Source organism: Castor canadensis, chromosome 6 (genome assembly GCF_047511655.1).
Source record: "Castor canadensis chromosome 6, mCasCan1.hap1v2, whole genome shotgun sequence".
NCBI classification, from domain to species: domain Eukaryota; kingdom Metazoa; phylum Chordata; class Mammalia; order Rodentia; family Castoridae; genus Castor; species Castor canadensis.
The window spans coordinates 7,374,467-7,446,555 of NC_133391.1; the positions used below are offsets into that span (position 1 = coordinate 7,374,467).

Here is a 72,089-nt window from a genome sequence, read left to right on the forward strand (position 1 = left end):
CCTCTACAGCAAGTGAGTTTGAAACTAAAAGGAAGCTTCAAGAGTGGGGGCTCCAGACTCCAGAGATCAAGGCCTTGGCCAAGTGTCTCCTTCATGGGGGCCGGGGGAGGAAGGGGAGTGGTGTCCTTGGAAAGAGTGGCTTCTTGGGCCAAGCAGGCTGGGGGTGGGACAGCTAACATAACTTAGTTCTTCTCTCCTCTCTTCTGGCAGAGCTGAGGTGCCAGAGAAGGGAGGAGAAAGGGAGGCTGGGCAGTGCAAAGGTGAAAGTGCTCAGCCTTCACGCCCAGCAGGCCAGGTGTTCCAGCCGAGCACTGCTGTGCATGCCTGGCTGAGTTTCTGCTGCTGCTCTGTCCGGCTCCTGCTCTACCTCAGCCCCTCTGCCTGCACTGTCCACCAGGCCCATGCTGCTGCCCTGGCTCCTCGGTCTCCTCTGGATGCCCAGGGCCTCACCAGGAGCCACAGGTGAGGAGGAGGTTTGGGGAGAGGGCTGGAGGGCCTCCTGATGGCCCAGGGCATAGGTAGGGAGGTTGACTCTGAGGCTTATGGAGTGAGGAGCTGCTCTCTTGAGCTTTGGCTGCAGAGGTGGAATGAGGGGAGGAGAAGAGAAGCTGCCTTAGGTACGGTTCCTCCTAACCCAGGACTGAGCAGCCTCCAGAGTTCCAGCCCTTGCATCTGAATCCCAAGGGTGGGAGAATGTCCTCTTCCTGGAACAATGCTCTTCCTGTTTGGATTTTATTTTCTGCTCCCCGCCCCACCACTGCTGCTGCTGCTCCTCTGTTTCCTCCCAGCCTTCCAGACTAGATTCCCTTGCCTTGTACTGCCACCTGTGCTCTTTCTGACTCCCTCCTGACTACCATTTTTCCCTGAATCTCTTCCCTCCCCCCGTATCTTTTCTCTCCAATTTGCCCCCTCATGCTCTCAGGACCCCTGTTTTGGTCACAGTTCACTTTGCTTTATCCAAAGGATGGTTCAGGGTTAGAGCACCCTGGATTCAATACCCAATCCCCCAAAACTAAAACAAGAAAAAACATGGTAACCTCATGAGACCACTCAGTGTGGGACCCACACCCCCAAGGAGCTCTGCATTCCTGTGAGCACTTAGCGCAAGAATCCTCATAATCCCTTAACCTTACCCCCTGACACCTCACCAGCTAGCTGAGAAGTCAGACCTCAGCTCTCAGAAAGGAGTCTCACTGGGTCCCAGAGGCTAAAGCTGAGTGGGTAGGTGGTGAGGGTACTTCATGCTTGCTCTAGCTTCAGTTTCTTGTTTTCTCCATATCTCACCCACAGTGTTGTGTGATCTCTGGTCCTTAGTATTACCATCTGCAAAATGGGTTGGCCACATCTAAAGAATGAAGAGGTTCATATTTGTAAACTAATCCACTGGTCAAAACAAAGCTTCTATATAAATAAGTAAAATGTTTATTTTTATGATCAATGCTCACTGCTACACCTTAAGGTCTCCAGAACTTATGCCTTCCTACTGAGGTATCTCTTTCTGGACATTTCCTTCTCTGCCCTGTTCCTCTGCATCTATGAGTAATTCTTTCTTCACATTCCTTAATCTCAGCAGAGTCTGAACTGCAGTCTCTCCCCACTTTGGGGTTGTCTCTGCAGAAATAGGGGAACTCTTTGACCCTTATTTCCTGGTTTCCTTGTTGTGGCACATCTCAGCCAGAGATGGTCTTCCCTTTCTCGAAGGGAATTGGCCCAGGTGCGGGGGGGGGGTCTCCTAGTTTGGGGAGAATAGCAGGGGCTGGTCAAAAAATGGAGGCAGAGAGCCAGAGGGGTAGGAGGATTCCAGGCAGCAGGTGGAGGAGCGGAAGGAGCAGGGGAATTTACCAGTGGATTCCTCTGTTCTTTTGCAATACAGGGACTCCATCCATCACTGCATCCACCTCTCATGTGCTCTTCCCCAGGGCAGAAGCAACCCACGCCAATGCTGCTCTCAGTAATGCCCTACGCTCCAAAGATGCCACTCTGTGGCCACTCAGTCCTCACCCACCCCCTTCTGGCAACAGGGAAAACACACTCATGACTCCCATCACATCCACTCATTTTAAAACCATGTCTGAAACATTGCTCAAATCTTCAATCAATTCCAACACCACCACAATCCCAATGTCCAAGTTTGTCATCAAGATTGAAACCACTCCCCCTACTATCTTTGTCTACATGCCTACCACTAATTGCATATATCCCACCACCAGTCTTATAGTCACCACCACCTATCCCCTCACCACCTGTGTGACAGTGACCCATGTGCCTCTCACCAGCTCTTATACCACCACTCCCAAGACAGACAAGCCAGGGACAACCATCACCAGTTCTTTTCCTTTTACCACTATCAAGAAAGTGACCTCAGCCATGACTGCATCTACCACTATCACCACTATAGGTTCCACTTCTATAAGAATGGTCCCATCTTCTTCCTCTGACTTAAACACAGATGTTACCCTCGATCTTCTGAGCTCTTCTACAACAGGGACCACAGAAAGGGCCCCATCAGGTGTCCCTACAAAAACATCTCTGGTTTCAGGAATTCCCTCTATCTCTTTAACTATCCCTTCTCTAATTCCTACAGAAACCTTAGTGACAGTAACGGATAACAATGCACCACTCACCACTACAAATAGCTTGACTACACTGACTACTATTACAACACCAGCTCCTACAATCAGCAGCACACTTCAAACAGAAACTGACACCTCCTATTTCCTCAGCTCCACTAATGGATCACTGACACCTGTTGCTTCTGTTTCTATGGAAGCAACCACTAATCCAGTGACAATGACCATGACCTCTGGGAAAACAAAGCAAACTGTGATGCATGATGCTTCCAGAGGAACTCTCAGCATGGAAATAATAACTTCTTTCCCAAACACCAGTACAGTAACTGCTTCAACATCCAACCTTGCCGCTTCAATGACCATCAACACCATAACGCCATCAACTGTGCTTCTCTCTTCCACACCTTATGATGTCTACTCCACATTCAGTGCACCCACAACTGGAATGAACACAGGTCCCACCACCTCAGGTAACATGGAGACATCTAAAACCTCAATCACATCTTCACAAAGTACAGGCTTCCCCACACTCACAGTCCCAGCTCACACCATATCATATGTGGGAAACACTGCCACGAGGACAAATACCACCTCAACATACACAGCTTCAATGAAGTCACCAACCCACACCAATATTACCCCCTTGTCCCCCAATAACCAGAACACAGAAATGACACCATTTCTCAACACAACTGACACCACTATCTTGAATATGACTGCCACTCTCCAAAACCCTGGAAACATGCCCACAAGTCTTCTTGCTACAGGCATGCCAGTCACATCTACGTACTCCTCGACCATGTCTGCCTTCAGTACCACACAGACAGAAAGTGTGCCCTCAGCTCCAACCATTCCGCATACACTCCACACAACTGCTCAATATACCCCAACACCCACCACCATCAACCTACTCACAACAGCCGGCACTATACAATCGCCTTCTACTACTGTAGCCATGACTAGAACAGATGAGACAACATCTACCACCCCTTCTGCCACATTCACTGAAGAAACTGCACTAATTCCTACCTCAGTCCTTCCCACAGAATCTCCCATGACAGAAATTACAGACACTTCCCCAACTGTATCTTCAGTCCTCCCCACAGAGGCACTGACCTCTGAGACATCCAGCACCTTGCCTGCCACAACCACCAATGTGCTCACATCACCCACAAGTAGGATTCTGTCTTCTAAGGCTATAACAAGTATACAACCGGTCACCACTACCGCTGCACACATAAACATATTATCTACCTTGGTGACCCCATTACAAAATACTGATTTCAGGTCTACAGCCACATCTCAGGTTCCCTCTCTCAGTTCTCTCATGTCTGATATCACCTCTTCCACTTACACCACAGACACCCAGACAATTGGCATCGCTCTCACATCCACCCAGTCCTCTCAGCCCACCTCAGAAACAGCCAAAAATGCAACCACAAACTTTGTCACCGCAGCCAACTTATCAACCTCACAGAGTGCTACCAACTACACAACATCAAAAAGAAATTCCATGGAAACCACATTCTCAAATGCCAAGTCCTCACCACCCAGGGCAACTAATATCTTTGAAACATTGTCATCCAAAGCTCCATCTTCACGTATTACAGGGATTCCCTCCAACACAGTCATAGAACTCACCACATCGTTGGGCAGCATTTCTCCATTTGCCACATTGACAGACATCACCTCAACCCACACAGATTCCAGTATGGCACCAACCCATCCCAATACCATTTCTTCTTCCTCCACCGAGAACACCGAAACAACACCACTTCTCAGCACAGCTCACAACACTGCCCCCAGTATGACAGGTTTTCTTCCAAATACTGGAAATATCCCGACAAGTTCCCTTGCTGCAAGCATTCCGGTCACATCTGCATCCTCGTCATCCACATCTGCCTTCAGTACCGGGACCACACAGTCAGAAACTGTGCCCTCAGCTCCAACCATTTCACATACACTGCACACAACTGCTCAATACAGCCCAACACCCACTACCACCAACATACTCACAAGAACCACCTCTACAGAACCTCCTTCTACTGCTGTAACCACGACTGAAACAGAGGAGACCCCTTCCCCTACCCCTTCTGCCACGTCCACTGGAGCAACCACACTGACTCCTACCTCAGTCCTTCCCACAGAATCTCACCTGACAGATGTTACAGCCACCTCCCCCATCCCTTCTTCATTCACCCTTTTAGGCACACTGTCTTCTGGGGCATCCAGCTCCTCTCCTCCCATGTCTACCAGTGTGTGGTCATCAGCCACAAGTAGAATTCCAACATCTACAACTGGCCCTAGCACAGAACCAGTCACCGTAGCCACCACAGATACATACCCATCATCTGCATTGGTTACCATGCTCCCTACTGATGTCACGTCTTCAGTGACACCTCTGGTCTCCTCCCCAGGTTCTACTACTCTCACTGCCACTCACACCACATCAGATACCACCTCTGCCACTCCCACCAGAGACACACTGAGTACTACCAGCTCTCTGATACCCACCTCAGACACAGCCAAGACAGCTGTCACAGACTGGGTCACCACAGCCACCCTGCTCTCCTCCCACAGCCCTTCAAGCTTCACAACTTCACGCAGTTACCCTACTGGTGCTACATCAACAACTGCCACCTCCTCATCTCCCACAACCTCTGGTAGACAGGAGACAACCACATCCATAACCCCACCTTCACATAGTGCAGGCATCCCCACCATCACAGCCACACGTCTCCCCATCTCATCTGAAGGCAGCACAGTTCCATCAGCCACAGTGACAGACATGGCCTCAACCCACACAGCTTCTAGTATGTCAGCAACCCATGCCAACGTCATACCTTCTTCCCCCAATGTCCAGAGCACAGGAATAGCACCACTTGTCACCATCTCCCATGCCACCATGCCTAGTATGCCAGCTACTCTCACAAGTACTGGAGACACCCCATTAACTCCCCTTGCTACAAGCATTCCAGTCACATCTGCGTTCTCCTCATCTATGTCAGACGGCAGTACTGGGACAGCACAGTCAGAAAGCATGTCCTCAGCTTCAACCATCCACACGACTGTTCAGTACACCCCAACACCCACCACCACCACCTTCCTCACAACCACCACTTCTACAGAACCACCTTCTACTACTGCAGCTGTGACTGGAACAGATGTGATGACCTCTGACATCCCTGCTGCCACATTCACTGGAGCAACCACACTGACTCCTACCTCAGTCTTTCCTACACAATCTCTCGTGACAGAGATTACAGCCACTTCCCCAATCGCATCTTCAGTCCTTGCTACAGAGGCACTGACCTCTGAGATGTCCAGCTCCTCTTCTCCCACCGTGTGGTCATCACCCACAAGTAGGATTCCAACTTCTTCACCTGGCCCTAGCACAGAACCAGTCACCGTAGCCACCACAGATACATACCCATCATCTGCATTGGTTACCATGCTCCCTACTGATGTCACATCTTCAGTGACACCTCAGGTCACCTCCCCAGGTTCTATTACTCTCACTGCCACTCACACCACATCAGATATCACCTCTGCCACTCCCGCCAGAGACACACTGAGCACTGTAATTTCTCTGACATCCACCTGGCCCCCCTCAGAAACAGCCAAGACATCTATCACACACTTGCCCACCACAGCCACTCTGACCCCCTCTCACAGCCTTTCAAGCCTCACAACTTCAAGCAGCTATTCTACTGCTGCTACATCAAAGACTACAAGCTTCTCATCTCCCACAATCACTGGTAGCCAGGAGACACTCACATCCATAACCCCATCTTCCTCTAGTACAGACAATTCCTCCATCACAGTCACAGAACTCACCACATCTTTGGGCAGCATTTCTCCATTTGCCACATTGACAGACATCACCTCAACCCACACAGATTCCAGTATGGCACCAACCCATCCCAATACCATTTCTTCTTCCTCCACTGAGAACACCGAAACAACACCACTTCTCAGCACAGCTCACAACACTGCCCCCAGTATGACAGGTTTTCTTCCAAATACTGGAAATATCCCGACAAGTTCCCTTGCTGCAAGCATTCCGGTCACATCTGCATCCTCGTCATCCACATCTGCCTTCAGTACCGGGACCACACAGTCAGAAACTGTGCCCTCAGCTCCAACCATTTCACATACACTGCACACAACTGCTCAATACAGCCCAACACCCACTACCACCAACATACTCACAAGAACCACCTCTACAGAACCTCCTTCTACTGCTGTAACCACGACTGAAACAGAGGAGACCCCTTCCCCTACCCCTTCTGCCACGTCCACTGGAGCAACCACACTGACTCCTACCTCAGTCCTTCCCACAGAATCTCACCTGACAGATGTTACAGCCACCTCCCCCATCCCTTCTTCATTCACCCTTTTAGGCACACTGTCTTCTGGGGCATCCAGCTCCTCTCCTCCCATGTCTACCAGTGTGTGGTCATCAGCCACAAGTAGAATTCCAACATCTACAACTGGCCCTAGCACAGAACCAGTCACCGTAGCCACCACAGATACATACCCATCATCTGCATTGGTTACCATGCTCCCTACTGATGTCACGTCTTCAGTGACACCTCTGGTCTCCTCCCCAGGTTCTACTACTCTCACTGCCACTCACACCACATCAGATACCACCTCTGCCACTCCCACCAGAGACACACTGAGTACTACCAGCTCTCTGATACCCACCTCAGACACAGCCAAGACAGCTGTCACAGACTGGGTCACCACAGCCACCCTGCTCTCCTCCCACAGCCCTTCAAGCTTCAAAACTTCACGCAGTTACCCTACTGGTGCTACATCAACAACTGCCACCTCCTCATCTCTCACAACCTCTGGTAGACAGGAGACAACCACATCCATAACCCCACCTTCACATAGTGCAGGCATCCCCACCATCACAGCCACACGTCTCCCCATCTCATCTGAAGGCAGCACAGTTCCATCAGCCACAGTGACAGACATGGCCTCAACCCACACAGCTTCTAGTATGTCAGCAACCCATGCCAACGTCATACCTTCTTCCCCCAATGTCCAGAGCACAGGAACAGCACCACTTGTCACCATCTCCCATGCCACCATGCCTAGTATGCCAGCTACTCTCACAAGTACTGGAGACACCCCATTAACTCCCCTTGCTACAAGCATTCCAGTCACATCTGCATTCTCCTCATCTATGTCAGACGGCAGTACTGGGACAGCACAGTCAGAAAGCATGTCCTCAGCTTCAACCATCCACACGACTGTTCAGTACACCCCAACACCCACCACCACCACCTTCCTCACAACCACCACTTCTACAGAACCACCTTCTACTACTGCAGCTGTGACTGGAACAGATGTGATGACCTCTGACATCCCTGCTGCCACATTCACTGGAGCAACCACACTGACTCCTACCTCAGTCTTTCCTACACAATCTCTCGTGACAGAGATTACAGCCACTTCCCCAATCGCATCTTCAGTCCTTGCTACAGAGGCACTGACCTCTGAGATGTCCAGCTCCTCTTCTCCCACCGTGTGGTCATCACCCACAAGTAGGATTCCAACTTCTTCACCTGGCCCTAGCACAGAACCAGTCACCGTAGCCACCACAGATACATACCCATCATCTGCATTGGTTACCATGCTCCCTACTGATGTCACATCTTCAGTGACACCTCAGGTCACCTCCCCAGGTTCTACTACTCTCACTGCCACTCACACCACATCAGATATCACCTCTGCCACTCCCGCCAGAGACACACTGAGCACTGTAATTTCTCTGACATCCACCTGGCCCCCCTCAGAAACAGCCAAGACATCTATCACACACTTGCCCACCACAGCCACTCTGACCCCCTCTCACAGCCTTTCAAGCCTCACAACTTCAAGCAGCTTTTATACTGCTGCTACATCAAAGGCTACAAGCTTCTCATCTCCCACAATCACTGGTAGCCAGGAGACACTCACATCCATAACCCCATCTTCCTCTAGTACAGACAATTCCTCCATCACAGTCACAGAACTCACCACATCTTTGGGCAGCATTTCTCCATTTGCCACATTGACAGACATCACCTCAACCCACACAGATTCCAGTATGGCACCAACCCATCCCAATACCATTTCTTCTTCCTCCACCGAGAACACCGAAACAACACCACTTCTCAGCACAGCTCACAACACTGCCCCCAGTATGACAGGTTTTCTTCCAAATACTGGAAATATCCCGACAAGTTCCCTTGCTGCAAGCATTCCGGTCACATCTGCATCCTCGTCATCCACATCTGCCTTCAGTACCGGGACCACACAGTCAGAAACTGTGCCCTCAGCTCCAACCATTTCACATACACTGCACACAACTGCTCAATACAGCCCAACACCCACTACCACCAACATACTCACAAGAACCACCTCTACAGAACCTCCTTCTACTGCTGTAACCACGACTGAAACAGAGGAGACCCCTTCCCCTACCCCTTCTGCCACGTCCACTGGAGCAACCACACTGACTCCTACCTCAGTCCTTCCCACAGAATCTCACCTGACAGATGTTACAGCCACCTCCCCCATCCCTTCTTCATTCACCCTTTTAGGCACACTGTCTTCTGGGGCATCCAGCTCCTCTCCTCCCATGTCTACCAGTGTGTGGTCATCAGCCACAAGTAGAATTCCAACATCTACAACTGGCCCTAGCACAGAACCAGTCACCGTAGCCACCACAGATACATACCCATCATCTGCATTGGTTACCATGCTCCCTACTGATGTCACGTCTTCAGTGACACCTCTGGTCTCCTCCCCAGGTTCTACTACTCTCACTGCCACTCACACCACATCAGATACCACCTCTGCCACTCCCACCAGAGACACACTGAGTACTACCAGCTCTCTGATACCCACCTCAGACACAGCCAAGACAGCTGTCACAGACTGGGTCACCACAGCCACCCTGCTCTCCTCCCACAGCCCTTCAAGCTTCACAACTTCACGCAGTTACCCTACTGGTGCTACATCAACAACTGCCACCTCCTCATCTCTCACAACCTCTGGTAGACAGGAGACAACCACATCCATAACCCCACCTTCACATAGTGCAGGCATCCCCACCATCACAGCCACACGTCTCCCCATCTCATCTGAAGGCAGCACAGTTCCATCAGCCACAGTGACAGACATGGCCTCAACCCACACAGCTTCTAGTATGTCAGCAACCCATGCCAACGTCATACCTTCTTCCCCCAATGTCCAGAGCACAGGAATAGCACCACTTGTCACCATCTCCCATGCCACCATGCCTAGTATGCCAGCTACTCTCACAAGTACTGGAGACACCCCATTAACTCCCCTTGCTACAAGCATTTCAGTCACATCTGCGTTCTCCTCATCTATGTCAGACGGCAGTACTGGGACAGCACAGTCAGAAAGCATGTCCTCAGCTTCAACCATCCACACGACTGTTCAGTACACCCCAACACCCACCACCACCACCTTCCTCACAACCACCACTTCTACAGAACCACCTTCTACTACTGCAGCTGTGACTGGAACAGATGTGATGACCTCTGACATCCCTGCTGCCACATTCACTGGAGCAACCACACTGACTCCTACCTCAGTCTTTCCTACACAATCTCTCGTGACAGAGATTACAGCCACTTCCCCAATCGCATCTTCAGTCCTTGCTACAGAGGCACTGACCTCTGAGATGTCCAGCTCCTCTTCTCCCACCGTGTGGTCATCACCCACAAGTAGGATTCCAACTTCTTCACCTGGCCCTAGCACAGAACCAGTCACCGTAGCCACCACAGATACATACCCATCATCTGCATTGGTTACCATGCTCCCTACTGATGTCACATCTTCAGTGACACCTCAGGTCACCTCCCCAGGTTCTATTACTCTCACTGCCACTCACACCACATCAGATATCACCTCTGCCACTCCCGCCAGAGACACACTGAGCACTGTAATTTCTCTGACATCCACCTGGCCCCCCTCAGAAACAGCCAAGACATCTATCACACACTTGCCCACCACAGCCACTCTGACCCCCTCTCACAGCCTTTCAAGCCTCACAACTTCAAGCAGCTTTTATACTGCTGCTACATCAAAGGCTACAAGCTTCTCATCTCCCACAATCACTGGTAGCCAGGAGACACTCACATCCATAACCCCATCTTCCTCTAGTACAGACAATTCCTCCATCACAGTCACAGAACTCACCACATCTTTGGGCAGCATTTCTCCATTTGCCACATTGACAGACATCACCTCAACCCACACAGATTCCAGTATGGCACCAACCCATCCCAATACCATTTCTTCTTCCTCCACTGAGAACACCGAAACAACACCACTTCTCAGCACAGCTCTCAACACTGCCCCCAGTATGACAGGTTTTCTTCCAAATACTGGAAATATCCCGACAAGTTCCCTTGCTGCAAGCATTCCGGTCACATCTGCATCCTCGTCATCCACATCTGCCTTCAGTACCGGGACCACACAGTCAGAAACTGTGCCCTCAGCTCCAACCATTTCACATACACTGCACACAACTGCTCAATACAGCCCAACACCCACTACCACCAACATACTCACAAGAACCACCTCTACAGAACCTCCTTCTACTGCTGTAACCACGACTGAAACAGAGGAGACCCCTTCCCCTACCCCTTCTGCCACGTCCACTGGAGCAACCACACTGACTCCTACCTCAGTCCTTCCCACAGAATCTCACCTGACAGATGTTACAGCCACCTCCCCCATCCCTTCTTCATTCACCCTTTTAGGCACACTGTCTTCTGGGGCATCCAGCTCCTCTCCTCCCATGTCTACCAGTGTGTGGTCATCAGCCACAAGTAGAATTCCAACATCTACAACTGGCCCTAGCACAGAACCAGTCACCGTAGCCACCACAGATACATACCCATCATCTGCATTGGTTACCATGCTCCCTACTGATGTCACGTCTTCAGTGACACCTCTGGTCTCCTCCCCAGGTTCTACTACTCTCACTGCCACTCACACCACATCAGATACCACCTCTGCCACTCCCACCAGAGACACACTGAGTACTACCAGCTCTCTGATACCCACCTCAGACACAGCCAAGACAGCTGTCACAGACTGGGTCACCACAGCCACCCTGCTCTCCTCCCACAGCCCTTCAAGCTTCACAACTTCACGCAGTTACCCTACTGGTGCTACATCAACAACTGCCACCTCCTCATCTCTCACAACCTCTGGTAGACAGGAGACAACCACATCCATAACCCCACCTTCACATAGTGCAGGCATCCCCACCATCACAGCCACACGTCTCCCCATCTCATCTGAAGGCAGCACAGTTCCATCAGCCACAGTGACAGACATGGCCTCAACCCACACAGCTTCTAGTATGTCAGCAACCCATGCCAACGTCATACCTTCTTCCCCCAATGTCCAGAGCACAGGAATAGCACCACTTGTCACCATCTCCCATGCCACCATGCCTAGTATGCCAGCTACTCTCACAAGTACTGGAGACACCCCATTAACTCCCCTTGCTACAAGCATTCCAGTCACATCTGCGTTCTCCTCATCTATGTCAGACGGCAGTACTGGGACAGCACAGTCAGAAAGCATGTCCTCAGCTTCAACCATCCACACGACTGTTCAGTACACCCCAACACCCACCACCACCTTCCTCACAACCACTACTTCTACAGAACCACCTTCTACTACTGCATCTGTGACTGGAACAGATGTGATGACCTCTGACATCCCTGCTGCCACATTCACTGGAGCAACCACACTGACTCCTACCTCAGTCTTTCCTACACAAAATCTCGAGACAGAGATTACAGCCACTTCCCCAATCGCATCTTCAGTCCTTGCTACAGAGGCACTGACCTCTGAGACGTCCAGCTCCTCTCGTGACACCACCTCCAGTCTGTTGATATCACCCACAAATAGCATTTTGTCTTCTAATCTTGTCCCCAGCACTCAAGCAGTCACCAGTGGCACGACACAGATGATTGCATTAACTTCTCTGGTGACAACATTACCAAGTACTTATGCCCACTCTACAGCTACATCTCATCTCCCTTCCCATGGTTTTTCTGCTAATACAGTTGCCCTTTCCTCATCCAGTACCACTGCTGCTATCGACACCACAGACACGCTGCCCATTGTCTCTTCTGTCATTTCCACATGGCCCTATCTACCCACCTCAGAAACAGCCAGCCCTGGTACCACACACTTGACTACAGCCACCCTGACCCCCTCTCTTATCCCTAACAGCTTCACAACATCAAACAGCTACTCTACTGAGACCATGTACCCCACTGCCACCTCCTCACCTTTCATTACCTCTGGTGTCTTGGATACATCCATTTCCATGACACCATCCGCATCTAATACAGACATCCCCACCGTCATAGTCACAGCTCTCCATCTCTCATCTGCAGGGAACACTGTTCCACTGGCCACAACAACAGATATCACCTCAACTCATATGGCTTCTAGTGTGTCAGCACCCCATACCAACATAATCTCCTCTTCCCACAATGTCCAGAACACAGGAACAAACTCTCTTGTCACTATATCCCATCCCACTACTCCCAGTCTGATAACTACTTTTGCAGGTACTGGAAGCACCCCCGTAAGTTCCCCTGTTAGTAGTATTGCACTTACACCTGCCACCTCATTCTCAATGTCTACTCCAGTATTGACTTCTGACCCTGGCACTCAAAATTTGTTCACTACTGGAATCACTGATTCTTCACCCTCATCTCTTCAAACTGTCACTTTACCACCACAATTCAGTTCTATCATGTTGACATCCCATGCCCTTAGTGCTAGTTCCATTCTGTCCACTCCTAAAACCTCTGTTTCTACCCCCACTTTGCTAACCTCACTTACTCCTTCAAGTGGGTCCAGCCCAGAACCATTCACTAGAGTTAGTACATCTACAAATGCAATGATTACTTCTTTTGGTACCTTTATCTCTTCTTCAACATCAACAGTAATAATGTCTTGTTTATCTTCCACCAGTACCAATCCAGTTCTCACCAGTATCACCAACTCTTCTCCTACCTCCTCCAATATATTGAGTACAGAAAATATTGGCTCTTCTTCTGTCACAGCCTTTCCTCCTTTCTCTTCATCTACAACTACCAGAACTTCTCAAACTGTCTCCTTGCCAACCACAACTCTTACTGAAATTACCCCCTTTTCTTATATTTCTCTTCCTTCCACTACACTCTGTCCAGAAACTATAACCATTACAATAGTCCCTACTTCTCCCACTATTCCATGTGTTGAAATCGATCCCAGTACTGAAGTTACATCTACTCCCACCATCCCTTTCTCAGTCTTTCCCTTTACTACCGAAATGGTCAGTGCTTCTAGTTCCGGAATAGGAACTATCCTCCCTACGTATATGGACACTTCTACTTTAATGACTACAGAAACTGAGCCCACCAACTTCATAACTGATGGTCGTAGTTCTACTGGCATGAGGACCACAATCATGAATACAATTTTGACAAGCACCCAAATGCCCACCGTTGAGACCTGGCTGAGTACCATCTCTGTAAACACCCCAAGTATGCCTTCCTCCCCTGGTTTCCCACTTACTTTCAAACCAAGTATCAGCCTTCCAACTGCCATGACTTCAAGCAAGTTGACACATGCAATCACACCCATCACCAGGACTCCAAAGACACCAGCGGCCACCACCCTTACTTCGTCAAGGACAACTTCAACCACTTCTCAGATGACTACACAGTCAAGATTGACTACCACCCCAGGTTAGACCTACTGTCTTTCTTTTTATCTTCTCTTCCTTCCCTGCTAAATTCCTATGTTACCAAGGTCAGGTCCTAGTTGATCTTCTCTTTTTTTCTGGGCTTCCCAGGAACTTGTGAAAATGGTGGTACCTGGACACAGGGGCAGTGTATTTGCCTCTCGGGTTTCTCTGGGGACCGATGTCAGCAGCAGAATATCAATTGCCAGAATGAGGGTACATGGGATGGCTTCAAGTGCATATGCCCCAACACCTTCTATGGTTCCTTCTGTGAGTTTCCTGTGGAAGAGCTAGAACTAGGTGAGTTACTAGAGCCATATGCTTTGCACTTCTTCCTACAGGTGTCTGTGAGTGTCCTGGAGGCACCATGTACCATCCTTATAGTCCTTCCATCCCTGACTTTGCTCCCATGCCCTGTGTGGTCTCTAGGCCTCCTCTTCATCTTTACCTCCAAGTGGCAGCTGGCTTCAGATTCCCTCATGGGTCTCCTCTTTGTCTGGGATGCTTGTGTCCAATGGCTGCTATGCATAAGCCTCGCAGCTGAAACAACACAAATTGCGATTTTACAATTCTGTGGATTAGAAGTGTGTGTATATGAGTCTCATTGGGCTGAAATCCGGGTGTCACTAGAGTTGTATTCTTTCCTAAAGGCTCTGGGAAAGAATCTGTTTCTTTGTCACTTTGTCTTCTGGAGTCTTCCACACCCGTGTCAAGGTCCCTCCCACAAGGCCAAGTGCATCTCTCTTCTCTCTTGCCTTTCTCCCTTAGTAATCTTCCTCTGATTGACTCTGATGTCTTCTGTTTCCCTCTTCCACTGTTAAGGACCTTTGTTGTTATATTGGGCCTACTTGGATAGTCCATGTTAATTTTCCAATATTAAGGTCAGCTGATAAGCAAGATAATTTAATTTTAAAAATGCTATAATAACTTTTATTTGCATATATTAAATTGTACATAGTAAGGCATTTGATTATGACATTTCCGTATATGCATATAATGTACTTTGATCATATTTACTCTGTGTTACTCTTTCTTATCCCCTCCCTCCTCACCTTTTCTCTTTTCCTTTCCACCTCCATCATATTCCCCTTTTACTTTAATGATCTTGAATGTTTTGTTTCTCTCTAACCTCCACAAATGAGAGAAACATAGATACTTGTTTTGGGGGACTGGCTTATTTAACTTAACATGATGATCTCCAGTTCCACCCATTTTCCAGCAAACAACATAATTTCATTCTTCTTAATGGCTGAGTAAAACTCCATTGTGTATATATACCACATTTTCTTTATACATTCAATTGGTGATGGGAACTTAAGCTGATTCCATAATTTGGCTATTGTGAATAGTGCTGTGATAAACATAGGTACATAGGATTCTCTATAGTAAGCTGACTTTGATTCTATCAGGTATACACTCAGAAGTGGTATGGTTGGACCATATGGGAGTTCTATTTTTAATTTTTTGAGTAACCTTTATATTGATTCCTTCCTATCAGCAGTGAGTAAGAATTCGTTTTCCCCTGAATCCTTGTCAGCATTTTGTTTATTGTGGTACTGGGGTTTGAACTCAGGATCTCATGCTTGCTAGGCAGATTCTCTACCACTTGAGTGACGCCAACAGCCCTGTTTTGTGTTAAGTATTTTCAAGATAGGGTCTCTTGAACTATTTGCCAGGGGCTGGTTTTGAACCATGATCCTCCTGATCTCTGCCTCCTGAGCAGCTACGATTTACAGGTGTGAGACACTGGTACCTGGCTTGCTTTTGTTTTCTTGGTGATAGCCATTCTGACTGGGGTGAAGTAGAATTTCAATGTAATTTTGATTTGCATTTCCCTGATGGTTAAAGATGTCAAACATTTTTTCATGTATTTATTGGAGTAATATAATTTTATCTGTACCCTAACACAGATTATTTGCAATCAATTTTATACTTCCATGTAATATAACATTCACAGGTTGTGTTTTGGGATTAAGGCAGAAATATCTTTGTGGGCTATCATTTTGCTTGCCACAGGAACAGATAAAGGAGGGACCACAAGCTATCTGCTAGGCATCCTGACTTCTTTCTTTCACCTCTGGAGAACTCATCCCAGAATTACTTCCTTTCTCTGGCTGCTTTCGTCCTCAGGGGAGGTGGAGAGGAGCAGAGGGAAGAGCCTATGAGTGAGACGGTGGTAGAGGAAGTGATGGCAGATTGGGCCAGATGGGGAAGTGACCAGAATGGTATGCTTTGTGCAGACACAGTGGATGCTGAAGTGAGCATGGAGGTGTCTGTTGACCAGGAATTCTCTCCAGACCTCAATGACAACACTTCCAAGGCCTACAGGGATTTCAACAACAACTTCCAGAATCAGGTGAGGGGAGAAGGCAAGGGAACATGTCCTCTGCTGGACCTGGGCTTGGGTCCCGGAGTGGCCTTGGGCCCAGCAGGTTCAGACATGAGCCCAGGGATCCTTGGTGTTTCAGATACGGAAGATTTACCAGAATGTCCAAGGGTTCCAGGGTGTGAAGATTCTGTCCCTGAGGTAGGAGACCCTTTTGGGGATATAGAAGCTGTGTAGGATGGAGGAAAATGGTGCAAAGAAAGGCTAGAGAATCCAACCCTTGCCTTTGGAGCCATCAGAGAGGGGTGGAGGGAGTGTGCAAGGGAATTGCCCAAGGGGATTTTCATGATCATTTTCTGGGGTCATTTCTTTAAATACTTTACTATTATTATTTTGTGGTACTGGAGATTGAACCCAAGTCCACACACACACACACACACACACACACACACACACACACACACACATGCTAGGCAAGTGCTATACCACTTGAGCCACGCCCCCCGGCCCTCTGAGGTTATTTCTGTGCAGGAGGGTGTCACCCCTCCTCTTTAGCAGGCTAGAAGGAGAGATATCTCATAGGACATGCAGGGAGGTGTTATCAGGGCTTGATCTCTCTTTGGTTGGCAGAGAGAGAAGGAGAGGAGAGAGAGTGAAAAAGGGAGGAAAAAGGGAGGGGAAGACCAAGGGAGGTAGGAAAAGGGGGAAGGGAGAGGGAGAGAGAGAGAGAGAGAGAGAGCGAGAGAGAGATAGAGAAGAGCTAGGAGAGCTTGGTTTGTGATGGCTTGATAAAGAGAATGTCATCCATTCCTTTTACCACCTTCCCAGGCTGAGCAAGTTAGGGAAGCTGGCAGCCCCTTCAGAAAAGTATGCATGTGGCCTTCCAACCTAAGACCTCTGCCCACTTTCCCTTCCCATGCACTTGTTCTTGGTCCTGGAGGTGCGCCTCCAAGGACCTGTGTGCTCCAGACCTGGGCACCCTCTAAAGCTTCCAGCCCCCTTAGGAATGGCAGCATTGTGGTAGACTATCTGGTCCTGCTGAAGCTGCCCTTCAGCCTCCAACTGGAAAGCGAATATGAGAAGGTGAAGATGTCTCTGAAGGAGGAGCTCCAGAATGCCAGCCAGGGCGGGAACAGCTGCCAAAGTGGCCAAAGTGACCAAAGTGAGTGGAGTCTGGAGGGAGGGGACAGGGTCAGAGCCACCTCCCTAACTTACTCCAGCTCATTCTGCGTGGCGCTTTGGGGCTGAAGGTCCTGCCATGTGATACCTCCTGCAGTCTGGGAGAAGGAACACAGTCCATGTCCAACTGGGTCAGGGTGGGGGTAGGGAGGGTTTTACCAGGAGCTGGGTGCTGGGGAAGAGGCTCACTGCCAGCTATTTTCAGTCTTTCCATGATGGCTGGAGACACCTAATTTTTCAGGGGGAGGAGGGAGGTCACAATGCTCTTCCCTGTGGCTCATTCACGCTCCTGGAATAATGAGAGAGTTTTCCTTACCTCTCCCCATACCTGCACGGCCCCCATTCCACCTGTTCCTGTGTCTGCCGCCACCCCTACCACCCCGCCCCCACAGCCCTGTGTTTTAAGCCTAACTCCATCAAGGTGAACAACAACACCAGAACGGAGCTGACACCGATAGGTGAGTATGGGGCAAAGGGTTTAGTGGCCTCAGGTGCCACCAGGGACATCTGCCCATTGAAGTTCCCTGGGGAAAAGGGGAGCCTTTGAGAAAGCAAGTGATGTAGCCCAGCGCTGTCCTGCCCCCACGACACCACCCTTGGAAATGTCCTCTGGATGCGTTTTCGGTCTCTATAAACAGGCCCCTGAGTAGAATGAATGGGGTTCTTGTTTCTGTTACTCCCTCCTCTACCGCCCAGCCATCTGTCGCCAAGCTGTTGCCAAGGGCTATGAGGAATTCTATTTCCCCTTGGTGGAGAAGAACCGGCTGCGCTGCGTCACCAATTGCACATCGGGTTTGGACAGTGCCATCGACTGTCACCAGGGTCAGTGCTTCCTGGACAAGAGCGGTCCTGAATGCCGGTGAGGTTCCCGCCCACGTGCGAGAAGCCCCGCCCACTGCCCCCACTAATAGGCCACGCCCACTCACCGGCCCACCCACTAATCCAGGGGATCCCCAACTGAGGCCCACCTACCACATCCCACCGCCCATGTGCCGCACCCTTGAGGTCTGTCCACTTGTGTTTTATTTTCTTCATTTTTAAAAATTTCATGTTTACTTTTTATTGTATTATTATTGTACTGGGAATACATTACGATATTTACAAAAGTTCTTACAATGTATCATAGTTGAATCCTCTCGTCTTAAGGGGGAACACCATCCACCTGCCCACTGTTTCCTCCAGAGGCCCCGCCCCCGCACCACTCCAGCTCCTGAGGCCCTGTCCACTCGCCCCAGGGTGGACTCCTCTACCTGAGGTCCTGCCCTTTTGCCTGTGACCTGTCTGAAACCCTGTGACCTCTCCCCAGTTGCTTCTCTACGGACACGCACTGGTTCTCTGGCCCACGCTGCGAGGTCTCAATCCAGTGGAGAGCGCTGGTTGGTGGCCTGGTGGGGGCAACCGCGCTGCTGCTGCTGCTGCTGGGGGCGCTGAGCATCTGGGTGGTGTGCTGTCGTAGGAAGGACAAGGACCGCCAGCCTCAAAGCTGGTGAGTGCACTGGGGATTGGGAGGGCAATGAGAACTGTATAGGACATCCAACCCGGGCAGTCCTGCCTGACTGAGTGAGGTCACCACCTAGGTCCTGGACCAAGGACAAAAAATGGTTTGAAATCTGGGATGAGGACACCGTAGGGACTTTTACCAAACTGGGCTTCGAGGATGACAGAACAGGTAAGTCTCCTGGGGAAGAAGGTAGTGGTTTCCCAGGGTACTACTGTGGCCTGGGTAGGACCTCCCTAGCTCAAGATAGACGTGCGTCTCCTGCCAGCACGGCCTATTCCTGCACAGGTCACTGCCTAGTAGAACAATCACTAGGTGCCCCGCCTCCCTTTTCCTCTCCACCCCATTTCCCTCTTTTCCTCTCACCCCTGGCTGGTCCACCCCTCCCCTCCTCTTTTCTCTTTCTCTAGTAAAGGATGAAAACTTTTATGTGAACTTGGAGAGCGTGGACACCAACGTGAGGGTAAGCACGCAAAGGAGGGATGCCCAGGAACTCTCCCAGTTCCAGTGCCAAATTCTTCCCTGTCACCAGGGCAAGGGGCTGGGTAGGACTAGGAGGCAGTGACCTCATTTGGCCAGCCCCAGCAGGCAGCTCCCCGTTCTCACTCCTTTCACTGTACGCTCTGTGACAGATGCACACGAAGAGACCTGAGATGGCTTCATCCCAGCACTGAGTCCTTCAGGGCCTCCTCTCCACCCCTCCACCCTGCCCAGGACAGCAGAGGAAGTCTCTGTGCAATGCGTCCATGTCAAGAGATGGCTCCAGATGGACACAGACTTGTGGTGTCCTTGGGCAAAATGAAATTGTTTCTTTGCCCTCCATCCTGGTCTCAAGTTGGACCTACCTGGAGCTCCAGTTCACTCCCAGTGTCTTTCACTATGGGATCCAGGGCAAGTAAGCCCTTTCTCTCACCTGCGAAATGGGTGTTATATACTCATCTTGATACCTCTCACAGTTACCACATGTGTTTGGTCAATTTCCTGTCCCAATCCACTATCCTGTCCCAGCTCTCATGTTTACAGTGCCTTTCTCAAATTCTGTGATCCTCATCTCCTCCACCTGGTCTCAGGCTTTGGTTCCCATTTTCCTGTTTGCATCCTCTTACTATCCTAATGCTGTCTGTCCCTCACCTTGAACTTGTAGCCTGTCCTATCTTCTACCCTTTCCTATAACTCCTTGCTGTGTCCCCTGCTCTCATTCCATAAATTACCTCCCCTTCTGAGTCAACTCCTTAAATCGATCCCTTCCCCAGCCCTATATCTCCCCCAGTTTCTGAATTCCACCTTCTCTTCCCCATCCTGGTACCCTCAGTTTTGAATCCTTACCTCCCCCATTCCAGTGCTCAACTTTAAATCCTACCTCCTCTCCAAACCTCTGTCCCTAGATAGGTACAGATACCCTCCTTGTCTTAGGGTTCCCCACCTCATGCTCCCCAGGCCTGATTCCCTGGGTCCCCATTGGCAGGGATGGGGCATGAGCTTCTTCAGTTTCCCACAGATGAAGGGAAGTGAAGCTCCCTTCTCATTCCTATAATCCTCTCTCCCCTGTCTTCCCACGTCTTCCTTGCTACCTCTTTCTCATCCTCTCCTGCTTCTCCCTCCACCCCTTCTTGGCATCACCCCATCCCAATCTTCAGTAAACCTCTGGGCTCAAACCTCCTTTGCTAGGAAGATCAGGCTTGGGGATGGGAAGTTGCCAAGTCTCCAGCTACCGTGTGGACACAATATAGCATTTATTATAAAAGAAACTGCTCTATGTCTTTCTCCTATCCTCATACAATGGCCTCCAGCTGGATGGAGACCCAGGACTTTCATAGAGATGTAGGTAAGAGGACTGGGGGAGCATTCCTGTCTCCCAGAGAGGAAAGAGGGCATCTCTCAGACTGCATCTAGAGCTGGGAGGACCTATTTAGTTAGCTAGTGGGTGGGGATAGGCAAGTCTCTCCATCAATAGTGGCAAGGTGTCCCTTGGTTTTTATCTGTACCCTTCCTCCTTTGACCTTGAGGATTTGGAAGGAATTGACATTTGGTGATGGGTGTGGGCACCCTGAGTTTTCTGCCTTTTGCACAGATGTATAAAATTGGACCCCAAAGACCTTGACCTTGACCTTGAACCTCCCCAATGCCTTCTTGCAAACACACCGTCATTCCAGGGCCTGTCCACATAGATTTATGGGCCCTTTTGTTCCCACTGTTGGAGACAGTCCTGCCTGCCGGGGCTAGGATAATTGGAAATAATCTGCTTCATGGCTCTTTGATTGGAGGGTTGAGAGAAGTCCCTTTGGACCTTTGTCTTGGGCAGGACTGGTATGTGGGCTTCCCTCACTTCTGACTCTGGCCAGGGCTGGTTAGCAGGTTGTAAAGTCTCAGGTGTGAGTGGGCACCTCACCCACCACCTGGTGGGAAAGCACTGGAAATTTTGAAGGGGCTAGCTTAATGCGGGCGATGGGGAGGGAAGTGTGGAAGAAAGAGGGGCTTCTTAGGGGTGTCTGGGCCTTCTCTTTCACCCACCCTGACCTATTGCCAGTGGTTCCTCTTAGAGCCCTAATACTCCTGCCTCCACAGTCGCTCTTTCCTGACATTTCTTGGTTCCCACCTTTGGGCTGTCTTCTTACACCTCTGCCTCCTGGCTCCTCCCTCTCATCTTGCTCCACCCACCCAGTGACTCTGACTTCTGATGAAGCTGGCTTAGGACAGTCAACCCACCAGGAGTTAGAAGAGGGTAGACAGGCTACTCTTTGGCCAGCTCTCTGTGGTCACTGCATATCCATCCCCTGTAACGTCATCCTCACCCTGTCTCTTCCCCAAAGCAAAGGTCTCTGTGGTCCTATTTATATCAGCTCCTTCCCTGGGAGGGTCTTACTTTTTGGCCCCTCTTGAGGAGGGAAGATCCTACAGCCAAGGGCCTTCCCTCGGGATCTGGATCCCACTGCTGGCTGTCCAGCTCTGGGCATCCACCACTGCTACAGCCAGGGCAACAACAGAAGGTGAGTAAGATCCAGCCTGGTGCTCTGAAGCCTCATGCAGGGCTGTAGGTGGCTGGCCACCCTCCCTCCTTTTGCATGGGAGGCCGATGCCAAAGGGCTGGAGATCTGTGTTGTGATCTCATCCTGCCTTTGGATGCTAAGGGGGCCACTGTGGAGGCCTTCGGTGCAGAGGAAGTGGCATGGCTTGTGGTTTTGCAGCTGATGGCCCAATTGTAGCCCTGGTTGGCTGAGGAAAGACTGAAATCTATCCCTCATGCTCTCCAGGTTTCTCCTGAAAGACAAGGAGGCTCTTTCTACACTTACAGGTGCTCTTTGCTTGCTGCCATTCTTGGGGCTGCACCTACGTGAAGGCTGGGTCTTTCCAACCCTTCCAGATGTAGAGCACAGTGTGCTGACCCTGGCAGGGAGGCAAGGAATTCAGGGGAGGGGTGTCTGGCATCTTCCATTATTATTATTATTATTATTTTTGGTGATATTGGGGTTTGAATTCAGGGCTGCCTTGCAAAGCAGGCACTCTATTGCTTAAGCCAATTTTGCTCTGGTTATTTTGGAGATAGGGTGTCATGAATTGTTTGCTCAGCCTGGCCTCAAACTGTGATCCTCCCGATCTCAGCCTCCCAAGTAGCTAGGATTATGGACATGAGTCACTGGTATCCAGCTTATTTATTTATTTGGAGAAAGGGTCTTGCTATCTGCTATGTAGCCCAGGCTGGCCCTACCATTTGTGATCTTCCTGCCTCAGCTTCCTGAGTGCTGGGATTATAGAAGTCCACCACACCAACCACATCTCCATTCTTGAGTTGGGAGGAGCTACAAGTTCACCTGCGAAAACCCCTCCAATTAGAAATGGCTGAGGAGCTGAGTAAGGGAGACACAGACTTTGGCTGGAGGGTCCTTACTGAACCTTATCACATCCATGTCTGGAAAGCAACTGGTTATAAGCTGATCTCACTCAGAATAGACTTTCAGATTTTCCTGATGCATGGAGAACCTTGGGAGAGCCAGTGTGTGTGTGTGGGGGGGGGAGCGATGTCTGTAGTGGAAGAGGGAGACCTTGAATTGAAGGCTATGGGGGGAGGATGTCCAGGATGTAGAGAGAGCTGGGGGTGGGGATGTCTGGACCCCCATGGGGGCGGCCATCAGATAAACCACACAATAATCCCATGATCCCAATCAGGAGCTCAGACCCTCAGAGGCCACTTCAGACCAACAAACTCTGACTGATTTCCTCTTCCCAGACAAGTTGTGGGGAGTTGAGAGGGAAGGAACAAGATCAGGATGAGCTTCATGGATATAGGGACACTGTGAGTGTGTTACTATCAGATACATTCACTGTAGGGTAATATAACAAGAGTAGGGAGCTATGGGCAGGTGCCTATCTCAGAAGAGGTCCTCCTGCCCTGCTTTCCAGGCCTGGTCCAGCAGATCCCAGGACCTCTCTGGCCAGGTCATCTGAGAAGAATGGTGGTGGTGGTAGTGATGGTGATGATGATGATGATGATGAAGGGTCTACAGTGAGTAAGTGCACTGCCTGTATGTGTTAAGTCATGCAGGAGAGATCTTGCCTTGTCTCTCAGATGTTTAAAATTGTGTGAAAAAGAGCCAGGTATGATGGCTCATACCTGTAACCCAAGCTACTGAGGAGGTGCAGATTAGGAGGATTGCAGTTTGAGTCTAGCCTTGAGCAAAACAAATAGACCTTATCTAAAAAGTAACTAAAACATAAAGGGCTGGGGGCATGGCTCAACTGGTAGAGTGTCTGCCTGGCAAGTTCAAGGTCCTGAGTTCAATCCCTAATACCCCCAAAACCAACCAAACAAACAGAACTGTGGAAAAGCCAACACAAAAGAACACCTGTCTCAAAGTGCTGAGGGATGTCAGGAGGGGTCAGGCCACTAAGGGGTCTCAGAAGGTCTGATTAGACCCAGAGACCACACTAACAGAGGGCTCTGCCATTTCTGAAGCTACTTCACAGCAGGTAGCTCCTGAGAGTCTCACAAGGAGGATTGTGTATGGAAGTCAGAACAGAGGAGGAAACAGGTTCGGAGAGAATGAGTGATTTCTCAGGGGGCCACACAACAAATAATTAACATGACCCAATCCCCTTGATACTGGATTTGCTCCTCCAGCCTTCTTCACTCTGGAGAATCTTAGTCCTCTGCCTACAATCTCCAAACCCCACCATGTGTTCTGGGTTTTTGAGGAGCCATTCAGAGGTCAGGGACCACTGGTGGCTTCTGTAAATTTTTTCCTATATATTCTGTCCCTTCCTCTGGGTATTCCAGTTCATGATGAAGTCAAGGAAGTTTTGGACAAGTAGACAGTAGGAGAAGAAAGGCCACCCTGAGACAGCATCAAAAACATATACCAGTCTATGTAGGGAATGAGGTGTGGGAACGCCCTGGAAGGTGAGAGGACATGTGCTGGGCAGAGTGAGGGTTTGGTGGGAAACAACAAAGCTAACTTAGGGCAGGGGACACCCCTGCTAGAGTAGGTGGGTGCCAGAGAGGCCTGTGGAGAGACTCTGACTACCATCTTGGAGTGAGGATGTGAGGGCCAAGTTGGGCACCAAGCTACCTTGAAATGGACGTTCCTTTTGTTGGTGGGCTCTGAGGCACCGAAAAGGGTCAGTCCAAGAGGACAGGAGCCTCTTTTTGGTGGACGACAACGTCTCCAGATGGGCCGCCTGTTTGGGGTGACCATGGGGCTTCTGGGTAGAGCTGTCCTGGAGGCCGGTGCTCAGGGCTGGGCCTCCAGGAAGAGGGTCACACTCCAGACTTTTCCATTTTCATGTCTGCTGCAGCGGGAACACGGAGCAGACGACTCTAGAAAAAATGCCAGGAATCAACATGAAGGTTGGGACCTGTGTCTTGTTTTGTGGACATGAGGTTCTAAATTGTTCATAGTAAGAGTGAGTGGGGGAGCTCCTCAAACAACATGGGACAGGGAAACAACACAGTGTCTTTTCTGGAGGAGCTGTCAGAGTCCTGAAGAGACCGGAGTTCTGTAGCCCAGACTGGTAGAAGAGAAGGTGAAAATGTTTAACATCTTTAAAATCAAGAAGAGTGTGTTGTGTGTGGTAGTGAGAACAGATTCTCACAATAGACAAAAGGACAACCTTTGAAATTTTCGATGTAAACTTAGAGCCATGGAAAGGAAGTACCACTTTATACAGAAAGTAATAAATTTATTCACTTAGCAAACACTGAAAAACCTGGCTCTGCTTGGGCAGGTGCTCTGGACAAGACAGGATGAATAAAAAGTTTATAGAAGATTTAATAAGATGGGAATGCTGCAAAAGAGCCACAACCCAAAACTAGTGTTGAAACTGTGAGGGGGTCCCAGGGCTGGGAGTGGTGGTACAATCAGGGCCACAGAGGCCACTCTTGCCAGGACAATGAGGATCCAGGTAGAGGCAGCATGTGGGTTTGGTGGCTGTTGGAAGCAGTATAGGAAGGGAATTCTTTTTTATTTTGAGATGGGTCTTGCAAAGTATTTGCCCCAGCTGGTCTCAAACTGCAGTCCTCCTGATCTCTGCCTTCCGTGCAGCTAGGATTATAGACTGGAGCCACTGGTGCCAGGTAAGGAAGGGAATATGAATAGATTCTCAAATGACTTAGATAAGCATAGAACTGGCCAAGCCATACATAACTGTGGAGAGAACTGGAATTCAGATGAACAGATGCCCTGAGAACAGCAAATTGGGGAAACCACACTGACCTGAAAGCCTGCATGTTAATATGTGATATTACTAATAAAAATTACCAATGTGCTTTGAGAGTCTACGATGTGCTAGAACTCTTCTGAATATCTATGATCTCATTTAACTTTCACGACAATGCTCTGGAGTTATTACTGTTTCTGTTTTCATTCTGTTACTGATTTCCATTTTCATTTATGGGGAGACTGAGTCACGGAAATGATCAGTAATTTGTTTAGACTCACCCATCCATCGAGTGGAAGGATCAGGATTTGAACTTAACCCTTCTGGCTCCAGGGCTCACATTTTTTTTTGGTGGGATTGTTGGGTTAAACTCAGGGCTTCACCCTCACAAAGCAGGCACTCTATTGCTTAAGCCACACCTCCAGTTCATTTTGATCTGATTATTTTGGGGATGGGAGAGTCTTGAATTACTTGCCCATGCGGGCCTTGAACCTTGATCTTTCCGATATCAGCTTCTCAAGTAGCTAGGATTACAGATGTGACCCACAGGCATCCAACCCACATTCCTATTTGCTATAAGTATTATGATTCTGTTGTGGTTGCTACAACAAATTGTCCCAATTTGGTGACCTAAAATAACGGAAGTTTATTCTAAGTTGTGGAGGTCAGAAATTTGAAGTCAAGCCATCAATAGGGTCACCTCTCTCCAAAGGCTCTAGGGGACAATGCTTCCTTACCTCTTTCAGCTTCCAGTGGCTCTTGGAAATCCTTGGCTCATGGCGGTATCACTCTATCCCTGCCTCATCTTCACCCTGTATGAATCAAATCTCTCCAGCTCTGCATGGGCAGGTGGTCTGGATGGGGGCAGTGCAAATAAAAATTTTATAGCAGATTCAATAGAGTTCTCTTACAAGGTCACTTAGTATTTGGATTTCAGGTCCACCCTAAATCTGATCTTGAGATCATTAACTTAATTACACCTGCGGAGAACTTATAGCCTATTAAGCTCATGTTTATAGGTACCCAGCATAAGGACTCAGACACATCTCTTGGGGGGGGGAGGGGACACACTAGTCAATGCACTGTGCTGTGTTTTGGCAAGAAACAGGTGGCTTTTGCATTAAAGAGGCAGTCAACAGGGGCAAGGGTGGCACTCCCTGTTGACATTAGAAAGGAAGCTATGCACTCATCACCTTAGTGGGGAGAGGGAGGGGAAAAGAGTCAGGGTGATCCTGTCTCATTCTGTACCTAGACTGTCAGGCACAAATGACCTTCCAGCAAAGGAAACAGATTCAAGTCACTGAGTTCATGCATGGGAGGACAAAACATACTCCCAGAACTGGGTAACCGAAACTCATCCCAGTGGCCCCGCCCCCCCAATTGTAGAATATGCTAGAATATTCTAGCACATAAAATCAGGGCAGGCATCATTCACCCCAAATTTTCAGGGGAAATGAAAGTTCAGAGGGGTTCCCTATTTTGCACAAGTTCACACAACTGTGTTGCAGGCTGATCTTGGAGCCCCTTGGGGCCTCCCACTGTGTACCCCAAGGGATTGGTCAACACCATCACTGCCTCTGATTGGAGTGGGGCAGGAGGGCTATGCTGTAATCCTAGCTACTTGGAAGGCTGAAATCAGGAGGATCGAGGTTCAAAGCTAGCTGGGGCAAACAGTGTATAAGACCCCATCACCTGATTAAACCAGAGCAAAATGGACTGGAGTTGTGGCTCAAGCAGTAGAGTGCTTGAGTTACAAGTGTGGAGCCCTGAGTTCAGACCCCAGTCCCCCCACCACATTAAAAACTCCAAAGCAACCCCCGCACCCCCAGAACCTGTAACCCAGGCAAGAAAGTATTCATTGTGTTTAATGAGGTATCATACTACAATTTTGTTTTATTTTTCGTGATTAATGAAAGTTTAATATCTTACTTTGCTGCAAAGCTGTTGCTTCACTGTATAAAAATAGCACCAGCAAATGCAGTCTACTATAAAATTAAGATAATATTGCTCCTCATCTGATACTGCACAGAAATACTTTCCTCCACTCCCAGTTATTTCCAATGGGAAGATCAGTAGGGATTTTGACCCAAATCTAGGGATGGATATAAGCTAGTTACGATATCTTAGGGCCTAGTCTAAAAACCCTTAAAGTATTGCAAAAAAAAGTATGCGTATTTTGTTTCTCTGCAATCATTAGGAAATAAAGGGCATTTCTTTAGTAGCAGAGCTGAGATTAGTTTCTTTAATTTACCATCATTTCAGACAACAATGCGGAAGCAAGGTACTTCACATTAGTTTTATTTAGGGTTGCCATTTTCACTTCTTGATAGATTTTAAGTATTTTTTTTCATGTGCTTCTTCACTCATTAGTTCACCTAGCTCTGAGGGGTTACTCAGTATCATCTTTATCAGCCAACCATCTTCCTAACAAGATTTGTTGACAAGCTCTGGATTTTCTGCAAGTGCTTCTTCATTCATTTCAGTTACTTCTCCTGATTGAGGAGAATTAGAGTTCACTGGCAGCTTTCACACTTTCCAAAGCACCAAGCTCATCTTGCTTTTTCATCTCCCAAAGCTTCCTGTGCAAGATTGCTGATTCACACTGTTGCGATACATTTTCTGTTGTTACTCATGTTTGTCTGGGAATTTAGCACTGAGAGCAGAGCGGGTCTGGTATGCAGCGTCCGGATGGCGCCCCCCTCAGTCATCGGGGTACCAGGGCGGGGGACCAGGACGGGGGATCAGGACGGGGTGGGGAACCAGGGCGGGGGACCAGGGCGATGCGCAGGCTGCAGGGTGGAGGGAGGTCGCAGCGCTGCACCTCCGCCATCCGTGTGGCAAAGGAAGAGCGGGGCGGGGCGGAACGCCAGGGCCAGAGCGAGCTGGCGGGACAGAAGCGCTTACGTCATAATTTTGAACAGAACAAGAAAGTACTAAAATTTCTTGCCTAATAGGATTGCAGCTATCACCTTTGATGGCTGTGTGGACAGATAGTTTAATAAGTGTTTTGACTACAAAGATGTAAGGAATCCCAGCTTGGGAGTCATCAAGAGTGAGTGATTTTTCTGAGTTCTCCAAAGGCTTGTATCACATATGCCTAACTTTTTTTTTTTTTAAAAAGTATATACACTTAATTGTGTTTTAAAAATTATAACATGAACCAAGTGCCTGTTTCTCATGCCTGTCATACTACTTGGAGACTGAGATCTGGAGGATCATCATTGGAGGCCAGGCTGGACAAATAGTTCGTGAGCTCCCATCTCCAAAATAACTAGAGCAAAATGGATTGGAGGTGTGGCACAAGCATAGAGTGCCTGCCTTGCAAGTCTGAAGCCCTGAGTTCAAAACCCAGTCTTATAAAAAAAAAAAAAACTGTAACATGAGGCTGGGTCTATAAATCTCAGTAGTCTTTGCCCAGTGAGGTCCTGGGTTCCAGCACTGCAGCAAATAAATAAACAAATACATAAATAAATAAAAATTATGACATAAATACATATTCATTTGGGACATTTAGAAAATACAGAACAATGAAAGAAAAGTTACTGCTCAAATAAACATGGTTAACATTTGGGTTATTTCTGAGTGTGTGATTAGATTTACTCTATGGGAAGTTTATTTTTTATTTTTGTGGAATGGGGGATTGAACCCAGGGTCTTGTGTGTGCTAGGCATGTGTTCTACCTGTGAGCCACACCCCCTATATGTATATATGTGTATATTTACATACATACATGCATATAAATATTAATTTATATTTTGAGACAGGGTCTTTCTATGTAGCCCAGGCTGGCCTTAAACTTGCTGTGTAACTCAGGTTGGCCTAAAACTCACCAACCTCCTGCCTCTGCCTCTTGAGTACTGTGATTACAGATGTGCACCCCACACCCACCTCTTGCATTTTATATTTTAGTGGTTGATTAATATTGCATTCTGTGGACTTCTACAGTCATCTAATCTGAGAACATTCAGCTGTTCTCAGACACTTTTATCCCATGTTTTCACTATATTAAATAATGATGTGGTATACATTCTTGTATGAATTTTTAAATATCTGCATCAGATTAATCTAGGATCAGTAATCAGAAATGGCACTATTCCTATGGTTCCTGGTACATATTTTCAAGCAAAAATAGGGGAACCAGGGGAATGGGGAATAAAAGAGATAATTTGATCAAAATACAATATATGTATGGAACTACTACAGTGAAACTGCTTTGTGTAATTAATATATATAAAAATAAATATGAGACCAAGTTAACATCTGTCAATATCAAAGGAGAGTGCCCCAAACACCACCAGTCATTAACATCTAACGTCACTGTTGGTGGAAATTTGAAAGGTGAAAACTAAAAGCAGCTTGCTTTGGATTGAATGTCTTCACTTCCTGATGAAGTTTATTTATTTTTCCCTTCTCTTTGGTTTGTTGGCCTCTTGAGTTTTTTTGGAGAAGAAATTTTTGCTTTGCCCACCTTCCTAGCAGAGGATCCCTGACCTTGTAGGTTGACCCTGGGGAGGACAACTACCCCTGTTCTGCCTCATCCTTTGGGGACATTGCTGCCACCAGAATTCTATGCTGGGAGGGGTCTGAATCTCTTCATCCAAGGTCCTCTTCCCTCATTCCTCCCATGAGCTAGTGAAAAGCATTAGGATGGAGGGCCCTTGCCTGGCAGGTGACAGAGTCCAAGCCTTTAGCTCGGGGCTCCCCCTTAGACAGTGAGCAAGGAAGAACAGCAATGGCCTAGCCGAAGGAGACAATAGTATCTTGGACACTGACGGTGATGAGAGATTCTAGAAACAGGAAGGGCAGCTTGAAGAAATGGGCAGTGATTTGGTCACTCAGAGTTCAGTGTGACCCAAGCAGCCAATTGTAGTAGAGATGTGGTTGGTTGAGGACAGATTGAATAGTAACAAAATGGAGAAAAAGGAATAAATCCAGGAATGGTGACAAAAGAGAGTAGGTGTCTCTAGAGTGCACACTTTGTCCATTCCACAGAGTGTTTCTGCTTTCACTGGGTCCTCCCCACCCCAGTGACCCACATGTTACTGCCATGGCCTACTTTGTCTCCTTGCCTCTGCCACTTCTCACCACTTCTAGGGCAAAGCTTTAAGTCGCTGTTGAAATCATGGTCTTTTGCTGAACATTCTTCCCTGATGCTCAGTGAAGTCCAAAGCTCATCCCAGGCTGGTTTGTGCTCACCTTACCACTTCCTCTTACCCCCCAACATCCCTTAGCATCCATCCCCACCCCAAGCATGCAGAGGGCACCCTTACTCACTTCTGGGACTCCACATAGGCTGTTCCTCAACACCCTTCTCTTCCTCTTCTCTACTCCCCAAACCCTTCCCTTGTGCTAAAAGAAAGAGCCAGCTTTAGTTGATTTTTTTCAGTAGCACTGGGGTTTGAACTCAGGACCCCATACTTACTAGGCAGATGGTCTACCACTTGATCTACTCTGCCAGCCCAAGAGCCAGCTTTGGAATTTGCTTGAGCTCTGTCTTCCAAACTGAGTGACCTTGGGAAGTATTTCACCCTCAAATTCTCCCTTCCTAGGCAAACTAGAAATGTCCAGGTCTACCTTGCAGGGTTGTTGTGAAAATAGCTTTCAGTAACCAGGAGAAAGTGCCTGGTAGACTTACTAGTACCCACAGACTAGTTTACTTAAAGAATTCACATGGAACATATACTTTTGTTCAGCTGCATAGGGCAGATGTTCTATCCTCTCATGGGGTTTCCAGCCTTGAGGGGCAAGGGCATTCCCTAGGCCATTACAAAATCACAGCAATATATCCTGGGACAGAGTTGGGAGCCTGTTGTATAGTCAACAAAGGCCAGCTGTCCTCACCCTTATTCACTCCTGTGATTCAGTTAGAGAGATGGTCATAAACTGCCTCTATATGCTTTTTTATTTTACTTATAACAACAAATGTATTATACTGTTGTAATGTAAAAAAAAGTCCAGTAACATTCATGACTAATTCTAGAAACTCCTTTTATTACAGTGAAGGAGGAAAAATATGAGTAGCTCAAGTATTACTTCCTCCCAGAAAACTTCCTCAACAAGAAGCAGAGGATCTGTTCCCTTCCTCTGCTGATGCCTGCTCAGACCTCAGATGGGTCTCCAACTTCTCACTGGATTGGAGCTCCAGTGAGGGTTGGGGGCTTCTTTGTCCTTAATCCAAGGGCTTGGCGTGGTACTGTGGTACCAAGCAGTTGAGCTGTGTGGAAGCGTGAAGTGGCACAAGGCTGGTTCATCTGTGGGTACATGGAGGCAGGTGGCTAAGAATCTCTGGGTGAGATACAGAGGGGACTCATGAGGGATGAGTGGGGGAGGTGCCCTCTGAGATAAGAGGAAAAAGAAGCTCTCACTCAAGGGAAGGAGGGGCAGGAAGAGAAGGTATCCTATAGGAAGGGGCATGGCTCTGAGGTCTCTGTTTCTCTGTCTCCCCCCACCCCGCCCCGTCTCTTTCTCTCCCTCTCTTTTTCTTTACCTGTATTTCTCTTTCTCTCTTGTTTCTCTTTCTCTCTTTTCTTTGTCTTTCTGTCTCTCTCTGTGTCTCTCTCCCTGTCTGTTTGTCTCTTTCTCTGTATCTGTCTCTCTCTTGTTTCTCTCTTCTCTCTTCCTCTCTGTCCTTCGGTCTCTCCCTCCCTCCCTCCCTCTCTGTCTATATGTCTCTTCCTCTCTGTTTCTCTGTCTGTCTCTCTCTTGTTTCTCTCCCCTCCTCCCCCCTACTCATTTAGGATGCTTTACAAGCTCACCCCCTTCTCTTCCACCATGCTGAATGAGACAAAACAGTTCAGGGAGAAATGACTGGGCAAAACAAACAAACATATCTACTGACTAGAAACAAAGAAACAGAAACTGGGATGTGTCCAGTGATAGAACACTTGCCTAGAAAGAAAAAAAAAAGCCAGGCATGGTGGTACACACCTGGAATCCCAGAACTTGAGAGTCTGAAGCAGGTGGGTCATGAGTTCATGAGTTCAAGGCCAGCCTGGGCTACATGTGAGATCTTGCCTCAAAAAAAAAAAAAGCAATAACAAAAACAAACATTACACTTGTAATCCCAGCTACTTGGGAGATGGAGATCCAGAGAATTGCTGTTTGAGGATAGCCTGGGCAAAAAGTTAGTGAGATTACTATTTCAATCAATAAGTCAGATGTGGGGCACACACCTGTGGTCTCACTATGCTGTAGATGTTGGTAGGAGCATTGCAGTCTGAGGCCAGTCCCCCTCTACCCCTCGCCAAAAAAAAAGAAAACCCAAGATGAGTATTGGTGGCTCAAACCTGTAATCCTAGCTACTTGGGAGGCTAAAATCAGGAGGATTAAGGTATGAGGCCAGCTTGGGCAAATAGTAAGTTAAGTCCCCATCTCCAAAATAACCAGAGTGAAATGGACTGGAAGTATGGTTCAAGCTGTAGAGAACCTGTTTGGAAGCTCCAAGTCCTGAGTTCAAACCCCAGTCCTACCAAAAAAAAAACCACTAAAAACCAAAACCAACCCCTCCCCATGCTGAGATCCTACCTGAAAAGTAACTTAATGCAAAAAAGGTTGGGGTATGACTCAAGTGGTAGAGCTCAGGACCTTGAGTTCAAACTCCAGTGTCACTACAAGCAAAAACAAAGAAAAAAAAGCAATCTTTTCAATTTTTAGTCTTTTTTTTTTAAATCCCAAGATTCAGAATTATTGATTGGAAAGACACATCTTGACTGCTTGTCCACCTATTATCCTGGCCTCTTAACCTCTCCCTGTGACTATTTGTGTCTTTCAGGACTCTGTGTCTGGGATCACAGAGGTTGCCTTGTTGGATATCATAGTGTCTTTTGTGAGGGGCTAAGAATAGCCGTCCTAGGTGTCAAAGATACAGTTCTGGAGCATCTTTGGGGAGGGATTAAGGACAGATAGGAGGGACAAGGAGTCATATGCCTTGGTATCTGACACCACTGAACTCCTAATAACCCCTGGGCTTATGACTTTATTGGCCTAGAGTCTTTCCATAAATGATCTTACTCTCATCATAGGCAAGAGGAAGAAGAGCCGGGGATTGTATTCCACCTAACATAGGAAAGTACTCCTACAAAAAGGAAGTTAAGAAGGTGAATATGGTTGACGTATTTTCTATACAAGAATAAATATAGAATCTTTAAATCTGTTGAACTCATCATAAGAAGAGGACTAAGGTAGAAAGGAGAACAACGGAGGAGGTGAACTAATTCGGGATATAATACATACGTACATAGAAACATCATAATGAAACTCTACAGAGATATTTTAAACAAACAAAAAATGTCTTTTTAAAAAAAATGGAGGACAGGAAGGTAAAACAGGCCCTGTCTGGAGGTTGGTACCAGTGGGATGAGGGAGAATATAAGGAAATGGTGTAGGAGGGTGAATATGTAGGAAATATTGTATATTCATGTATGAAAATGAGAATTGTTGAAACTACTCTAAGAACGGGAGGAAGAGGGGATAAAGGAGAATGATGCAGGAGTGAATTTAACTAAGATATATTGTAAGCACTTTTGTAAATGTCACAATGCACCCCCAGTACAAAAATAATATTTACTACACACCTGTGGTCCACTTAGTGGGCAAAGGGACCCAGGATAGACAAAGAGCTCACTGAGTCAGGTTGTGAGGAGCACAGGATGGCCAGGAAGAGGGGAAATTGTTCTAGAGAAGGTGGTTAAACCTTGTGTGTGCAAATGTATCTAGGAGAATTGTCCATGGCAATGGATGCCTACCTCAGCTCTTCTGTTTCTTGTAGATCAATGACAAATGTTGGATTAGAGGTTAAAGGGAAGTCTGAGATGTAAAGAATGGTGAAGCGAGATTTGTCAGATCAAGTACAAACCAGAGGATGTGAGTGAGGGTGTGATCTGAGTCACAGAATGTCAGAAGCAAAAGGATTATGCCTGGGGGCACTGGAGTGAGAAAAAACTTATAGACCAGAGTACCCAAGTCAGTGAACATGTCCCATTATGCATGGGCAGTGTAGGCAGAGGTAGAAAATTGTGACTGTACACAATCACACAGCTTTGTAAAAACCCACAGTCAGATTACAAACAATTCAAGTCATAAATCATAATAAGTCTCAGGAAATTATCTATTAACAAGTTCAATTTCATGGGCACTTAACTATCTCACAGAACAACTGTCTCAGGAATAATAATGATAAAACTCAATGAAAAAATCATAACCGTATTATCTTCTCTTTTTTTCTCAAACCACAGAGTCAACAACAATAATCACATCAACTGAAAGTAGAACAGATAACAAATACACAACAAATACAAGTGATTCCACCACCCAATCCAGTGTGTATGGCTCTACAACAGATAGAACAAATTAATCACATATAACAGCAACATTTTACAGCTACCAATTTACAGTCCTGGCTGAAGGGTCAACAACAAACCCAGGTCAATCAAGTTCAGCACAGATATTGGTGCTCACTGAAAGTCCCCAAACCACAACAAGGGATGATGGAGCTACAGCTAATCCAAGCACTCTTGCACAGAGATCCGTGTCCACTGAAAACCTCCAAACCACAGCACTAAATGAAGGCACTACAGATAGCCCAAGCAGCTCAGGTTCAGCACAGACATCAGTGTCCACTGAAAATTCCCAAACTACATCATGGGATCAAGGAGATACACCTAACTCAATCAGCCCATGTACTGCACAGATATCAGTGCCCACTGAAAGCCCCCAAACCACAGATCTGGATGAAGGAGTTAAAACTAATCCAAGCAGCTCAATTTCAGCACAGACATTTGGGTCCACTGCAAATTCCCAAACCACAGAACTGGACAAAGGAGTTACAGATAACCCAAGCAGCTCAAGTTTATATCAGAAATCAGTGCTCACTGAAAGCTCCCAAACCACCAAAATAGACGATTAGCTATAGCTAATTCAAGCAGCTCAAGTTCTGCACAGACATCAGTGTCCACTGAAAAATCTTCAAACTACAAAACTGGTTGAAGGAGTTACTGCTAACCCAAGCAGTTCAAGTTCATATCAGAAATCAGTGCTCAGTGAGAGCACCCAAACCACAGGACTGGACAAAGAAGCTACAGCCTATCCAAGCAACCAGAGTTCAGTGGAAATTAAAAGCTCCCTAACAACATTCAAGTCTCAAGAATCAACAACCTTCCCAAGCAGCACAGGCTTAGAATACACAACAGTGCCATTTGATAGATCACAAACCACAGTAGTGGATGAAAGGTGTACATTTTCCACCAGCTCAGGTTCAGAGCCCATGACAGTGATATCTGACTGCTCCCAAACCAAGAACCTGCCTGAAGGATCTACAACTGTGCCAAGCAGCTTAGGATCTCCATACAAAACTATTCTTTCTGAAAGCTCCCAAACGACAGCCTTGAAGGAAGGACCTATGACAATCCCACAAAGCCCGAGTTCCATGCACACTTCAGTGCTCACTGAAATCACCGCAACCACCATCCTGCATGCAGGATCAACATCCAACCCAACTAGTCATGGTTCAGCACAAACACCAGTGCACTCTGAGAGCTTCCAATCTATGGTCCTATCTGAGGAATCGACAACCAAACCAAGCATTCTAGCTGCAGCAAGCACAACCATGCCATCTGATAACTTCCAAACAGCTGCCTTGTCTGAAGTATCTACAATCTTTCCAAGTAGCCTAGGATCAGAACACACCATTGGAACCTCCTACAGCTACCAAATCACACTGTTTGATGAAGGATCAATAACAATGTCAAACAGCTCTGGTTCCAAATAGAATTCTTCCATCTGATAGTTCCCAAACTACAATCTAGATTGAAAGATCCACAACTTTTCCAAGGAACACTGAATTAGGACACACAACTGTGCCTTCTGACATTTCACAATCCACAGTGGTGGTTGAACTATCTACAACATTCTCAGACAGCCTGGCTTCAAAACACACAACAGTACTATCTCACAGCTACCCAACCACAGATTTGGCTGAAGAATCAACAACCATGTTAAGCAACTCAGGCTCCATATACACAAACCTTCCATCTGATAGCTATCAAACCACAATCCTTACTGAAGAATCTACAATATTTACAGGCAGCCCATGTTTAACACAGATATTGGTGGTCACTGAAAGCCCCCAAACGACAATCACGGGTGAAGAATCAACAATTAGTCCAATCAGTTCAAATTCAGTCCACACATCAGTGCCTGCTGAAACCTCCCAAACCCCAGTCACAGCTGAGGAAACTATTACCATGCCAATGATCTCAGGGTTTCCATACACAAATATTCCGAGTGACAGCTACCAAGCCACAAGCCTGAATGAGGGTTCTACGGCATTCCCTAAAAGTCCAAGTTCAGCAGAGACATCTATGCCAACTGAAATCACTGAAACCACAATCCTGCATGAAGGAACCACAACCAACTCAAGAAGCTACAATTCATCACACATAACACTGTCCTCTGAAAGCACCCAAACCATAGTTTTGATTGAAGGATGGACAGCCATCACAAGCAGTTCAGCTAGAGCAAGTACAAATTTCCCCTCACTTACCTCCCAAACTACTACCTTGACTGAAAAATCTACAGCCTTTTCAAACACCCCAGGTTTAGAACACACAAAAGTGTGGTCTGACAGCCACAAAAGGGCAGTTTTGGTTGAAGGATCAAAAATTACTGCCAGCAGCATAGCCTCCACATACACAATGTTGGCACCACAAAATGAAACTGGCACCTCAAAAATCCAGGTACTGGGTGATGAATCAACAACATTGCTCAACAAACCAAGTTCAAAACAAAAAACAGTGGCCACAGAAAGTCCCCCAAACACTCTTGTGGATGAAAAATCAACAACAAACCCAGGCAGTCCAAATTCAGCACACTTATCAGTACTAACTGAAAAAAACCAAACCTCAGTCCTGATGGAAGGATCAGCAGCCACCCCAAGCAGCGCTTCTGCAGCAGGCACAACAAAGCCATCTGACAGCTCCCACACCACAGACCTGTCTAAAGGAGCCACAACCTTCCCAAGCAGCACTGGCTCACCATATGCAACGGTGCCATCTGACAGCTCCCAAAGCACAGAGTTGGTGGGAACACCTACCACCTTCTCAAGCAGCGCAGGTTACGATGCCAGCATGGTGATGTCTGACAGTTTCCAAACGATGGGCTTGGCCAAAGAGCCTACAACCATGCCAGTTATCCCGAGTTCTTCACACACAACTCCTCTTAGTGACAGATCTCAAACCACAAGCCTGACCGAGGGATCTACAACAGTCCCAAGAAGTCCAAGTTCAGCACAGACACTTGTGCCAACTGAGAATGCTCAAACCACCATCTGGGTTGAAGGATCAACGAGCACCATCCAAGGCCTGAGTCCAGCACTCACAACTCTGTCCAGCACTCACAACTCTGCCTGAGGAAAGCTCAGACACCACAGTTCTGGTTGAGGGATGGTCAACAAACCTGAGCAGCCCGGCCGCAGTGAGAGCCACCATGTCCCCGGATAGCTCCCAGAACACCGTCTTGCCTGAACTGTCTACATCCCTTCCATCCACCCCAGGCTCAGAACATTCGACAGTGGGATCAGACAGCTTAGAAACTGCAGTTCTGGTGGTGGGATCAACAGCCCTGTCACTCAGCTCCCAGTTCGTGTCCACAGATCTTCCATCTGCTGACTCCCACACCACAGTCCTGTCTGAGGGACCTACATCCTTGTCAAGCTGCCCAAGATCAGGGCAGCCATCAGTGTCCACTGAAAGCTCTCAAGCCACCGCCTTGGCTGAAGGGTCGACAGCCAGCCCAAGCAGCCCACCTGCGTCAAGCACAATCATGTCTGCTGAGAGCTCCTAAGCCAGTGTCTTGACTGAACCGGCTACAGCTTTGCCTTCCACCCCAGGTTCACAACACACAGCAGTGATATCTGACAGCTTGCCAACAACAGCTCCTTGAGTGGGATCAATAGCCACCAAAACCACATCAAGCAGCTCACTTTTTGTATCCACTGGTCTTCTTTCCATGTTCCCAACTGAGTCTGAGGGACCAACAAGCAATGAAAGTAGGCCAAGTGCAGGAAGCACAACCATGTTCTCTGATATCTCCCACATAGTTATCTTGACTGATACATCTACAACCATTTTAAGCAACCCAAGTTCATTCCACATATCAGTGTCACCAGATACCTAGGAAACCACACTGCTGAATGAGGGATCTACAGCCTTCTTAGGAAGCCGACCTGGAGTAAGCACAAACATTGATCCTGATAGCCCTGAAGCCACTCCCTTGAGTGAGGAATCTACAACCTTTCGAAGCATCCCAGTTTCAGCACACACTTCAGTTCCATCAGATATCTCCACCACCACAGTGATGGCTGAAAGATTCACAACTTGGCCGAGTGTGGGGCAGGCTCAGCACCCACAACTGTGTTGTCAGCTACAAAACCTCAGTCTTGAGTGTAGTATGTACTGCTTTCCCGAGAAACGCAGTGTCAGCTCCCATGATAGTGTCACCACTCGCCTATGAAACCAGAGTCCTGGCTGAAGGATCTACAGCCTTCCCTGGCAGCCCACTTTTGGCACACACAACAGTCCCATTTGACAGCTCACAAACCGCAATTCTCACTGAAGGATCTACAACCTTTCCAAGCAGCCCAGGTTCAACATACACTACTCTGCCATTAGATAGCTCCACAACCTGGACAAGTGGTTTAGCACTCACAACAGTGTCATCAGATACATACAAAACCACAGTCCTGACTGAAGGATCTACAGCCTTCCCAAGCAGCCTAACTACAGCATACACAACAGTGCCCTCTGAAAGCTCTTGAATCATTGTTCTGACTGACAGACTTTCAACCTTCCCAAGCAGTCCAGCTGCTACAAGCACAACCATGGCCTCTGATAGCTTCCAAACCACTCTATTGACTGAAGCATTTACAACCTTTCCAAGCATCCCAGGCTCAGCACACACTACACTGCCATCAGATATCTCCACAATCACAGTGATGGCTGAAGGATCCACAACCTGGACAAGTGGACCTGGTTCAGCACCCACAACAGTGTCATTAGACACCTACAAACCACAGTCCTGACTGAAGATGCTACTGCTGTCCCAAGCAGCCCAACTACATCACACATATCTTTGCTCTCTGAAAGCTCCCAAACCACAGTCCCAACTGAAGGATCTATAGCCTTCCCGACCAGTCCAGCCTCAGCACCCACAAGAGTGCCATCACACACCTATAAAACCACAGTTCTGACTGAAGCATCTACAGCCTTCCTAAGCAGCCAAACTACTGCACACACACACGTCCTTTTTGACAGTTCACGAACCACAATTCTGACTGAAGAACCTACAACCTTCCCAGGCAGCCTGGGTTTGACACATACTACAGTGCAATTGAGTATCTCCACAACCACAGAGATAACTGAAGGACTAAATGAGCCTGGTTCAGTACACACAACAATGCCATCAGACACCTATAAAACTACAATCCTGACCGAAGGATCTACAGCCTTCCCAAGTAGCCCAGATTTAGCACACACAGCTATGCCAAGTGACAGCTCACAGACCACAGTTGTGTTTGATGATTCTGCCACATTCCCAACAAGTTCCAATTCAGAATACATAATAATACCATTGGACACTTCCCAAACCACCGTCTTCTCTTCTAGATCTCCAGCCTTTCCCAGCAGTCCAAGTTCAGCACACACAATAGTGCCATCTGACAGCTCAGAAACCACAGTCTTTTATGCTTCTTCTTCAACTTCTTCTGCGCTGGACTTCTCCTTCTTACCAGTCTCTGATTCTTCTTCAGCTATCACAACGTCTCCCAGTTCTTCTCCTATCTCCTCCACCTCACTTAGCTCTACTCCATATCCAGTTTCAGAGTCACACAGCAGTTTCACTGCTCATCCCTGGTTCCTAAGCAAGCCCACCACTTCTATGACGACGCAGTCTATCTCTTTGTCACCAGGTACGTTCCATGTATGTTACTTAGTGTGTCTTTCTCAGTTGTCATTCATCAGCTCTTAAAAATGTCTTTTCTTGGGCTGGAAGATTGGCTCAAGTGGTAGAGCACCTTCCTTGCCAGTGTGAGACCCTGAGTTCAAACCCTAGCACCACCCAAAAAGGTCTTTTCCTATTGTTATCACGTCTCCCTTTTCCAGCCACCCACACAGGTCCTCCACACTGATAGGTGTCGTTCTTCTTTGAATTGTGGGTCTCTTTTCTTCTTTGTCCTCTACTGTGTCTTATTTCCTTACTCCCTGTTTGTCTCCTGCTTTTCCCACTAATTCCTGGGGATGTGTGGGAACCAAGGGCTCTCTGACCTCGTACAATCTCGCTTGTTAAGTGAAATGCCTTAAGGATGAGACCTGGATGGAAGCCATTGTTTCTGTCCCTTGATGACTTTCAGAAATTCTGTCTCATCACAGGTCAATGCCAGAATGGAAACTGGAGTGGAAAACAGTGTGTCTGTGAGCAAGGCTTTACTGGTTCACAGTGCGAGTCCTTCATGTACTCCTTCCCCGTAGGTAATGACCTTCTCTGAGCCCTGCAGTCCTTCCCATGCCCCATGGTCCTTGGTTGTGTTTGAAGCATTAGCCAAACCCACTGCCTCCTTGTGCAGGGAGAAGAGGTGAGGCAACTTTTTCCCAGGCCACCTCTCAGGACATGGGTATTTTGCCTCTAGCTTCAGGGCCCTTTACAGCAGCTTTTCTCAACCTCTCGTCAGGAGGCTTCAATTTCAATCCTTTCTATTAGACTTTGAGCACATGATAAAAGAGAGAGCACACAAGGGAGGGGTGAGGATAGGTAAGACACCTAAAAAATTAGCTAGCATTTGTTGCCCTTAACGCAGAGAAATTAAAGCAGATACCTTAAAAGCAACTGAGGCCAATAGGAAAAGGGGACCAGGAAGTAGAGAAAAGGTTAGATCAAAAAGAATTAACCTAGAAGGTAACACACATGCACAGGAAATTAATGTGAGTCACCTCCCTGTATAGCTATCCTTATCTCAACCAGCAAAAACCCTTATTTCTTCCTATTATTGCTTATACTCTCTCTACAACAAAATTAGAAATAAGGGCAAAATAGTTTCTCCTGGGTATTGAGGGGATGGGGGCGAGAGGGAGGGGGTGGAGTGGGTGGTAAGGGAGGGGGTGGGGGCAGGTGGGAGAAATGACCCAAGCCTTGTATGCATGCATGAATAATAAAATAAAAAAATTCAATCCTTTCTGAAGTCCTCTGCCTAAGTCTGTCTGGGTCTCCATCCTGGTCACTAGCTTTTCATGATATTGAGAGACAAGGGACAAGTCTCGGCAATCTCCATTTGATTCTTGTGTTTCTATCCCCTCTCTTTACTTCCCTCCCATCCATGAGACCAACAGGCAGAGAATTTACTGCTTCTGGGAGAAATTTCTGAGAGGGTGCTATCTCATACATAATGTGACCTGTTCCTACAGAAATCCCAGAACTTATCAATGCTACTGTAACTGTGATAGTGAAAGTGATTTACAGGAATTTCACAGAAGACCTTACTAACACATCCTCCCAGGCATACAAGAATTTTGCTGAACTTTTCATCAATCAGGTAAGAGCAAGGGAACCCAAGATCGAGGGGAGACAGAGAGCTCATCTAAGTTCAACTCATGGCACCACTCAGTCTTCCAGAGTCCTGAGATGGGGTCTTCTGAGAGTTTCCACACTTGAGCCCTACCCCACCCATATTATGGCAGAGGAAGCTATTGGTACCTTCCCTTTTTCTTTCCTATGGGCTCCACAGAAGTGAGCCTGGGACTGTTTTGAGATGGGGAGTTTGGTCTCTGCACACTCCAGCCCTGTGATCTCAGCTATTTCTTTCAGATGAATAGAATTTACAAGGGCAGCAAACTTTCCCAGTATAAAGAGGTGGCCATTATGAAACTTCTGTGAGTATATCTGGGGAGCCTCTCCCTCTCTCTCTCCCTGCTGACCTGCTTCCTCCTGTTCTGATGGCTAGAGTATCAACGTTTGGCTGGGTTGGGGGAACCCCAGACCCCAGGCAACACCTGAAGGCTCTGAGACCATTTATTAATTCATCTGTTCCCTAATTTATTCATGTTTTTTATTCATCATTTGTTCAATCAGTCACCATTCATTATCATTTTCTTGTTCAGTCGTGTTTATTTAGTCATTCATCATTTTTTCATTTATTTGTCATTCATCATATTCATTTGTCACTTTTACCATTTATTCATTCATTCATCATTCATTCACTCAGCCAACTTTTATTAAAAGCCAGCATTGTGCTAGGTATTGGGAACACTTTAGTACAGTCTTCCTGGCACTCAGAGTGGCAGAACACAGATGATACAATGATTGTGTAGTCTGGTGAGTTATGGTAAGGGGCACAGAAGGCACAATGGGAGAAGTCCCAAAAGCAAGCTTCAAGTGGAGGGAATTCTTCCTGGGATATATAATAACTAAGTTGGGCTTGAAGGATGAGGAGGAATGAGGCAAGGTGAGGGAAGGGAGTGTGAGAGAGTTACAGCAGCAGAAGAAGATGAGAGCAAGCCCAGAGGTGAGAGAGAGGGCAGTTTCCAGGAACTTAAAAGGTGCTCAGAACAGCTGGCCATGGCAAGGCAGCACTGGTGGGAGAGGAGAATGAAAGGATGGCTCATGCCAAGTTAGTGAGACTTTAAGCATCAGCAATTTCAGTCCATGAGGGATAGTATCTGATTGCAGTGAAGATGGCTTGGTCTGGCTGCAAGGTAGGCAAGGGTCTGAACTGCAGGTGATGGTGGCAAAGCCCAGACAGATGATAGTGCAAAAGAAAAGGAATCTACTGGGGAAGATTGTGAGAGGCAAGATCTATCACAAGGGTAGCCTACTGGATTCTCTCTCACAATGGCTGTGACAGGTGACTTCTCTGGTTTCAACATCTCTCCCCTCAATGGCAACACTGGCCCTCTAACTAGAGCTTCTAGGTTTCTAACAGAATCTCCTCCTCCCTTTCCTCCTCCTCCTCATCTTCCTTGTTCTTGTCCTCCTGCTCCTCTTCCTTCTTCTCCTTTTCCCTCTCTTCTCCCACTCCCTGTCCTTTTCTTTCTTCTCCTCCTTCTCCCTCTCCTCCTCCCTCTTCTCTTCCTTCTCCTTCTCCTTCTTTTTTCTCTCCTCCTCCTCCTTCTCCTCCTTCTCTTTCTTCCCCCTCATCCTTCTCTTCTTCATCATCTTATTTTTCTTTCTCTGCCTCCTCCTTTTCCTTTCCCTTCCTTCTCCTCCTTCTTCCATGTTATGTAACTCAGGCTGGCCTCAAACCCTTGATCCTCCTTCCTCAACTTCTCAAGTGCTGGGATTTCAGGTGTGTGGCACCTTGCCCAGCAATTTTTAATTTTTTTTGAAGACCCACCACAACAGCTGCAGCATTAATATCACCACCAAAAGCTCACAGTCTGTCCATATCTTTGCCCAAGAACCTCTCTATTTGAAGAGGTGAATTTCACCCATTGACATTTATTGCAACCACTGATATTTCTGGAACTTACATTGTCTACTGCCTTCCTGGAGGTCATTAATTGCCCAAGGGAGGAACTCTATTCTTTCTTATCTCTGGGTCATATTATTGTTTTGTCTCCCATTTCTTTTGCTGCTTGGGTCCACTTGCTGGGTGGGTGGGTGACATGGGGTAAATGGCGAATCAACCCTACTTCCAGCAATGGCAGCATTGTGGTGGAAAATGATGTTGTCTTAGAGGCAAACTACACCTCCGAGTATGAGGAACTGTTTAAGACCCTCACTGAGATCGTGGAAGCCAAGATCATGAATGAAACCAGAAAAACTCAGAATGATATTTCCAAGTGCCAAGGTAGGCCCACCTGAAACTCCTTATAATTGGCGGGAAAGAAGGTCTTGGTCTCTGCCTCCCCTTCTCTTTCACTCCTTTCTTCCCGAACACCCCAGGATTCACCATAGGAATCTGGAAACCAGATCCAGCGCCTCCTTCCAGCCCCTCTCAGTCCTAGACTGAGATTGTTACTACCTCCAATGTTTCCAGCTGAGCTCACAGGCTCACCTGCATATCTGTGGGTGGGCCAAAGCCTTGTAGTGTGGAAGGCATGGGGTAGAAGAATCGGGGCGGGGGGAGGGGGGTGGCTATACCCAGGGAGGCAGAGGGAGACATTCATGTTTGTTTTTTTCTTCCACCCATCCTTGGCAGACTCCACACTGTGTTACAATGGAAATGTCACCACTGTGAATGCCCCAAAGCTGAGCTTCAATGCCCAGGGTGAGCAGCTATGTTGACCTGTGAGCAGGAAGAGGTGGAGTTTGAGCACGAAGCAGGAGTCCAGTGGGGAGCTTTAGTCAGCTTGATGTGTATTGCCCATCCCTCACTTCCCAGAGCAATGCACCCAGAAGGCTGCCAGGGACTACGCCCAATTCTTCTATGTGGATGAGGTAGACGGGAGGCTGACCTGTGTGACCAAGTGCACGGAGGGGACAAAGTCACAACTCAACTGTAACTTGGGCCAGTGCCAGCTGCAACTCCGTGGCCCCCGCTGCCTGTGAGTAACTGCCCTTTAAGTCCAGATCCACCCTGTCCTGATGGGAGGGCCCTCACCTACCCCAGAGTCACCATGGGGACAGGGTAAGGTGTAGCCATAGCTTGGAAGGTGACTCTTCCCTCTACTCCTACCCGGGTCTCCCATTGCCCCTCACTCCCCCAAGAGTGATGGGTGGACACTGATTACAGATACGGGTGTTCAATAGCCCAGTCAAGCCCTTCCTGGGAAAGTTGAAGCATCAATTTCACCTCCCTCTATCTCCTCTATTTCTATCATTAATTCCCCTTATGCCATCTCAGCCATGAGGCCATTATTACTTCTAGTTGTGGCCTAGGAGCTTAAGTTCTCCACCATAAATTAAAGTACAAAATTTAAAACACAATAACAAGTCCATGCCAGCTGCTTTGAGATTAGATGGGCAAGCATTACATAGCTAGAGGAGGCTCCAGTTCTCTGGGATTTCTCTGAGTCCTGGTCATTCTGAATTCTTGCTTTGTTGTCCCTGAGTCTCCTACCAACTTGCCGCCTTAGGGTGCCAGGGACTCAGCCTTTCTGCCACCCAGCACCTCCCCTCAGGAGAAGGATACCTGGCTTCCTTTGCTTTGGATATTAATTTTCCTTCGGGAGACTGACATGAGAGATGGCCTGAGCTTGTACGTATCTCCAGATGCCCGAACACAGACAAACACTGGTACTGGGGAGAGAACTGTGAGTTGAAAACCAGCAAGGACCTCGTGTATGGGGTCGTGGGCGCTGTGGTGGCTGTGCTTCTGGTCCTAGTGGTTGTCCTGACCATCTTTCTTGGCCGATCTCAGAGAAAACTGCTCAGGTGAGCTTCTGGAGTCAGGGCTGTGGTGGGCCCAAAGAGAAAGGATAGATGAGCAGAGACCTTCTGCAGTCACTGTCTGAATATCCCAAGATTCTGTTCCTTCCAGCTCAGCAGGTGAAGAGGCCAGCTGAGGCTAGACAGGTTGCCCATCCCTTCCACACCCTGGGTATAACCAAGGGTAGCTTTATGATATGATAAGATATATCTATTTGGCCAGGAAATGGAAACAAATCTTAAGAAGCGAAATTCGATTATGCAAAGAGATTGCCTGTGGTTTTGTTATCACCTGGGCTGCTTCAGAGCAGCACTGCCACACTAGGAAGCTGGGAATGAGCCATCTGGGGCCTGCTTCCCAGCTATAGGTGAGGTAAGATGTACCTGTGAAGAATGCAGTGACATGCTGGGTATGACACCTGGCAGGAAGTTGGCAGTTGAAAGGAACTACCCTGATTCTATTGTAATGCCCCCACTCAGGGGACTGAGGACACTCATCCTGGAAGCCTGTCCAGTTCCCTAAAGGCTGAGGAGGCCATGGTACCCTTGCTTTTCATCTCCTCCTGCCACTAACCTGGAGAACAGGACTCTCTGGAAGAGTCCAGGATTAGGAACCATTGAATTCCCTCTTGCAATTCCTGCCCCAGCTGCTCACGGTGCTTCCATCTGCAGGTGGAAGTACGATCGGTATCAAGAGTGGCAGAAGCATGGCTGCCCTGGCAGCTTCCAGAACAATGGCATTTGGGAAGGTTCTTGTCAAAGCAAAGGAGGGGTGGGTGAGAGGGGCAGAACTGAAGGGTGCAGAGAGGCAGGAAAGGTGCCCAGGCCTCTGCACTGTGGCTTGACAGGGTGTCCTGCTTGCCTTGCTGTGGCTTAGTGACAACCTGTCCTATATCTACTGCTGCATCCTGGTTTTGTGCATCTCAGTAGCTCCCTGACTCAGTCCCTCCAAAGTCCTTTAGTGACTCTCAGTCCTTTCTCAGGTTCTCTCAGTCTCCTGGGGCTTGCCCCTCTCTCCTCTTTCCCTTTGCACACACTGTGCCATCATCTGGAAAGCTCCTACCTCCCATCTCTGCAGGTCCCAATCCCACTCTGTGTCCAAGTTCTTGTTGAGATGCCACCCCCTCCATGGAGCCTCCTTGTGCATTAGCTTCCTTTGGCTCATGCGGCCATTATGCTGTCTACATGGATCTCTGTCCACATAAAACACTTTTCACAGCAGTGTGGCTCACCTCTGCTCAGTCCCTGCCCTGAGCAAGTCCAGCCTTCCCACATCAATTCTTCTTGACTGCCCTGTGCACTGGGGTGGCTAAGAGCCAGCTCCTGTCCCAAGAGAGCACCCTGGCAAGGGTGTGAGACACCCACTCTGTTGAGTGATGGTAGGGCCATGGCCAAGACATGACCAGAGCACAGGGATAGACTTGGCCCAGCCAGGAGGTGTTGCCTGAGTTGAGTCTGGTTCTCTGAGCACTGAGTCAGAAATGGTTTCCTGCTGCCACAAACAGTCCCTGAGGGGACAGGGAAAGGGCATCCCAGGCAGGATCCATTCAGGAGGATTTGAGGGGGCAGCACTAAAGCTGGGGACCAGGTGACAGGATAGGAAGCTTAGGGGAAGAAGGGGAAAGGCGGCAGCCAGGTGAGGCAGCTGGACCTGAGCTCTGACTGCTAGAGGCTTGAGAAGGGAGTGGTGAGGGAGGATTCTCGGGGCACCTGAGCTGTGCCTGGGGCCTGAGATGGGTGTCCATGAGAGAAGTAGAAGGTAGAATAGAATTGGGGGCCTGGTGTGCCTTGCTGTGGCTTAGTTGTTGAGAGGGAGAGGTCTGTTGCCTGACTGATGGTGGCACTGGGCGTTATCAGCTCAGGGTGGAAGAAGGTGGGAATGGGACATGAGGGGAGTGGGGACTGGGACTCCAGGAGCCTCCTAAAAGGACAGGCAGAACAGGAGACCCTCTGAGGAGACAGCACTGTAATGGTGGAGACAGGCAGATGTCACTATTCCTGGAGGTCAGGAGGGAAGGAGGCAGGGCTTGCAGGATCAGGAAGTGAGTGTTATGCACAAGAACCAGAGAGAGAGGGAGAGAAGATTGTGGGCAGAGCTGAGCTCTGTCTGCTGTAGTTACTGTTGCTATGGAGCTTGGTGGGATGGGGACACCTGTGACTCAAGTGGCTTTCTCCTACTCCACCCAGATTGGGACCTGGAACCCATGACTGCCCCAGGACCTTGGCAGTGGCCTGAGCTCTCCATGGCTGACTTTTGCCCCTTGTCATATGGTGTGCGAGGTGGGTATGGGGGCTGCAGCTATGTGTCCTTCCCATCCCTGGCTCACAATGGGGTAGCTTCCTAGGCTTACTTCACAACCGAGGCCCCTTCAAGGAGCTGAATGGCAGAAGCCCTCTCTTCCTTTCTCTGGACCTCCTCCTCTCCCTCTCCCTCCCTCCACCAGTGTCTCCCAGCCTCCTCAGGGCTCCCTCTCACTCCATATCTCTCCCCACAGGCAGGAATCTGAAGGAGGACAAGTTCAGCCTTGAAAAAGGACACAGCCACTTCCAGCCAGCCCTGGAGAATATTGACCCCAGCACAGAGGTGACTCAGGCAAGAGCTGGCTCTCCCCTGGGTCTCCCCACCTCCCCTGAGGCTTCTCCCCATTCCTGGGCTGCCCCTTGGCCTTCGCCTGTCTCTCTCACCCCCAGCTCCACGTTCAGAGGCCAATAGTGATGACAGGCACTCCATGAGAGGAACAGGGTCTCCAACCCCTCATCTGGATTTGGATAAGAGAATAACAGACAGCCCACCAGAGGTGCCCCTGGGTGGCCAAGAGGAAACATACCAGGCTGAGTGGCTCTGTGGTTCTACTCAGAAGTGACAGACTTGGCTGGTAGTCCCTTGTTGTGGTCTCTGAAGAGGCAGTGGGGTCTGTGTGCCAGCTTTTCTCCTCCTTCACCTTCACCCTCACCCTCCATTAAGAGGTCTAAGGTTCCCTGGCATCCTTGTTTGCTCCTGGGTGATTCCTACTCTGGTATTTCGTTATCAATAAAAGCAATTCTTAAAGTGCAGAGTGACATCAGAGGGTTTCTTTCCTCCCTCTCCAAGGAGTTGGCTTCAGGCCTGGGTTTGCGGGGAGGTAAGAAGATAGGGTGCGTTTTGTGTGTGTGGAGCTGCAAGTGAAGTGTCCTTCCTGGGCCTGGCGAAGGCAATTCTCACTGTGCTTTGACATGAACCCATGGTCTGCTCCAGCCAGGGCAGGGCCAGGCCCACCTCTACCTGAGGTCTCTGGGGCACTGGACAAACCCAGGGTCAGGTCCTGAGGATAGAAGACCTCAGGCCCCAAGAGTGAGGAGTGGGAGACCCCAAAAGGTTAAGGAGAGAGACTTTAGTCTGATGACCTTGGGAGTGGGCAAGGTCAGTCCAGATGGCCAAGGTGTGTTTGTTGGGAAGCATGTTCACCCTGATTGTAAAGACTCTAGAGCTCCCAGTCATCCCAAGGCTGGGCACTGCCCAGATGTGCCAATGACTTGTGCCTCATATCCTGTTGAAGTACCCATAGGGCAGAGGACAGGCTTGAGTAAGGGTCTCCTCGACAGAGGCTAGAGACCAACCCAAGTTGTCTTTGTCTACTGCTTAGGCTGGGCCCTGACTGTCCACCTCGTTCTGGAAGCTCTTCTCTCTTCTCTCTGCCTGCTTCAGGGCCTGTAATGCACTTCCTTTAAGGTAATAAATCAGATTACCTCATACCTAAATGCTGTCTGGCCCAAGCGGTAACTCCTCCCTATGCCCTTTGGCCTGTATCCCTGGTCGTAAGGGAAGTTCCCAGATTGGCTCAGGCTCATACTGGTCCCCAGAATCTCAGTATCTCAGGGGTCAAAGGTCTCCAGGGCCTTTTTATGTCTGAGGTTCCCTGGATGATAATCATTTTGCCAGCTTCCAAGAAGTGTGAAGGGCAGGTGGAACCTTCAGCGCTCTGATGCCAAGGCTGAGGACAGTGGTTTTCTGTCTGCTCACCCTCGTACCCCAGCTCCTGCCCAATCACAATGCTGTCAGCATGGGTAAGTGACCCCCTAGGCCTGCTGCTTTCTGAACCTTCTCATCCCCAGGGCAGGGCTGCCTCCTGGTACTCAGGTGAGGAATGCCTTCTACTTGGATGGCATCCTTATTTCACCCCCCACGCCCCTACTTTTCTCTCTCGTCCTGAGCTTTAGGGCAAGTGCAGGGCTTTTGAACTTCCTCCTCCTTGGCCTTTCTGAGCTGTTACTTCTCCAGGTGGTGAGAGTTAATAACATCTATTTGTTGATCCAATTGCTTTGAGGATTAAACAGAAACCTCTAGACAGGATCCCTGGCAAAGGACAGATGCTCAACCAATGTTAGAGCCCATCTTTACTTGGTAAATGTCCCCATCCAATACCCTCTCACTTCCTGTCCCTAAACCAAATGCCCCATAACACAAGGAGAATAACACCATGAAGTTCTGCCTCCTCTAACTTTCATCCTAGCTGTTTCTGCCTCACCCCACCCTGGTCTATTACCCTGAGGATGTCACAGGACTGAGGCCAAGATGGGACTTAGGGACTTCAGATTCAAATCCTACCAGGAACAAGCTGTGTGGCATGGGGCCATTTTGTTCCTCTCTGTCCTTAGTCAAGGCTTGGGACCTCTAACAATCTTTTCATCTTAGTTGTTTTGGTATTCTTGGCCATGGAGACCAGGCTCAGGGCAGTGGGAAATGACAGTGGGTCCTTGCCAGACCCTCAAGAGCTCCCTCCACCCCCGAGAAGGAGGGAGGGGAACCAAGGTAGAAACGAAACCCCCGGTCTCAGCATTCCTTCCCACCAAAATATCACTTTGGGAGGGCCTGAGTGGAAAGAGAGGACTTGGCCCAGTGTCAGAGGCTCATGCCTGTAATCCTAGCTCCTTGGGAGGCTGAGATCAGAAGGATTGAGGTTAAAGGCCAGCCCCCAGCAAATAGTTCTTTGTGAGACCCCATCTCCAAAATAACCAGAGCAAAATGGGCTGGAGGTGTGGCTCAAGCAGTCCAGCTGCTTTGCAGGCACAAAACTCTAAGCTCAAACCCCAGTGCCACAAAAAGGTGGGGAGTGGAGCTTGGGGACAGAAGAAGAGTTCTCTTGCCCAGCCTTACAGGTGTCATCTCAGCAAGCCCGCCTTGCACTTTGCTCTGCCTTGAGCTCATTTTCCCAGAAAACTAGGGGCTCCCGGACCCCAGGCCACAGCTTCTGCTAGCTGTTCTCTAAGGACACAGGGTAGGAAAGGAGAGAAGTACAGCTGACATAACCCTTGATCAGGGGACCTCTATTTTTTTGTTGTTGTGTTACTGGGGTTTGAACTCAGGGCCCACGACCTGAGCCACTCCACCAGTCCTTTATTTTTGAGGGGGGGGGGATGATGTTTTTTTTTTACTTTTGAGATGGGGTCTAGTAAACTATTTGCCTGGGCATTTCAAACTGTGATCCTCCTGATCTCTGCCTCCTGAGTAACTAGGTTTACAGGTGTGAGCCACCGGCATCTGGCCTACCAGGGGTCTCTAATGGGGCATTAGAGCCACTATAGGGCCTCAGTATGGAAAAGCTTTCCTGACCACTCTATGTTCTTTTTCCTCTGCTTCTCCTTTCTCTTTTTTCTGGATACTCTCTTTCTTGATCTTTTGATCTCCCCACATCTTCCTTGTTTCCTCTTGATGTCTTCCAACTTACTGTGACTCATTAATCTTTAACCTCGGTCTTCCCCTCTGTAAAATGGGAGTTTTCCGACTCTCCTCTCCTGCTAAGCAGGATTCTGGAGTCTTCTACCCTTCCTCTAACCCTGTGTGAGTCTGGCATTAGCTGGCCTCTGGGGCCTTAGCCAGCATTGAGTAGCATCTGATCCTTTCGTGTCCCCTCTCCAGGGACCCAGAGCCCCACCTGTCCTTAAAGCCATTGAACTGGGGATGATAAAAAAGGCTGTAGGCCTGGAGAAAGAATTTAGTAACCTCAGCCTAGCCCTTCTTGGAAGAGTCCTGTCACCTTCCCATATTTCTGGGTATATAGCATATAAATGAAACAGTGTCCTCTGGGCTGGCGATGACCTGTACAACTTTGGCCAGTGCTTTCTGCTCTCCACACCCAACATGAATATGACAAAGGCCTGGGGTGCAGTCACTTGTCCACAACGTGTATCCCACTGCCCTTCCTCATCTTCATGACCCAGGCATTATACCCACCCCTTATTCCCACCACCATCCCACCTTTGGGGCTGTTGAATGGTCTGGAATGACCTGGGCATCTTACAGCAATGGAAATTTATCATGTCACAGTTCTGCCTAGAAGCTTAGGTCCCAGGGCTCAACAGCACCATGACTCCTCTGAAGGTGGTAGGGGAGGGTCTGTCCCAGGCCCCTTTCCCAACCTCTGCTGGCTCCTGGCAATCGCTGGTACTCATTGCCTTGTGGATAAATCACCCCAATCTCTGTCTTCTCCTTCCTGTGACATGACTCTTTGTGTACATGTTTGTGTCTGTGTTCAAATTTCTCCATTTTATAAGGACACCACTCATATTGGATTAAGGCCTATGCTGAATGACCTCAGTCTAACTTGATCACCTGCAAAGACTATATGTCCAGCCAGGGTGGGCTGCTGGTGCTGTAATTCCAACACTCCTCATATTTCTGGGCTGAAGTAAAGCATGCTGGACTCCAAGACTGGGTCAAGTCTTCTTCTACTTGGACCCTTGGACAGGCCTCTTAGTCTCTGTCCATGTCTCTTCTCCTGTGTGAAGTGGGGATGACACTAACTACCCTGTGTACTCCAGGGTGTCTTGACGTTCAAAGTAGACAATGTCTTTGAAAACACATTTGAAGCTGTAATATGCTGATCAAGTATGTGTGGTTGACTAGTTGTCTCTTTCTGGGACCTGCTCTAATGGAGGGCAATGGATAGGAGATGTCTGTGTTTGCCCCAGAGGCTTCACAGGAGAACAATGTCACTATCTGGTCAATATCTGGCAGAATGGGGTCTCCTGGGATGGGATCAGGTGCCAGTGTACCAGGCTCCACTCTGGATCAAGGTGTGAGAATATGGTTGAAAGCACTGAGATAGGCAAGTGAAATCCAGTGGCCTCCCCTCCCCAACACCAGGTCCAGCAATCCACATTAAACACCTACTCCTGCCCCACCAGGGTCAGGCTAAGAGTTTGGCTTCTTCTGGGCCTCTTTCTTCAAGCTAGTTTTATGAAAATTAAAAACACTAAAAAAGAATAAATCAACAAGTTATATTTTGGAAGAAAATACAAATTTGGCACAGAATTTTATCATAAAATATGCTTAAAACAAAGTAGTAAAAAGCAGGCATGGTGGTACACATCTGTAATCCCAGCACCCAGGAGGCTAAAGATCAAGAGTTTGAGACCAGCCTGAATTACATAGTGAGACTGTCTCAAAAATCAAAAACAAAACCAAAAACATATGTCAAAATACGGTCATCTCTGAGGTCCTGAAATTGTAACAGAAAGGAATGAGAGGAGATCCCACAGGTAGGAGAAAGGAATTTATTTATTTACTTTATTTATTTATTTGATTCTGGGGATCTAATCCAGGGCCTCCCTCATGCTAGGTAAGTGCTCTACTACTGAGTGATAGCCCCAGCCCATGGCCTTTGTCTAAAAAGTAATTGCTATTAGTCAGAAAAAAGTGAGAGGGAGGGAGGTAGTGGGTGGACCCAGCAGCTCTTGCCTCCTTCTCTTCCCAAATCATCCCTTCCATGCCCTCCAGTGAGGAGCCAGCTGCCTTGTCTGCTGGGCCTCAACCTGAGATCTAAATGAACTCTTTCATCTTTAACTTGGATAATCTATATCTCTGTACTTGATCAAAATTAAGGATGATACGAACCCCAGAAAATAGTGGCTGCGTAGTTGGTTGTGGATTTTATCACTCTTAGTTTTAACACTAATAAAAGCAATCAAATGACAACCAACAAGAAAACATAATGGAGACTATGATAATGACTGTTCATTGTGACTGATGGTTTCAGCTCCCAGCCCTGTCCAAGGCCTGACCCCTTCTCTCACCTCAGTCCCCCATCCCCCACTACCACAAAGCTAGAGCTTCCTTTGTACTTCATCCTCTTCCCACCACTCATGGGTCAATTAGTGGGGTCAGGGTCTGCTGGGTAGGGTGGGGGAAGATGCTAACTGTGAACATTTGGACTCCTCTAATTGCTACAGTTTACCTAAAGAGCCAGGAACAAGCAGTGATGGGATGGGCCAGTTCTAGGAAGCTCTGTTGCCTGGCCTAGGCCATAAGGACAACTGGTTCTGGCAGCCATCAGGCACACTTAGCCACCACCACATGCTTTTCCTCCCTATCCCCAACCCAGCCACTAGCATCTCATCAACCAAGAGACTTCAGGAAACTACCAGTAGCAAGATGATGACGGACTTAGGCCTCTCACCTGGCTCTAGGCGGCATTGACTATTATTTGCAGGGCTCAATGAAATTTGAACCTGCAGGGCCTTTTATTCAAAGATTATTAAGAACTCCAATAGAAAATCATGAAACCAAACAACAGACCTTCCAAGCACAGGGTTTTGCCAGAAGGATGCTCAGCAGCTAGGCAATCAGAAGCTGGAGGGCTCAGGGGTACAGCACATGTTCAGCACACATGAGGCGCTGGGTTTAATCCCTAATTCTCAAAAAAACCCATTTTGTTTTTAAAAAACTGATCAAAACATACCTTCCTAATCATAGTTATTTCCCCTACTGTTGTGCAAACACGACGGGAGGTGTTTGAAAACATTTTAGTGTTTCTTTAAGCATTTTTTGGTCTATATCTCAGAATGGGGGATTAGTATAGGGTTTTTTTGTTTACTGTTTTTTTTTTTAACATTTCTTTAACCATTTTCAACACTTTAACCTGCTCCAGGCAGCAGTACCATTGAAAACACTTCTACTTTCATGACTATGCTCTCTACACGTACAGTTGACACCACCACACCTGTGACAACCACTATAGTTGATGGCACATCTACAACTGACAAAGAAACCAGCACTACTTTTCTTTCAACAACAGACGGGAGCACACTGTCATCCACTGTTGTATTCAGCAGCACCCCAGTAGGCACTTCCACTGAGGTGAGCACACCCTCAACTACTCCTGTGGAAACTGTCACACCTGTACAGACCTCCACCGAGGCCAGCTCCTCACCTTCAACTGTGGAAGGCTCTACCAGCCCTCTTCATCCAACAACAGGAGAAATCACTCCATCTTCCACTGTTCTAGCCAGCACCACCTCCTTTATCACTTCCACAGATGTCATCACACGGCACAGCAATATTGTTGATAACACCACGGCTGTGGAAACCACTACTGAAGCCAGCACACCTACAACTAGGGAAGTCACAACCACCACAGTTCCTACAACAACAACGGAGAGCACGCAGTCGTCCACCGCTCTGGTTGGTAGCACCCCTTTAATCACTTCTACTGAGGTTGCTACACACTCATCCACTCCTGTGGAAACCAGCACACCTGTCTGGACCTCCACTGAAACCAGCTCCACTCCTCCAACTCTTGAAGCTACCTCTGGACCTGTTACCCTAACAACAGAAGGAAGCATTCCATCATCCACTCGTGAGGCCAATACCACCTTGGTCACCACTTCCACAGAGATCAGCACACATTCCACCACTCCTGTTGACACCACCACACCTGTGGGAACCAGTACAGAGGTTGGCACACCTACAACTGTGGAAGAACCCAGTACTAGTTTTCCTCCAACAACAGAAGGGAGTACACTGTCCTCTACTGCTGTATTCAGCAGCACACCAGTAGGCACTTCCACTGAGGTGACCACACCCTCAACCACTCCTGTTGAATCTATCGCACCTGCCCACACCTCCACTGAGGGCAGCTCCTCCCCTTCAAGTGTGGAAGGCCCTACCAGCTCTTTTCATCCAACAACAGGAGAAATCACTCCATCTTCCACTGTTCTAGTCAGCACCATCTCCTTTATCACTTCCACAGATGTCTCCACACCCTACAGCACTCCTGTTGATACCACCACTGCTGTTGGAACCACTAGTGAAGGTAGCACACCTTCAACTTTGGAAATCACAGCCACGACTGTTCCCACAAAACCAGAGGAGAGCACGCAGTCATCCACCGCTCTGGCCAGTAGCACCCCATTTATCACTTCTACTGAAGTTGCTATACCCTCATCCACTCCTGTGCAAACCAGCACACCTGTCTGGACCTCCACTGAAGCCAGCTCCACTCCTCCAACTCTTGAAGCTACTTCTCGACCTGTTACTCTAACAACAGAAGGAAGCATTACATCATCCACTCCTGTGGCCAGTACTATCTTGGTGACCACTTCCACAGAGATCAGCACACATTCCAGCACTTCTGTCGACACCACCACACCTGTGGGAACCACTACAGAGGCTGGCACATCTGCAACTGTGGAAGAAACCGGCACTAGTTTTCCTCCAACCACAGAAGGGAACACACTGTCATCCACTGCTGTATTCAGCAGCACCCCAGTAGGCACTTCCACTGAGGTGAGCACACCCTCAACTACTCCTGTGGAAACTGTCACACCTGTACAGACCTCCACCGAGGCCAGCTCCTCACCTTCAACTGTGGAAGGCTCTACCAGCCCCTTTCATCCAACAACAGGAGAAATCACCCCATCTACCACTGTTCTAGTCAGCACCACGTCCTTTATCACTTCCACAGATGTCACCACACGGCATAGCAATCTTGTTGATACCACCACGGCTGTGGAAACCACTACTGAAGCCAGCACACCTACAACTAGGGAAGTCACAACCACCACAGTTCCTACAACAACAACGGAGAGCACGCAGTCGTCCACCGCTCTGGTTGGTAGCACCCCTTTAATCACTTCTACTGAGGTTGCTACACACTCATCCACTCCTGTGGAAACCAGCACACCTGTCTGGACCTCCACTGAAACCAGCTCCACTCCTCCAACTCTTGAAGCTACCTCTGGACCTGTTACCCTAACAACAGAAGGAAGCATTCCATCATCCACTCGTGAGGCCAATACCACCTTGGTCACCACTTCCACAGAGATCAGCACACATTCCACCACTCCTGTTGACACCACCACACCTGTGGGAACCAGTACAGAGGTTGGCACACCTACAACTGTGGAAGAACCCAGTACTAGTTTTCCTCCAACAACAGAAGGGAGTACACTGTCCTCTACTGCTGTATTCAGCAGCACCCCAGTAGGCACTTCCACTGAGGTGACCACACCCTCAACCACTCCTGTTGAATCTATCACACCTGCCCACACCTCCACTGAGGGCAGCTCCTCCCCTTCAAGTGTGGAAGGCCCTACCAGCTCTTTTCATCCAACAACAGGAGAAATCACTCCATCTTCCACTGTTCTAGTCAGCACCACCTCCTTTATCACTTCCACAGATGTCTCCACACCCTACAGCACTCCTGTTGATACCACCACTGCTGTTGGAACCACTAGTGAAGGTAGCACACCTTCAACTTTGGAAATCACAGCCACGACTGTTCCCACAAAACCAGAGGAGAGCACGCAGTCATCCACCGCTCTGGCCAGTAGCACCCCATTTATCACTTCTACTGAAGTTGCTATACCCTCATCCACTCCTGTGCAAACCAGCACACCTGTCTGGACCTCCACTGAAGCCAGCTCCACTCCTCCAACTCTTGAAGCTACTTCTCGACCTGTTACTCTAACAACAGAAGGAAGCATTCCATCATCCACTCCTGTGGCCAGTACTATCTTGGTGACCACTTCCACAGAGATCAGCACACATTCCAGCACTTCTGTTGACACCACCACACCTGTGGGAACCACTACAGAGGCTGGCACATCTGCAACTGTGGAAGAAACCGGCACTAGTTTTCCTCCAACCACAGAAGGGAACACACTGTCATCCACTGCTGTATTCAGCAGCACCCCAGTAGGCACTTCCACTGAGGTGAGCACACCCTCAACTACTCCTGTGGAAACTGTCACACCTGTACAGACCTCCACCGAGGCCAGCTCCTCACCTTCAACTGTGGAAGGCTCTACCAGCCCCTTTCATTCAACAACAGGAGAAATCACCCCATCTACCACTGTTCTAGTCAGCACCACGTCCTTTATCACTTCCACAGATGTCACCACACGGCATAGCAATCTTGTTGATACCACCACGGCTGTGGAAACCACTACTGAAGCCAGCACACCTACAACTAGGGAAGTCACAACCACCACAGTTCCTACAACAACAAAGGAGAGCACGCAGTGGTCCACCGCTCTGGTCGGTAGCACCCCTTTAATCACTTCTACTGAGGTTGCTACACCCTCATCCACTCCTGTGGAAACCAGCACACCTGTCTGGACCTCCACTGAAACCAGCTCCACTCCTCGAACTCTTGAAGCTACCTCTGGACCTGTTACCCTAACAACAGAAGGAAGCATTCCATCATCCACTCGTGAGGCCAATACCACCTTGGTCACCACTTCCACAGAGATCAGCACACATTCCACCACTCCTGTTGACACCACCACAGCTGTGGGAACCAGTACAGAGGTTGGCACACCTACAACTGTGGAAGAACCCAGTACTAGTTTTCCTCCAACAACAGAAGGGAGTACACTGTCCTCTACTGCTGTATTCAGCAGCACCCCAGTAGGCACTTCCACTGAGGTGACCACACCCTCAACCACTCCTGTTGAATCTATCACACCTGCACACACCTCCACTGAGGGCAGCTCCTCCCCTTCAAGTGTGGAAGGCCCTACCAGCTCTTTTCATCCAACAACAGGAGAAATCACTCCATCTTCCACTGTTCTAGTCAGCACCACCTCCTTTATCACTTCCACAGATGTCTCCACACCCTACAGCACTCCTGTTGATACCACCACTGCTGTTGGAACCACTAGTGAAGGTAGCACACCTTCAACTTTGGAAATCACAGCCACGACTGTTCCCACAAAACCAGAGGAGAGCACGCAGTCGTTCACCGCTCTGGCCAGTAGCACCCCATTTATCACTTCTACTGAAGTTGCTATACCCTCATCCACTCCTGTGCAAACCAGCACACCTGTCTGGACCTCCACTGAAGCCAGCTCCACTCCTCCAACTCTTGAAGCTACTTCTCGACCTGTTACTCTAACAACAGAAGGAAGCATTCCATCATCCACTCCTGTGGCCAGTACTATCTTGGTGACCACTTCCACAGAGATCAGCACACATTCCAGCACTTCTGTTGACACCACCACACCTGTGGGAACCACTACAGAGGCTGGCACATCTGCAACTGTGGAAGAAACCGGCACAAGTTTTCCTCCAACCACAGAAGGGAACACACTGTCATCCACTGCTGTATTCAGCAGCACCCCAGTAGGCACTTCCACTGAGGTGAGCACACCCTCAACCACTCCTGTGGAAACTGTCACACCTGTACAGACCTCCATCGAGGCCAGCTCCTCACCTTCAACTGTGGAAGGCTCTACCAGCACTCTTCATCCAACAACAGGAGAAATCACTCCATCTTCCACTGTTCTAGCCAGCACCACGTCCTTTATCACTTCCACAGATGTCACCACATGGCATAGCAATCTTGTTGATACCACCACTGCTGTGGAAACCACTACTGAAGCCAGCACACCTACAACTAGGGAAGTCACAACCACCACAGTTCCTACAACAACAAAGGAGAGCACGCAATCGTCCACCGCTCTGGTCGGTAGCACCCCTTTAATCACTGCTACTGAGGTTGCTACACCCTCATCCACTCCTGTGGAAACCAGCACACCTGTCTGGACCTCCACTGAAACCAGCTCCACTCCTCCAACTCTTGAAGCTACCTCTGGACCTGTTACCCTAACAACAGAAGGAAGCATTCCATCATCCACTCGTGAGGCCAATACCACCTTGGTCACCACTTCCACAGAGATCAGCACACATTCCACCACTCCTGTTGACACCACCACACCTGTGGGAACCAGTACAGAGGTTGGCACACCTACAACTGTGGAAGAACCCAGTACTAGTTTTCCTCCAACAACAGAAGGGAGTACACTGTCCTCTACTGCTGTATTCAGCAGCACCCCAGTAGGCACTTCCACTGAGGTGACCACACCCTCAACCACTCCTGTTGAGTCTATAACACCTATCCACACCTCCACTGAGGGCAGCTCCTCCCCTTCAAGTGTGGAAGGCCCTACCAGCTCTTTTCATCCAACAACAGGAGAAATCACTCCATCTTCCACTGTTCTAGTCAGCACCACCTCCTTTATCACTTCCACAGATGTCTCCACACCCTACAGCACTCCTGTTGATACCACCACTGCTGTTGGAACCACTAGTGAAGGTAGCACACCTTCAACTTTGGAAATCACAGCCACGACTGTTCCCACAAAACCAGAGGAGAGCACGCAGTCGTCCACCGCTCTGGCCAGTAGCACCCCATTTATCACTTCTACTGAAGTTGCTATACCCTCATCCACTCCTGTGCAAACCAGCACACCTGTCTGGACCTCCACTGAAGCCAGCTCCACTCCTCCAACTCTTGAAGCTACTTCTCGACCTGTTACTCTAACAACAGAAGGAAGCATTCCATCATCCACTCCTGTGGCCAGTACTATCTTGGTGACCACTTCCACAGAGATCAGCACACATTCCAGCACTTCTGTTGACACCACCACACCTGTGGGAACCACTACAGAGGCTGGCACATCTGCAACTGTGGAAGAAACCGGCACAAGTTTTCCTCCAACCACAGAAGGGAACACACTGTCATCCACTGCTGTATTCAGCAGCACCCCAGTAGGCACTTCCACTGAGGTGAGCATACCCTCAACCACTCCTGTGGAAACTGTCACACCTGTACAGACCTCCACCGAGGACAGCTCCTCACCTTCAACTGTGGAAGGCTCTACCAGCCCCTTTCATCCAACAACAGGAGAAATCACCCCATCTACCACTGTTCTAGTCAGCACCACCTCCTTTATCACTTCCACAGATGTCACCACATGGCATAGCAATCTTGTTGATACCACCACGGCTGTGGAAACCACTACTGAAGCCAGCACACCTACAACTAGGGAGGTCACAACCACCACAGTTCCTACAACAACAAAGGAGAGCACGCAGTCGTCCACCGCTCTGGTCGGTAGCACCCCTTTAATCACTTCTACTGAGGTTGCTACACCCTCATCCACTCCTGTGGAAACCAGCACACCTGTCTGGACCTCCACTGAAACCAGCTCCACTCCTCCAACTCTTGAAGCTACCTCTGGACCTGTTACCCTAACAACAGAAGGAAGCATTCCATCATCCACTCGTGAGGCCAATACCACCTTGGTCACCACTTCCACAGAGATCAGCACACATTCCACCACTCCTGTTGACACCACCACACCTGTGGGAACCACTACAGAGGCTGGCACATCTACAACTGTGGAAGAAACCGGCACTAGTTTTCTTTCAACCACAGAAGGGAACACACTGTCATCCACTGCTGTATTCAGCAGCACCCCAGTAGGCACTTCCACTGAGGTGAGCACACCCTCAACCACTCCTGTGGAAACTGTCACACCTTTACAGACCTCCACTGAGGCCAGCTCCTCACCTTCAACTGTGGAAGGCTCTACCAGCCCCTTTCATCCAACAACAGGAGAAATCACCCCATCTACCACTGTTCTAGTCAGCACCACGTCCTTTATCACTTCTACAGATGTCACCACACGGCATAGCAATCTTGTTGATACCACCACTGCTGTGGAAACCACTACTGAAGCTAGCACACCTACAACTAGGGAAGTCACAACCACCACAGTTCCTACAACAACAAAGGAGAGCACGCAGTCGTCCACCGCTCTGGTCGGTAGCACCCCTTTAATCACTTCTACTGAGGTTGCTACACCCTCATCCACTCCTGTGGAAACCAGCACACCTGTCTGGACCTCCACTGAAACCAGCTCCACTCCTCCAACTCTTGAAGCTACCTCTGGACCTGTTACCCTAACAACAGAAGGAAGCATTCCATCATCCACTCGTGAGGCCAATACCACCTTGGTCACCACTTCCACAGAGATCAGTACACATTCCACCACACCTGTTGACACCACCACACCTGTGGGAACCAGTACAGAGGTTGGCACACCTACAACTGTGGAAGAACCCAGTACTAGTTTTCCTCCAACAACAGAAGGGAGTACACTGTCCTCTACTGCTGTATTCAGCAGCACCCCAGTAGGCACTTCCACTGAGGTGACCACACCCTCAACCACTCCTGTTGAATCTATCACACCTACCCACACCTCCACTGAGGGCAGCTCCTCCCCTTCAAGTGTGGAAGGCCCTACCAGCTCTTTTCATCCAACAACAGGAGAAATCACTCCATCTTCCACTGTTCTAGTCAGCACCACCTCCTTTATCACTTCCACAGATGTCTCCACACCCTACAGCACTCCTGTTGATACCACCACTGCTGTTGGAACCACTAGTGAAGGTAGCACACCTTCAACTTTGGAAATCACAGCCACGACTGTTCCGACTAAACCAGAGGAGAGCACGCAGTCGTCCACCGCTCTGGCCAGTAGCACACCATTTATCACTTCTACTGAAGTTGCTATACCCTCATCCACTCCTGTGGAAACCAGCACACCTGTCTGGACCTCCACTGAAGCCAGCTCCACTCCTCCAACTCTTGAAGCTACTTCTCGACCTGTTACTCTAACAACAGAAGGAAGCATTCCATCATCCACTCCTGTGGCCAGTACTATCTTGGTGACCACTTCCACAGAGATCAGCACACATTCCAGCACTTCTGTTGACACCACCACACCTGTGGGAACCACTACAGAGGCTGGCACATCTGCAACTGTGGAAGAAACCGGCACAAGTTTTCCTCCAACCACAGAAGGGAACACAATGTCATCCACTGCTGTATTCAGCAGCACCCCAGTAGGCACTTCCACTGAGGTGAGCACACCCTCAACCACTCCTGTGGAAACTGTCACACCTGTACAGACCTCCACTGAGGCCAGCTCCTCACCTTCAACTGTGGAAGGCTCTACCAGCCCTCTTCATCCAACAACAGGAGAAATCACTCCATCTTCCACTGTTCTAGCCAGCACCACCTCCTTTATCACTTCCACAGATGTCACCACACGGCATAGCAATCTTGTTGATACCACCACTGCAGTGGAAACCACTACTGAAGCTAGCACACCTACAACTAGGGAAGTCACAACCACCACAGTTCCTACAACAACAAAGGAGAGCACGCAGTCGTCCACCGCTCTGGTCGGTAGCACCCCTTTAATCCCTTCTACTGAGGTTGCTACACCCTCATCCACTCCTGTGGAAACCAGCACACCTGTCTGGACCTCCACTGAAACCAGCTCCACTCCTCCAACTCTTGAAGCTACCTCTGGACCTGTTACCCTAACAACAGAAGGAAGCATTCCATCATCCACTCGTGAGGCCAATACCACCTTGGTCACCACTTCCACAGAGATCAGCACACATTCCACCACTCCTGTTGACACCACCACACCTGTGGGAACCAGTACAGAGGTTGGCACACCTACAACTGTGGAAGAACCCAGTACTAGTTTTCCTCCAACAACAGAAGGGAGTACACTGTCCTCTACTGCTGTATTCAGCAGCACCCCAGTAGGCACTTCCACTGAGGTGACCACACCCTCAACCACTCCTGTTGAGTCTATCACACCTATCCACACCTCCACTGAGGGCAGCTCCTCCCCTTCAAGTGTGGAAGGCCCTACCAGCTCTTTTCATCCAACAACAGGAGAAATCACTCCATCTTCCACTGTTCTAGTCAGCACCACCTCCTTTATCACTTCCACAGATGTCTCCACACCCTACAGCACTCCTGTTGATACCACCACTGCTGTTGGAACCACTAGTGAAGGTAGCACACCTTCAACTTTGGAAATCACAGCCACGACTGTTCCCACTAAACCAGAGGAGAGCACGCAGTCGTCCACCGCTCTGGCCAGTAGCACACCATTTATCACTTCTACTGAAGTTGCTATACCCTCATCCACTCCTGTGCAAACCAGCACACCTGTCTGGACCTCCACTGAAGCCAGCTCCACTCCTCCAACTCTTGAAGCTACTTCTCGACCTGTTACTCTAACAACAGAAGGAAGCATTCCATCATCCACTCCTGTGGCCAGTACTATCTTGGTGACCACTTCCACAGAGATCAGCACACATTCCAGCACTTCTGTTGACACCACCACACCTGTGGGAACCACTACAGAGGCTGGCACATCTGCAACTGTGGAAGAAACCGGCACAAGTTTTCCTCCAACCACAGAAGGGAACACACTGTCATCCACTGCTGTATTCAGCAGCACCCCAGTAGGCACTTCCACTGAGGTGAGCACACCCTCAACCACTCCTGTGGAAACTGTCACACCTGTACAGACCTCCACCGAGGCCAGCTCCTCACCTTCAACTGTGGAAGGCTCTACCAGCCCTCTTCATCCAACAACAGGAGAAATCACTCCATCTTCCACTGTTCTAGCCAGCACCACCTCCTTTATCACTTCCACAGATGTCACCACACGGCATAGCAATCTTGTTGATACCACCACTGCAGTGGAAACCACTACTGAAGCTAGCACACCTACAACTAGGGAAGTCACAACCACCACAGTTCCTACAACAACAAAGGAGAGCACGCAGTCGTCCACCGCTCTGGTCGGTAGCACCCCTTTAATCCCTTCTACTGAGGTTGCTACACCCTCATCCACTCCTGTGGAAACCAGCACACCTGTCTGGACCTCCACTGAAACCAGCTCCACTCCTCCAACTCTTGAAGCTACCTCTGGACCTGTTACCCTAACAACAGAAGGAAGCATTCCATCATCCACTCGTGAGGCCAATACCACCTTGGTCACCACTTCCACAGAGATCAGCACACATTCCACCACTCCTGTTGACACCACCACACCTGTGGGAACCAGTACAGAGGTTGGCACACCTACAACTGTGGAAGAACCCAGTACTAGTTTTCCTCCAACAACAGAAGGGAGTACACTGTCCTCTACTGCTGTATTCAGCAGCACCCCAGTAGGCACTTCCACTGAGGTGACCACACCCTCAACGACTCCTGTTGAGTCTATCACACCTATCCACACCTCCACTGAGGGCAGCTCCTCCCCTTCAAGTGTGGAAGGCCCTACCAGCTCTTTTCATCCAACAACAGGAGAAATCACTCCATCTTCCACTGTTCTAGTCAGCACCACCTCCTTTATCACTTCCACAGATGTCTCCACACCCTACAGCACTCCTGTTGATACCACCACTGCTGTTGGAACCACTAGTGAAGGTAGCACACCTTCAACTTTGGAAATCACAGCCACGACTGTTCCCACAAAACCAGAGGAGAGCACGCAGTCGTCCACCACTCTGGCCAGTAGCACTCCATTTATCACTTCTACTGAAGTTGCTATACCCTCATCCACTCCTGTGCAAACCAGCACACCTGTCTGGACCTCCACTGAAGCCAGCTCCACTCCTCCAACTCTTGAAGCTACTTCTCGACCTGTTACTCTAACAACAGAAGGAAGCATTCCATCATCCACTCCTGTGGCCAGTACTATCTTGGTGACCACTTCCACAGAGATCAGCACACATTCCAGCACTTCTGTTGACACCACCACACCTGTGGGAACCACTACAGAGGCTGGCACATCTGCAACTGTGGAAGAAACCGGCACAAGTTTTCCTCCAACCACAGAAGGGAACACACTGTCATCCACTGCTGTATTCAGCAGCACCCCAGTAGGCACTTCCACTGAGGTGAGCACACCCTCAACCACTCCTGTGGAAACTGTCACACCTTTACAGACCTCCACTGAGGCCAGCTCCTCACCTTCAACTGTGGAAGGCTCTACCAGCCCCTTTCATCCAACAACAGGAGAAATCACCCCATCTACCACTGTTCTAGTCAGCACCACGTCCTTTATCACTTCTACAGATGTCACCACACGGCATAGCAATCTTGTTGATACCACCACTGCTGTGGAAACCACTACTGAAGCTAGCACACCTACAACTAGGGAAGTCACAACCACCACAGTTCCTACAACAACAAAGGAGAGCACGCAGTCGTCCACCGCTCTGGTCGGTAGCATCCCTTTAATCACTTCTACTGAGGTTGCTACACCCTCATCCACTCCTGTGGAAACCAGCACACCTGTCTGGACCTCCACTGAAACCAGCTCCACTCCTCCAACTCTTGAAGCTACCTCTGGACCTGTTACCCTAACAACAGAAGGAAGCATTCCATCATCCACTCGTGAGGCCAATACCACCTTGGTCACCACTTCCACAGAGATCAGCACACATTCCACCACTCCTGTTGACAGCACCACACCTGTGGGAACCAGTACAGAGGTTGGCACACCTACAACTGTGGAAGAACCCAGTACTAGTTTTCCTCCAACAACAGAAGGGAGTACACTGTCCTCTACTGCTGTATTCAGCAGCACCCCAGTAGGCACTTCCACTGAGGTGACCACACCCTCAACCACTCCTGTTGAATCTATCACACCTACCCACACCTCCACTGAGGGCAGCTCCTCCCCTTCAAGTGTGGAAGGCCCTACCAGCTCTTTTCATCCAACAACAGGAGAAATCACTCCATCTTCCACTGTTCTAGTCAGCACCACCTCCTTTATCACTTCCACAGATGTCTCCACACCCTACAGCACTCCTGTTGATACCACCACTGCTGTTGGAACCACTAGTGAAGGTAGCACACCTTCAACTTTGGAAATCACAGCCACGACTGTTCCCACTAAACCAGAGGAGAGCACGCAGTCGTCCACCGCTCTGGCCAGTAGCACACCATTTATCACTTCTACTGAAGTTGCTATACCCTCATCCACTCCTGTGGAAACCAGCACACCTGTCTGGACCTCCACTGAAGCCAGCTCCACTCCTCCAACTCTTGAAGCTACTTCTCGACCTGTTACTCTAACAACAGAAGGAAGCATTCCATCATCCACTCCTGTGGCCAGTACTATCTTGGTGACCACTTCCACAGAGATCAGCACACATTCCAGCACTTCTGTTGACACCACCACACCTGTGGGAACCACTACAGAGGCTGGCACATCTGCAACTGTGGAAGAAACCGGCACAAGTTTTCCTCCAACCACAGAAGGGAACACACTGTCATCCACTGCTGTATTCAGCAGCACCCCAGTAGGCACTTCCACTGAGGTGAGCACACCCTCAACCACTCCTGTGGAAACTGTCACACCTGTACAGACCTCCACCGAGGCCAGCTCCTCACCTTCAACTGTGGAAGGCTCTACCAGCCCTCTTCATCCAACAACAGGAGAAATCACTCCATCTTCCACTGTTCTAGCCAGCACCACCTCCTTTATCACTTCCACAGATGTCACCACACGGCATAGCAATCTTGTTGATACCACCACTGCAGTGGAAACCACTACTGAAGCTAGCACACCTACAACTAGGGAAGTCACAACCACCACAGTTCCTACAACAACAAAGGAGAGCACGCAGTCGTCCACCGCTCTGGTCGGTAGCACCCCTTTAATCCCTTCTACTGAGGTTGCTACACCCTCATCCACTCCTGTGGAAACCAGCACACCTGTCTGGACCTCCACTGAAACCAGCTCCACTCCTCCAACTCTTGAAGCTACCTCTGGACCTGTTACCCTAACAACAGAAGGAAGCATTCCATCATCCACTCGTGAGGCCAATACCACCTTGGTCACCACTTCCACAGAGATCAGCACACATTCCACCACTCCTGTTGACACCACCACACCTGTGGGAACCAGTACAGAGGTTGGCACACCTACAACTGTGGAAGAACCCAGTACTAGTTTTCCTCCAACAACAGAAGGGAGTACACTGTCCTCTACTGCTGTATTCAGCAGCACCCCAGTAGGCACTTCCACTGAGGTGACCACACCCTCAACCACTCCTGTTGAGTCTATCACACCTATCCACACCTCCACTGAGGGCAGCTCCTCCCCTTCAAGTGTGGAAGGCCCTACCAGCTCTTTTCATCCAACAACAGGAGAAATCACTCCATCTTCCACTGTTCTAGTCAGCACCACCTCCTTTATCACTTCCACAGATGTCTCCACACCCTACAGCACTCCTGTTGATACCACCACTGCTGTTGGAACCACTAGTGAAGGTAGCACACCTTCAACTTTGGAAATCACAGCCACGACTGTTCCCACAAAACCAGAGGAGAGCACGCAGTCGTCCACCGCTCTGGCCAGTAGCACTCCATTTATCACTTCTACTGAAGTTGCTATACCCTCATCCACTCCTGTGCAAACCAGCACACCTGTCTGGACCTCCACTGAAGCCAGCTCCACTCCTCCAACTCTTGAAGCTACTTCTCGACCTGTTACTCTAACAACAGAAGGAAGCATTCCATCATCCACTCCTGTGGCCAGTACTATCTTGGTGACCACTTCCACAGAGATCAGCACACATTCCAGCACTTCTGTTGACACCACCACACCTGTGGGAACCACTACAGAGGCTGGCACATCTGCAACTGTGGAAGAAACCGGCACAAGTTTTCCTCCAACCACAGAAGGGAACACACTGTCATCCACTGCTGTATTCAGCAGCACCCCAGTAGGCACTTCCACTGAGGTGAGCACACCCTCAACCACTCCTGTGGAAACTGTCACACCTTTACAGACCTCCACTGAGGCCAGCTCCTCACCTTCAACTGTGGAAGGCTCTACCAGCCCCTTTCATCCAACAACAGGAGAAATCACCCCATCTACCACTGTTCTAGTCAGCACCACGTCCTTTATCACTTCTACAGATGTCACCACACGGCATAGCAATCTTGTTGATACCACCACTGCTGTGGAAACCACTACTGAAGCTAGCACACCTACAACTAGGGAAGTCACAACCACCACAGTTCCTACAACAACAAAGGAGAGCACGCAGTCGTCCACCGCTCTGGTCGGTAGCATCCCTTTAATCACTTCTACTGAGGTTGCTACACCCTCATCCACTCCTGTGGAAACCAGCACACCTGTCTGGACCTCCACTGAAACCAGCTCCACTCCTCCAACTCTTGAAGCTACCTCTGGACCTGTTACCCTAACAACAGAAGGAAGCATTCCATCATCCACTCGTGAGGCCAATACCACCTTGGTCACCACTTCCACAGAGATCAGCACACATTCCACCACTCCTGTTGACACCACCACACCTGTGGGAACCAGTACAGAGGTTGGCACACCTACAACTGTGGAAGAACCCAGTACTAGTTTTCCTCCAACAACAGAAGGGAGTACACTGTCCTCTACTGCTGTATTCAGCAGCACCCCAGTAGGCACTTCCACTGAGGTGACCACACCCTCAACCACTCCTGTTGAATCTATCACACCTACCCACACCTCCACTGAGGGCAGCTCCTCCCCTTCAGGAGTGGAAGGCCCTACCAGCTCTTTTCATCCAACAACAGGAGAAATCACTCCATCTTCCACTGTTCTAGTCAGCACCACCTCCTTTATCACTTCCACAGATGTCTCCACACCCTACAGCACTCCTGTTGATACCACCACTGCTGTTGGAACCACTAGTGAAGGTAGCACACCTTCAACTTTGGAAATCACAGCCACGACTGTTCCCACAAAACCAGAGGAGAGCACGCAGTCGTCCACCGCTCTGGCCAGTAGCACCCCATTTATCACTTCTACTGAAGTTGCTATACCCTCATCCACTCCTGTGCAAACCAGCACACCTGTCTGGACCTCCACTGAAGCCAGCTCCACTCCTCCAACTCTTGAAGCTACTTCTCGACCTGTTACTCTAACAACAGAAGGAAGCATTCCATCATCCACTCCTGTGGCCAGTACTGTCTTGGTGACCACTTCCACAGAGATCAGCACACATTCCAGCACTTCTGTTGACACCACCACACCTGTGGGAACCACTACAGAGGCTGGCACATCTGCAACTGTGGAAGAAACCGGCACAAGTTTTCCTCCAACCACAGAAGGGAACACACTGTCATCCACTGCTGTATTCAGCAGCACCCCAGTAGGCACTTCCACTGAGGTGAGCACACCCTCAACCACTCCTGTGCAAACTGTCACACCTGTACAGACCTCCACCGAGGCCAGCTCCTCACCTTCAACTGTGGAAGGCTCTACCAGCCCTCTTCATCCAACAACAGGAGAAATCACTCCATCTTCCACTGTTCTAGCCAGCACCACCTCCTTTATCACTTCCACAGATGTCACCACACGGCATAGCAATCTTGTTGATACCACCACTGCTGTGGAAACCACTACTGAAGCTAGCACACCTACAACTAGGGAGGTCACAACCACCACAGTTCCTACAACAACAAAGGAGAGCACGCAGTCGTCCACCGCTCTGGTCGGTAGCACCCCTTTAATCACTTCTACTGAGGTTGCTACACCCTCATCCACTCCTGTGGAAACCAGCACACCTGTCTGGACCTCCACTGAAACCAGCTTCACTCCTCCAACTCTTGAAGCTACCTCTGGACCTGTTACCCTAACAACAGAAGGAAGCATTCCATCATCCACTCGTGAGGCCAATACCACCTTGGTCACCACTTCCACAGAGATCAGCACACATTCCACCACTCCTGTTGACACCACCACACCTGTGGGAACCAGTACAGAGGTTGGCACACCTACAACTGTGGAAGAACCCAGTACTAGTTTTCCTCCAACAACAGAAGGGAGTACACTGTCCTCTACTGCTGTATTCAGCAGCACCCCAGTAGGCACTTCAACTGACGTGACCACACCCTCAACCACTCCTGTTGAATCTATCACACCTGCACACACCTCCACTGAGGGCAGCTCCTCCCCTTCAAGTGTGGAAGGCCCTACCAGCTCTTTTCATCCAACAACAGGAGAAATCACTCCATCTTCCACTGTTCTAGTCAGCACCACCTCCTTTATCACTTCCACAGATGTCTCCACACCCTACAGCACTCCTGTTGATACCACCACTGCTGTTGGAACCACTAGTGAAGGTAGCACACCTTCAACTTTGGAAATCACAGCCACGACTGTTCCCACAAAACCAGAGGAGGGCACGCAGTCGTCCACCGCTCTGGCCAGTAGCACCCCATTTATCACTTCTACTGAAGTTGCTATACCCTCATCCACTCTTGTGCAAACCAGCACACCTGTCTGGACCTCCACTGAAGCCAGCTCCACTCCTCCAACTCTTGAAGCTACTTCTCGACCTGTTACTCTAACAACAGAAGGAAGCATTCCATCATCCACTCCTGTGGCCAGTACTATCTTGGTGACCACTTCCACAGAGATCAGCACACATTCCAGCACTTCTGTTGACACCACCACACCTGTGGGAACCACTACAGAGGCTGGCACATCTGCAACTGTGGAAGAAACCGGCACTAGTTTTCCTCCAACCACAGAAGGGAACACACTGTCATCCACTGCTGTATTCAGCAGCACCCCAGTAGGCACTTCCACTGAGGTGAGCACACCCTCAACCACTCCTGTGGAAACTGTCACACCTTTACAGACCTCCACCGAGGACAGCTCCTCACCTTCAACTGTGGAAGGCTCTACCAGCCCCTTTCATCCAACAACAGGAGAAATCACCCCATCTACCACTGTTCTAGTCAGTACCACGTCCTTTATCACTTCTATAGATGTCAC

At 49.0% G+C, this 72,089-nt stretch overlaps 3 protein-coding genes across 3 annotated transcripts in view; all 3 read left to right on the forward strand.

The window, feature by feature from the left end:
- Positions 1 to 218: 218 nt before the first annotated feature.
- Muc3a (mucin 3A, cell surface associated) lies at positions 219 to 21,108 on the forward strand. The gene is made up of 12 exons (XM_074075644.1): positions 219 to 462; positions 1,874 to 14,368; positions 14,476 to 14,664; positions 16,605 to 16,720; positions 16,833 to 16,891; positions 17,695 to 17,852; positions 18,262 to 18,327; positions 18,566 to 18,728; positions 19,176 to 19,355; positions 19,447 to 19,538; positions 19,778 to 19,830; positions 20,000 to 21,108. The coding sequence occupies exons 1-12, from the start codon at positions 402 to 404 to the stop codon at positions 20,039 to 20,041; spliced, it is 13,674 nt and encodes a 4,557-aa protein (XP_073931745.1). The 5' UTR covers positions 219 to 401; the 3' UTR covers positions 20,042 to 21,108.
- Positions 21,109 to 37,924: 16,816 nt separating this feature from the next.
- Positions 37,925 to 49,389, forward strand: LOC141424246 (uncharacterized). The gene is given in 13 exon segments (XM_074077805.1): positions 37,925 to 38,372; positions 38,665 to 38,836; positions 39,269 to 39,396; positions 39,809 to 39,958; positions 41,438 to 41,536; positions 42,467 to 42,594; positions 42,867 to 42,931; positions 44,696 to 44,847; positions 45,199 to 45,267; positions 45,382 to 45,544; positions 46,212 to 46,373; positions 47,040 to 47,116; positions 48,863 to 49,389. Coding segments are annotated over 13 exon segments (2,031 nt in total). The 3' UTR covers positions 49,081 to 49,389.
- An 894-nt stretch (positions 49,390 to 50,283) lies between these two features.
- LOC109698111 (uncharacterized) overlaps positions 50,284 to 72,089 on the forward strand; it is a 37,424-nt gene continuing 15,618 nt past the window's right edge. Inside the window, exons 1-3 of the mRNA XM_074077806.1 lie at positions 50,284 to 50,411; positions 55,274 to 61,908; positions 62,623 to 72,089. The exon at positions 62,623 to 72,089 is cut by the window's right edge and continues 2,432 nt beyond it. Of these exons, the coding sequence (XP_073933907.1) occupies positions 50,330 to 50,411; positions 55,274 to 61,908; positions 62,623 to 72,089 (16,184 nt within the window). The 5' untranslated portion in view covers positions 50,284 to 50,329. The remainder of the gene's footprint in view (positions 50,412 to 55,273; positions 61,909 to 62,622) is intronic.

Bases quoted from the DNA above. Each gene is read 5' to 3' on its own strand.
- Muc3a (XM_074075644.1), top strand. From the start codon at position 402: ATGCTGCTGCCCTGGCTCCTCGGTCTCCTCTGGATGCCCAGGGCCTCA. The intron at 14,369-14,475 runs GTTAGACCTACT...TGGGCTTCCCAG, and splicing joins AAGATTGACTACCACCCCAG to GAACTTGTGAAAATGGTGGT. The intron at 19,356-19,446 runs GTGAGTGCACTG...GTCACCACCTAG, and splicing joins GACCGCCAGCCTCAAAGCTG to GTCCTGGACCAAGGACAAAA.